The sequence below is a fragment of the Sphaerodactylus townsendi genome, linkage group LG07 (assembly GCF_021028975.2).
Source record: "Sphaerodactylus townsendi isolate TG3544 linkage group LG07, MPM_Stown_v2.3, whole genome shotgun sequence".
In the NCBI taxonomy this organism is placed as follows: domain Eukaryota; kingdom Metazoa; phylum Chordata; class Lepidosauria; order Squamata; family Sphaerodactylidae; genus Sphaerodactylus; species Sphaerodactylus townsendi.
The window spans coordinates 84,216,948-84,277,895 of record NC_059431.1 but is presented as its reverse complement, the minus strand read 5'-3'; the positions used below and the strand labels follow the sequence as shown (position 1 = coordinate 84,277,895).

The 60,948-nt window shown below is 42.2% G+C and overlaps 2 protein-coding genes across 2 annotated transcripts in view; both read right to left on the bottom strand.

Annotated features, from left to right (window-relative positions):
* Positions 1–9,609: 9,609 nt before the first annotated feature.
* Positions 9,610–36,055, bottom strand: LURAP1L (leucine rich adaptor protein 1 like). The gene is made up of 2 exons (XM_048504519.1): positions 35,316–36,055; positions 9,610–10,335 (listed from the first exon to the last, which is right to left on the bottom strand). The coding sequence occupies exons 1-2, from the start codon at positions 35,565–35,567 to the stop codon at positions 9,958–9,960; spliced, it is 630 nt and encodes a 209-aa protein (XP_048360476.1). The 5' UTR covers positions 35,568–36,055; the 3' UTR covers positions 9,610–9,957.
* Positions 36,056–54,085: 18,030 nt separating this feature from the next.
* TYRP1 (tyrosinase related protein 1) overlaps positions 54,086–60,948 on the bottom strand; it is a 17,385-nt gene continuing 10,522 nt past the window's right edge. Inside the window, exons 5-8 of the mRNA XM_048504511.1 lie at positions 60,816–60,948; positions 58,633–58,812; positions 56,801–56,947; positions 54,086–55,911 (exon numbers count right to left, since the gene is read on the bottom strand). The exon at positions 60,816–60,948 is cut by the window's right edge and continues 35 nt beyond it. Of these exons, the coding sequence (XP_048360468.1) occupies positions 55,706–55,911; positions 56,801–56,947; positions 58,633–58,812; positions 60,816–60,948 (666 nt within the window). The 3' untranslated portion in view covers positions 54,086–55,705. The remainder of the gene's footprint in view (positions 55,912–56,800; positions 56,948–58,632; positions 58,813–60,815) is intronic.

The following is a 60,948-nucleotide window of genomic DNA, read 5'->3' as shown; positions in this document are numbered from 1 at the left end:
TGATGCAGAGACACAATTGGCTGTGGGGCCCAGGGGCTTTTGTCTTGCAAAATGCATATGTATTCATTTGCAAACTGCACATGTCTATTGTCACACTGGGTGGAGATGCTAGGGCATGTGGCTGAGAACATAGTACAGGATTAGGTGGAATCAATCAGACTAGGGGCCCCAGGAGCAAGACACACAGCAACCACTCCCAAGTTTGGCATGTTGGCCACATTCCCAGTGGGTGATGGTAGGCAGCAGGTACAAACAGAAGTCTCAACTGCTTTATGCCAGTTTGTTATTAATCAGTGATCCTGCTATGCATGGGATGTTTACTTTCAATAGCCAAACAATCAACCCCCATCATAATCACCCAGGCTATATCAGGTCTAACAGAATCTATAATCAATAACTCTGTGGCCTGATTTCTCCATTCTAAATGTATGAAATAGATTATTTAACAGAATTCTAGAACTCTGCCAAGAATTCTTGTGTTCAACCAAAAATATAACATGCTCATGATTTTCTCACAAGACCATGGAGGGCTGCTACTTCTGTTAAGCGAAGTCAGCTTCATAGTAAATCAAAACAGTTGCACTAGGAGACAATCCCTGTTGAATTTAATTGAGCAGATAACGTCAGTGAAACACTTCTTAAACTGGGGTGCTGTGTGGTTTCCGGGCTGTATGGCCGTGTTCTAGCAGCATTCTCTCCTGACGTTTCGCCTGCATCTGTGGCTGGCATCTTCAGAGGATCACCCCAGTGATTCCGGCCGTGAAAGCCTTCGATAATACTTCTTAAACTGTCATAGTGAAAGATACCCCAAGAGAGATAACACAGGCATTTCTAACTTGGGCTAATATTCATTCCCGTTTTTTAACTGCCACTTCTTGGTCTTTTGACTAAGATCAAGAGTGCTTTGTACTGCCCAGCCAATTACTGGTGTGATGCTTCTTTCTGTGGCTGCAGTAGGCTCTCAGTCTCACTATACACTGTCCAAAGCAGCTCACAAAACAACCAAATAGCATTTCACAATGAGGATCATAGTAATCCTGACAATAAGAAGATATCAACACTGCGATTATTCAAAGAGTGCCCATCATTCCGGTGTGGATGTTTCCTTACATCAACTGACCACCTGCCAAGCAGCTTTATTCTCATCACCAGCCAGTTAAAACTGTTCAAATTATCTGCTTATGTCTAATAATTATGTCAAATAATCTGAATAAATTTTCTATCATATTTTCATCTTGCCTTCCTCAAAAGAGCTTGTAGATTCCCCAGTCTCTGTGTGACTCCCATGAGCTAAAAATACTTATTTAAAATCCAACATTTTAAAGCAGCATTAAAAAAACCATCAAAATAAATTTTAGAATAAATTATTTGAAGGAATTATTTCTGAAGTTTATACTGGTTGTAAGCAAATAATTGTTCTGGTGTCTTTAAATAATTTTGCAGTCAGGTTAGACGTTTGCTATTGGGTTACGAAGTGGTAAAATTGGGAACAAACACCAGCATATAAAACCAAATAGGCTAAAGCTTTATTTTACCTCAAAAGCGATTGTGTGATGATAATCCAATGATTGGGTGACATGGCAAGCATCACTGGGAAACTGGAGGGTGTGTGACTTAATAGCCTTTACGTCTATGCACATCCATAAACACAAGTGATACTTTGGCAAGAAATATCATATCTGATGTTTCCTTGAAGCATATTTTCACAAGCTCACAAAAGGTTGGGATTCCAACTTTATTCCCAGTCCTGCAGGGCAAGTCTATCTGGGTAAATAAATAGGAAAGTAAGAGACAACAGAGTAGACCATGTTCTTCACATTCCTTTGATAGATATCAGAAATCTATGTGAGCTTGTCCCAGTTTGTTTTGGCACTATTATCCAGATATATTTAGGAGTTAAGATTCAAGAACAATATATGATTTGGCTGGTTAGTGTTCAGACATGAACCTTTTTTATCCATAGACAAACAGAAGATTCTCCAAATCTGTGGAGATTCTGTGATCACAGAGAAGGTCTTGCTACATTATCTGTCTGTTGTCTGCCTGTGTTTTCTTTCACCTATATCATCATGGGCTGAGCTGGTCACACAATTGCCAATGTTTTTGATTACATAACTCGAGGTCAGTGAGACTGAATAAATAACCAAAGTAGTCACGGGCTTATTGTGCTAGGAATAAATCCCACATAGGGCTGTTAAGAGCCACCCTGGACCCCTAATCAAAGATTCTAGCTGACCCCATATAACCCTGATACAAGCCAAATATCATAGCAAAGTAAATCATTTTGCTAGCTGTTATCATGTTCTAACTTCCATTCCTTATTTGTTAACACTAAGGTAAAGTTAGTGTGGTGTCGTGGTTAAGAGCATCCGACTCTAATCTGGAGAACCAGGTTTGATTCCTTATTCCTCCATATGAGGCCTCATGGGGGACCTGGGGCTAGTCACAGTTCTCTCAGAATTCTTTTAGCCCACACAGAGGCCATAAAACAGCTGTGACTTGATGGCACACAGAAACACACATACACACAGACAAGGCAGATTAACATTCTGTTATCATGTATGTAAAGTATGGAGGGGAGGATGCATCCTTTCACTATTTTGATAGGTTGTTTGGCAATATTAACTTCCCCATTCTGTTCATCATATTAACAGAGGTTTGTTGTTATATATTTAACATATATTAAAGATGTTCTAAGCTACCAACCAGAAGGGATGAAGAGTTGAGCATTAGAAGTGGGGATAACAAGATCTGGCTGTGGAAGAGCATAGATTTGCTAGGAGACCGCATCCTGGCAATGACCCTAGCTTGTCCCGGCTGGTCTTGCCTTGCACCAATGATGGTATGACTGATAGGTTGAATGAGCTGAAAATATTGTCCCAGAGACTGATGTAGGATCTTTGGCCCCTTTCACACATGCAGAATAATGCATTTTCACAATTGTTTGCAAGTGGATTTTGCTATTCTACACAGTAAAATCCAGCATGTGTGGAAGGGGCCTTGGTGTGCTCTGCTTTCTCTCTGCTGTAGTGGCTGCAGTCAGAACTGCATTGGGAATTTTCCCCCAATGCATTCAGTGAATACAGCTTTCTGCTGGCTTCAGGGACCCTGTGACTGACTTGGCCTTTCTGAATTTTGTCCCCCCAATCCTTCCTCTGGGTGATCCTGGCCCCAAATATCTGCACAGGAAGAGGTGAATTGTGGAGCTTCTCTGCTAGAAACCCATTGACAATTCCACTACTCTTGATCTCTCCTTTCTTGTCTATGACAGATTGATGGTTCAATTCTTTCCTTGGGGTGAGCCTCATTTAACAAATCTGAGTAGGATTTAGAATTGACCTGCTTTGGATTGCTGCCTTCGTGGCCTTGAGGCCATTTATGCTGCAGCTATAAATTGTATAATAAGCTTCTATATCATTTGCAACTGAAAGCTACTTTGAACTAGCATACAACAACAGTTATGTCATTTGTTATCAGTTCCCTAAACTAGCCTTTGTGCTTAGTTTCAGATAGGGCCAAAATTCCCTCTCAAATCCTCACACGTTCACAAAGCTCACTTCTCAGCCTCATCTACCTCACAGGATTTTTGTAGAGTTAAAAAGGAGCCTCCCTGAGTTCCTTGGAAGAAAACTGGGTTTCAAATTGTTAATGGATAGATAGATATTGGTCTTTGTGTACAATCATATCTCTGATAGAAAGATATTTTCTCATACCTAAAGATTTTTGGAGATAGAACAGTTCAGATCTGCCAGTAGATAGCTAAAATTTCTGTTCCATGGCTCTTTGATGATCAATGTGAAGCAAATTCATTATTCAGTTGTACAGTAAACATCTTAAGCTTTAGCTGCATCCTTGAGAAAATAGTCAGTCTTTGCCCTATCAGTAGAGATGCATTGAAAGCGTAATCTAAAAATTTCATTGAATGTCAAGCCCAAGTGGAACATAGAACTACTGTCCACCTCCCTGGAAATGAATTAATTCTCCGTTCGACAATAGATTAATTATCTGTCCAATTGTTTACCAGTAAATATTTACTCAAGGGCTGCAAGATGCTGAAGGCAGTATTGTTTGCTTAGATTACCATTACTTCCTAGTTCAAAAATTTCACACGAAATCATCTAATAAAATCTGTCAGTAAATGAAAATGTAATGTTAAACAAGTTCACCCATTACAATATTATCTCAGATTAACAAAATGGAGCTCTGAGAATTGTTGTTTCACACTGTTCCAGTCTAAGATCCACTTACCAACTAATTCTGAGTATGAATGGGATCAGTATTTGAAAGACTGTCAACCTGGAATCTTATTCAGAAGCTGAAATCATGAGTTTTCTTAATGAGAATTCTCATTAAAAGGGTTGCACCCTCTAAAGCTGCCATTTTGTCCAGGGGAACTTATCTATGTAGTCTAGAGCACAGCTGTAAACCTAAAAGATCTCTAGATCCAACCTGGAAGTTGGCAACCCCAGATCCAAAGAAAAAGATTGTCTAATGTGACCTGAAGGCCTGTAGTTGTCTGTGTCCCTAACCTAGTGCTTTGGTGACTCTCCAGTCAAAGAAAATGTTGTTATTATGAATGTACTGGCATGGAATCAAGGGCATAGTTGGGGACATCATTTTGATATTTTTACTGCTGTCATAATTTTGGAGGGTGGGAAAAATTGCACTGTCAAAGAGTCCAGCACTGGGCTATGGTTACCACTGCTGCTTTAATGGTGTCATCCTATGTCCTCTGACTGAAGAAAGAAATAAGTAGAGTGAGTTCCAGCTGTGAGTTCTTCCAGTGCGTTGGAGAAATACTTTAAACTATAGCTGTTACATCTCACCTGATTGGTAGTACGTTGACAACCCTGAATAAAATGTGCATCCTTTAGGTCACACTGATTTGCCTGTTAATCTGACATAATTTGTTGGGAAAATGGAAATTTTAAAAAGTGATTAATGCAGCTTTTGGAGAATTTGATTTTAATCCATGATTCAGATTTTACAGGATTTATTTGGTTATTCGTGCTATGTTGTGCTGCTGCAGTGACAGAAATTGTTTTTCCTGCTGGATAGATCCCTTTAAAAACAAAACACACTGAAAGGCCAACCCTAAACTGTTGCAAAGACAAATGCAAAGTCTCATTCCAGTTGATTTACATCATTGAAAATTAGAAAAACAGCACCCCCTGCTCTCTCTCACACACAATAGCTGAAATTACTGATATTTCCATCAGGTACTGAAAATCAAGGCTAAGGCAAATATTCAATGTATTGGTGAAAAATAGTGATTTATTTGGGCAGAAGATTCTTGTGTTCCCTGTAGGTACCATAAATGTGGAACTATTAGGCAGGTAACGTATTTACAGTGTTCTTTCACATTCCTTAGCACATTTCATATAAAATGAGTTGAATCTCCAAATGATGTTCAGAAATTTACTGTTCTGCTAACATACTGAGGTTAACATACTTCCTTTATGTTCTGCTGAGAAATCTTAAAAAACATGGCTCAATCTAAAGTCCCACAAAAGTGCTTATGTGCAAACATGCATCCTTTGAGTCATAAGATTTTTTGAACTACTTTGCATTTTGAATATGATGGTTCTGATGGCCATAATAGGCATGCAAAATGTGAAGGAAAGAAGTATGTCCTTTGGAACATGTGGACAAATGCCAGAGAGTCATCACTGATGTGACTGCCTAGCTCATGCTCACAGCATATTTGGTGATGACATTGTCTGAGATGTCACATGACTGTAAAGATGTTCAAAGTTAGGAATGGTTCTGACCACCACACAGATGGTCAGATAAGTGGATGATAACTTTGCTGGATCAAAAAGCAGAAAGTAAATTGGACCTCATCTGAGAAAGGTAAGGACTGATGCAATATGCAACAGCATACTATGTCATTTTTGTATGATTTTTAGTTTGCCTCAGGATAAATATACATGGAAAATGAGAGAACATGCTTATGATTTTTTATTTGTAGATTTTCCAAAGCATGAAGCTCAGTTTTATAAAATGCCAAAAATAACATACTAGATGTTTGAACATTTTGTATTACTAGTACTGTGGTGCCAAATCCCCACCCTTTCAAGGTATTCAAGTCCCAAAGAGACACTCATTTTCAGATCAGATCTTGACTTGCCATCTAGAATTTTAAAAGCATGTCTTTATTGTGTGTTTCCTTTATTTTTATCTATTATTTAAACATTGATCAGTATATTTGAGCTTAGTTTTGTCCATTTTCAATAGTACCTAATTTTAAAGGCAAGTTTAGCAATCAGTGAGTGGATTTGTGCCAGCATAAATTTGTGAAACTGGAGATCTTCCAGAAGCTGGGTGGTTCTCTTAAATAATAAAAATTATGAGGCTTTTCTTTTGCCAGCCAGATGTTGCGAAGGACACAGTGGTCATGTCAATTAGTTATATTTTGGGAAAATTTTATTGTAAGCTACAACTTCAACCTGAGGAAAGGAGTTTGCTGCAGGGAAAGGCAGGAGGCACTTGTAAAAAGGAATGAAAACAGCTTTGCATAACAAAACCATTCTGGAAATTCAGGCTTGTAAGTTATCAGCCCTCCAGGTTTCCTGAAATATAAATTGTGACCCTGCAGCAGTTGGGACACAAGTCCTGAATGCTGAGTTACCTGACATTAGGAGAATCCATGAGAGCTTTGAGGGACAAATAGCATGAAGGGTGAAGAAGCCAATTTAAAAAGGCAGCTCTGAGGTGTTAGGAATTTTTGCCCAATGAAGTTTCTAAGGAGTATGAAAGATTTACAAAACATAGTCTGCAAGAACACACAACATTGGTGAGAACATTTGGAGAATGCTTACTGGATTAATAACTTTTCCTCCACCTCAATGGCTGTTGAAAAGATGAACTAAGATGAACTAAGGCCGTTTCCGCATGGCCGTGGAGGCGCCTCCACGCCGGCAGAATTCTCGCCGGCATGGAGGCGGAGGCCGTTTGCATGGAAGCATGCAGGCGGCCTCCAGACAGGCCGGCAGACGGCAGGCGGCTCCGCACGGAGCCGCCTCTTCCCCCTTCCCCGTCCCACTCACCGTGTCCCCGTCGTCGGCCTGCTGGCCGTCGCAGCCCCGCCCACGCTGCCCTCCGACCTCCAGGGGTCGGAGGACAGCGTGGGCGGGGCTTTGACGGCCAGCAGGCTGATGACGGGGACACGGTGAGTGGGACGGGGAAGGAAAACAGCGTGTTCCCGGCGGTGCTGTTCGCACCGCGCCGCTGGGAACATGCTGTTGAAGGAAAAACAACCCTTTAAAGGGTTGTTTTTCAGGGCGGCTTGACGCCGCCCTGGGGGAGGGGGAGCGGAGTCAGGTCGGCGCTGCTGCGTTGCAGCAGCACTGCCTGTGCGAATGGCTCCCTGGGGACGGCATTTATCCCGTCCCCAGGGCGCCATTAATGGGCCGTGCGGAAACGGCCTAAGACTCCTTGCCTCATACCACTGCCCTGACCTCTGTAGAGGTCATACTGAATGTGTTAAATAAATAAAAAATAAGATTGCAAAGCCATTTCTTTGCTAAACAGGAACCATACATGACTGAGGAAAAGTGCAGGATATAAAGTATCTAACAAATAAACAAACAGAAGCTAGAGTTTGGATTCCTTCTTCATATCTCCAATATCCCATCAGGTGCTATTGTGATCCAACTGTCTCTCTCTCAATAGACAAAGGAATGTGAGGCTTTAAGAAGGATCTTACAGACTGCCCCCCTCCCACTTTATGGGTACCAGGACTTGTTTCTATTCTAACTAGAAAATGGCAAACTTGTGCTACTCCTATACATCATCCCACACCACACTCATTTGGGCAGGGTTTTCAAAAACTCACTGGTCTAAGAACACTGATCTAGATAGACTAATGGTGAAGCCCTGTTCAGAGTTACTCGAATCTAATCCCTTTCATTTCAGTTGAGAAACTCTGCATAGGTTAGCCCTGAATGTCTTATAAGGGAAATATTCAAAAGCAGTATTCAGTTATAGATCAGGCTTACTGTTCAGGCCAGTGGTGGGATTCAAATAATTTAACAACCGGTTTTGGTGATGGGATTCAAATAATTTAACAACTGGTTGTTTACAAGCACCATTTTAACAACCAGTTCTGCCAAAGTGGTGCGAACCTGCTGAATCCCACCACTGGTTCAGGCTATACTTTCTGAAAAGGCGACAGATGTTCTGGTTAATTAGCCATCTTTGAAATATTTTACCAAGCAGAGTCCAAATTTATATTTTTAGGGAATAACTTTCAATATAGGACTTAAAAATAGACCTTAAGTATCCCCCTCTCAAAAGCATGGGCCAGTTAGCAGTTGAAACATAAATGCCCTAACAGTGCAGAAGAAAAGTTCATACCAAGGGCTTAATTAAGTATCCCAACCAACGTAACATATTATCGTTCCTCCATGTGCTCAAGGATGTGGGTCTCACCTCTGTTGTATTCTCACAAACAACTCTGTGAGGTATATTAGTCTGAATGGTTAATGACTGGGCGAAACTCACCCAGTGAATGTCATGACAAAGAAAGAAGCTGACTCTGGGTCAATTCTTAGCTAACATTCTAACCACTAAACCACCAACAACATCTGTCCCAGCAGCTGGAACCACAGTTTAAAAAAACTGTCTTACAAAGCTTCTGAATGGTCAATTATCAATTTGGGCTGAGTGATGTAGGCCACTGTTCAATGCTAACTGATCCCTTGCATTATACCTTACAGCCCTGCTATTTAAGACTTCCCTTTTGTATCAGTATTCCTTCCTGACTATGATGACATACTGGACTGAGCTCAGCAGAGGGATTCAGAGGCTGGATAATCCGTATCTTTTCCTAAGCAGAGATACATGAGGCTCCGTGCTGCAAGACTGAAAACAATCTTAAAAATATGAAAAAAAGAATATTCTCCATATATTTAACTAATGAAGACAAGCAATGTAAGGTTTCCTGTAAATCTGGCTGTATGTGTCTTGTAAATGAGATAAAGATAATTGAAAGCCACTTATGACACCTCAGAACTACAGGCTATGTAGGAAGAGGGCCAAAGAAACAAGAGTGGATAGAGCCCCAGGGCTTTAAATGGCCTGTTAGTGAAGCTGGTAAGAGCAACCAGTTTTCTGCAGCAGGGCAAGACTTTACTTCCTGGGGGGAGGGAAACACCTGACATTAGAGCAATGTATAAATTAAAAACCTGTACAAGTATATTGTACAGCTTTGATTTAGATTTCACATAATACACTGCATTTTCGAATATCCATATTAAAATCCATTCATGTAGAAAGCAAGCACATCAGGGGAAATGTTCAGCCTTTTCCCTGATGAGTTACATTTGTGAGTGCAAATAGTTTTTTCCTTAAGTGGTACAGTTGCAGTATCCTTCCCTCTGCAGTATCCTTCCCTCTCTGAATTATATCATTTTTCTAAATGCATGCAGTGGTTTTATTGAGTTTGGAGGATTCTGTGATTTTTTCCTTTTAACCTGTGAGCATCAAAAATCAACCAATCCGCCACAGTGGAGGAATTTCCTTAATTTCAAGTTAGCTTTCAAAAAGTTTACTTTTCTAATTCCAATGAGATCTTAAATGAACTAGCCAAGAATTATTACCTGCAAATAACAGATAATAGGAAGTGTTTTATTGTAAGTCAGATGCAGAATTTAATAAAATTTCATTCCTGCACTTTGTATTCAAGATCGTTAATTTCCCTCACCTTCATTTTTGTAAAAATTGGTAGAAAGTAATATTATTAAAGAGAAGAAAAATCACAGCAATAAATTAGGAAGGTAAAAAAATCAGGAGGGAAAAGGAATCTAGGAGCAACACAGAAAGAGAATGCTAAAGCAGAATTAAAATTGGTTGTCCTTTCTAAAGGTGCTTTAAAAATGCTTAACACAAATAGCAGCACATGGAATCATAAATACAAGTGCATGTTCGTCCCTCATGAAACTTCTTCTTCTATAATTAACCAAAACAGTAGTATTCATCAGATTCAAGCTTGGGGTATTTATGTAGGGACTGTAAGTCATCTATAAAAGAACAGTCACTGAACTGGTCCATGTCTGAAGGTGTGTGTCGTCCAGGGATATCATCTGCCAAAGTGTCCAGATAACTCCCCACGGAGATGCCATCCAGTCCGTCACTACCGTCCTGCAAACTGTTGTAGCTGCCTCTCAAAGAGGTCTCTTGACTTTCCAGCAGGCTGCAGAGGCTGCCACTCAGGCTGCTGCCTCTGCTGGTGATGGCCCCTTTCTCTTCCATCATCCACTTGATTGATTCAATGCTTTCATTGATGACCAGCAGCTGGCGCATGAGCTTGACATCGGTGGCTCGGAGATCAACCTGCATGTGAAAAAACAACCAGTGTACCGTATTAAAGATACATACACAAACACACATACCCTGAGTTAGAAGAATTCTGAGTTAGTGCACCTTGGCTGGGAATATTCTTCCCAGATAATGACTTGATACCTTTTTTTTTGTCAAGTGCATGGTAAAATTAATCTCATTGGCCTGGCCTTTTAATAACCATTTTGTTTGCTGCCAGTGATATTCCGTTGTAGTTGTTTTAGTTCACAGTTCTATTGCAAAGAGGGAGAAAGCATCTTGAAAGTTTCCTAAAAGGCAGGCTGTAATTACTCAAATAACCAAATAAATGAATAATCCAGTTTTATGAGACCAAAGTCTTTCAAAGGGAACATTAAACTTTTTACCCATGAATTATGTTAATCTGATCCCTAGATATTGCTGTTGATGGGATTCTAAAAATGACTTAGTTAAATGTAGCTGCCAATGAGAGGCTGAACATGACACTTAAAATACTTGTAGCAAGATAAAGACAACAGTGGCTCTGCCCATGCTGTGAGAGTATCATTACTATTTGCAATATGTCAGGAATGAGGCAGAGTAGGCTTTTCAAAGTCCCCGAGGATGTGCCTAATTAACTCTGTTTTCTGTGGATGTTCAATTCTCATTAGCATAAAGAGAGGCAGAATTAGACCAAGGGTGAAATTAATATTATACTAAGTCCACTGGGCCAATAAAGCGTAAGTTTAAACACTCAAGGATAATTACTGGAACAATGTACTCAAAATTTTCAAGATACTAATTGGAAGCTAATAATATATCTGAAACAGGATTTCCAATAGATATCCAGATTACAGGGATCCATTCCCTTGGAGAACATGGCAGCTTCACTGGGCAGACTCTTTTGACATCACATCTCTGCTGAGCTTCATCCACCCTCCACAGGCACTGTTTCGAAATCTTCAGGAATTTCCCAACCCAGGCCAGGGAATGCAGGAGCAGGCCTGCAGCTGCAGAGTCCACCTGACCAACCTCGGGCGCCATTCTCCAGCGGGGGTGGGGGAGGCTTCCCGGCCACGTGGTTCAGCTTGGCCTTGGGTGCCCTGTTACGAGGTGAGCCACTGGGCACCAGCCAGGTTGCTGCGCCGTGGGAGAGGCTGGGTGCAGGGACCTGGCCAGTGCCTAGAACCCTCCCCATGTGACCAAAAGGCAGGCACCCAGGGACATGGGTAACCTCATGTCCCTATGGGTGGTATGCCACTGAACTCAGCTAAGGGTGATGCTTTTCATCTCAGCTTTTGCTGATGGAAGAGTATTTTCCTCTGGATAATGAGACCTGGTGCTGGAGGAAGGCTCTACACTTAGTTGAGTGGAATGATAGGATGCAATCCAATGTGAAGGCTACAGTGCCACCATGTAAAGATAATGGTAGCCCCTGTGCAAGCACCAGGTTATTACTGACCCATGGGATGATGTCACATCACAATATTTACTAGGCAGATTATGTTTACAATAGGGCTTACTGTTGTCTTCCCCAGTTGTCTACACTTCACCCCCAGCAAGCTGGGTGCTCATTCTATTACCTTGGAAGAGTGGAAGACTTAGTTAACCTTGAGTCTGCTACTCAGGACATAAGCAGTGCTTGGACTACAGTGTTGCAACTAAGCACTCTGCACCATTGGGCTTCTATGTTCATTTAATGGTGGGTGAGCCAAACATTTGAGGATATAACCTTTAAATCTGCAGAATTAATTTTATAGCATTATTAAAAAAAACATCTGGGGAGAGTTTTTCAATATTTTTAACATGCATTGTTGACCAAACTAAAATCACTTCCCCCTCCAGCGTATGAGAACTAAGATCCATTAAAAATGAACACTAGCTTACCATCTCCCAAACTGTGAGTTCAAATGCAAAAGTGGATCACAAAGCCTGTGCAAATGGTTCCCAGGCTTTTTGCAGTTTTACTAATTTGTGTATGGGTCTGTTTTTTAAAGTGGGCAACCATACTAAGGAAATTTGGATTTGTGAGTCACCATACCAAAAAGGTTAGGAATCACTGCACTAGCTAATAAATCTATCTATCTATCTATCTATCTATCTATCTATCTATCTATCTATCTATCTATCTATCTATCTATCTATCTATCTATCTATCTATCTATCTATCTATCTATCTATCTATCTATCTATCTATCTATCTATCTATCTATCTATCTATCTATCTCGAGATATAGATATATAGATATAGATACATACATACATATTTATATCTCTATCTCTATATCTCTATCTATTTATCTATTTATCTATCTATATTTATTTATTTTAAATAATGGCAAATATCATAGAATGGTTTTAATGGATTTAGTCTGAACAGAGAACTGTTGGAAACATGCTGATGGTCAAATGTAGTTTTAGTTGAGGAAGAGATTTACAAAAATGAATACAACCTATTGTGTATTATAGCCTTTTATACTTTGCCCTAAGTCCTTGTTTTTCTATATTTGAAAATAACATCTGCATTGTTCACCCACAGTGAACTGAGGAAAAAAATTCCAGACTCTGAGGAAGTGAGCTCTTTATCTTGCTTTGGCAAGCCTCTTTTTTTTCTTTGCATATAATTCTTTCCACAGATTCTTCAAAATCTCAAGTCTATCAAAATAGCCTGAATTACACACTTATTTTTTAAAAAGAATATTGCTCTGGTGGTTTACATGAATGGCTTTTGACAGTGGGCCAAAGAACTGCTGCATTCTTCCTCTTTCTCCACAATTCCCGTATCTGTTCTACTACACCTCTGCTTACATGCTTCTCGCATTCATCATAACTGCTGTTCCCTACAATATCCATGGCCAACCTTTGTCCTCTGTATTATCAGTCCTCCTTCCTCACAACCCTTGCTGCCCTAAATGGTTCCCTGCCCCTTCAACAATCCCTTCCCTTCATTCTATATTGCAACATGCATCACATCAGCCAATACACTAGGAAAGTTTTTAGAGCAGATAGGTACGGGTGAAAGATCATGGCCCCTTTCAGGTCTACATGAATCACCATTACTTGATCAAATCGACAGGTATATCCCAGAGGGCAAATGTTCAGGAACACAGGTTAAGCATCATTAGTCTTATCAGTTTTGTCTTATTAGATTAGGTTGCTGCTATTTTAATTATTTATTATTTATTTATTGTGCACTATTGTTTTAGTTGTTGTTTTGTTGTACACCGCCCAGAGCCCTTCGGGGGTGGGCGGTTTATCAAGTTTAACAAATAATAGTAATAATAATATTGTCACAGTTGCAGAACCACTGACTCTTAAACAGACTCACACCCTTTTAATCCCAATACATTTAGAATGGTAAAACTCTGCTTAGGATTGCCTTGATAAGTCACCCAAAATGTGAACTCTCTGGAATTCAAAATAGTCTATATTGCAGTCACTAACATTAGTTCACATTTTCAAGCTCTCTTGGTCATTTTCATGTAGCTCCTTTTTCTCCGAACATTAATTTTAAATTATCAGCTATATAGCATCACAAGTACTAGGAGCAAGTGGATCCTGAAATGTGCTCAGTAGTAGTGCCAAACATAACACTAATTACATTTCCAACATATCATTATGTTAGAATCGTAATACCTCAGTAATTAAAGATGCACCCTTCTCTACTCATCTATAAATGACCTTCCATGTGCTGAGCAATAATACATAGCAAATGAAATAATAATTAGAAATAGCCACCCAAGCCTCAAGGGCTGTTATTACAACACTATCAAATTTCCTTCCATTTGTAATGACATACTTGGGTAGATTGTTATACGTGACCACAGTTAGTAATTTCCCCAAAAGGCACATCCAACACCTAAACTAAGAATGGGATGATGCATGTTAGAAACTGATGCACCTCATTAGCTTTTGCTTTTAAAAATGAAAATTTTAGACCAAAAAAAAGACTGTATTTATGAAAACTATATAAATTGATCACTGAAACACAAGTTTATTTTTTGCATAATTTATGCTGGGTTTTTAGAAGTTTTGGCAACCACAGTTTTGATTCTACCAGCCATGAGAAGGGAGGAAAAAAAGACACTAAAGTAATCTAGCTTCAGAAATGTTACCATACTAGGCCTACACTTTTAAGATTCCCAAACAAAAAGGGCTAGAAATCATTTCCCCCGTTACAATTAAAGCTGATTCTTGGAAATCTGGATGTTGCTGATACTGCTTTTCCTTTTCTGAGTTTCTGCAGAACCATCACATGCATCACATGCTTGCAGTATGCTTCTAACTAGATGATGGGGAACTTTATGCTCATCATCATGGCCTCTGTACACTTGGGACTGCACTGATGCAGGCCAGTCACAGAGCATATTTAGTTAGCATTTTAAGCTCATAGCTGTTAGGTGAGTGCTCCCCTCCCTCAGTCAAGGCCTGGGCTATTTGCCTTCCCTGCCCATGGCATGTGACTAGGAAAGAGGAGCGCACTCCGTTCCTCCAGAACTCTGTTTGCTGCCATGAGGAATGGTTGTGTTTTTGAGAGTTAGTTGTGCCTAGCTGTCTTTGTTCTATTCTGACTATAATTTCTTTATAGTTAGTGTTCTTTCACTTAGTACACTGCCAGTTAGCGTAGTTCTTGTGTTATTTACATTTTTCTTTTCCTAATGGCATAGCTAGTTCTCCGGAGAACTTGAGGTGCCTTTCTTACAAAAGACAAAAGGGTGCCCATGAAGACTTGCTGCTCTTGTGGCTCCTCCCTTGCTCCGTCGGAAGACAACAAGGAATGTGTAGCCTGTCTTGGAGAAAGTCATTTGTGTGCTTCATGTAAGGCATGTGGCAGATTTTCCAGCAAGGTGTGGAAAAAGAGAGTCACACAAAGGCAGCTGTCCATACCAAGGGGATTCAACCCACTGGAGAAGGTGCATCTGGGCCTTTCATCTCTACTGCCAACGACGCTTCAGGGCTGTCTTCTGTGCCACCAAAAAAGATGCAAATGAAGATCAGGCACCTCACGAGGTCGGAATCTAAGAGCACATCACCCTTGATGGTGGAGTGACCCTCACCCCCCTGAGAGTCCTATAATACCCTGAGAGTCCTATAATACCCTCCCCTGAGCTCCCCTGAGAGTCTTATAATACCCTCAAGCCACCAGGACGAGAAAACCCCACCACATAGATGGGCAACCCCTTTGAAAAAGGAGTCGACCCCTACATCTCATCTTTAATCTCCCTCTCTGGAGTGAAATGCCAGAGCTAGAATGTGCTGAGGGTACTCCCTTGGGCAGCAGACCTGAACCTTCCTGGCTATCATAGAAGGTGATGAAAACCAATGACCTCGTCCCTTTCCTTGGGGGACTTGCAGTATCCCTCCACCTTGGAGGAAACTATGGACTGGGGTGCTCAGGACTACCAGCCAAATTACCCTCAGCAGCCTTTTGGGGTGTAGAGTTACATACCTCCACCCCTGGGGTCAGGTAATACACCCTTCCCTATGCAGGCTTGTGGCAATGGTTGATGCCCCAGGGCCTCGCCCTTTTCCATCAGAGACAGCAACAAGAAGCTGCACTCGATAGGGTCAGTCTACATCTGCATCGTCCAGGTCTGCACCATTGATTTTGCATGAATTGGAGTCTGGGGACGAGTTAGGAGATGGTAAATATGGCTAAGTCCAAAATGCAGGCCTCAGCAGAATAGAGCTTGTAGGGACTACTCTGGACTCAGAAGCAAGAAAGGCAATTCTCCCTGTCACCTTGGCAAGAGCCATTCAGAATCTGATTTGCTCTTTCAGAAAGTGACCATTCCGAAGTTTTTATGCTTAATGGCCCCAGCTATGTCCACAGTGCACTTTGCCAGGCTTCGAATGAGCCCCCTGCAAAATTGGTTTGTCAGGACAGTTTGTATCAGTGTAGGCCCCCAGTGGTATAGGTTATCTATACCCCCTATGTCTTATGTTTACTGAAATGGTGGCAAGAGAACAGTTACTTGCTGGTATGGGTGCCCCTAGGGACCCCAGCTCCTTTGGTTCTGGTTACCATGGATGTCTCACTAATGGGGTGTGGGACACACTGCCAAGGTTTTGAAGTTCAGGGGCTTTGGTCCCAACATGAAACCACGTTGCACGTTAATTTGTTGGAACTGAGAGTGATCAGATATGCACTGATCTCTTTTGCAGGTCTGCTTCAAAGCAGGGAAGTGCTCATTGCCACAGACAACATGGTGGCCAAGTTCTACATCAAGATGCAGGATACCACAGGCTTTTTGGTGTTGTGCAAGGAGGCATGCAAGATCTGGAAGTGGGCCATCGTGCATGACTCTCACACTTAGCCAACACGTTCAACGTCTGGGTGGATGAGCTGAACAGGACCTGCAAGTCCCAACACGAGTGGGAAATAGCAGGGAAGTATCTTCTACCTGTGTTTCAAACGGGGGGGGGGGGGGGGGGGGGCCAGAGATAGATTTGCTTGCTTCAGAGATGAACATCAAGTGTCCCTAGTATTGTACCATGGGGGGTGGGGGGTGGGGCAACGCTCCCTAAGGGATGCCTTTCAGATATGCTGGTCAGGAATTTTGCTTTCCCCCTCTTACCTCTGATGGTCAGATATAAAGAATTGCTATCAACAATCCTTTGTGGTTGCAGGAATCTTAGGAATCTCAATATGCACATAGATGGCCAAACTGCCCTGATAAATGATCAATTGGGGGATGGTCATGCAAGTCATCCCCCAACCCCCAGCTTGGGAGACAATTGGATCAGGTCTCTAGTATTGAAGCAGTAGGGAGGAGAAACCTGCCTAAACACAGGAAGCTGCCTTCTGTTGTGTCATGCCGTACCACCGGCTACTGTATCATCTTTCACTGAGGCCCCTTCCGCACAGGCGGAATATGGTGGCCTGGGGACGGCAAAAACGCTGTCCCCAGGGAGCCATTCGCACAGGGGGCGCAGCTGCTTTGCAGCTGCGCCGCCCTTGCGCCACCCGACCGGCGCAAAGCCGGCATTTCCCAACCTTGCTCGGGGAGCGAGGTTGTTGGGAAATGCCGGCTTGGAGCCGCTGTTGTGCAAACGGCAGTGGCTCCAAGGCGCCCTCCCCCCCACTCCCACCCGTCACTTACCTGGTCCCTGGCCCTCCGGCGCGTCCCTGGCCCTCCGGCACGCTCAAACAGATGCACAGGGCCGGGAGGGGCGTGTCTCCAGGCCTCGGTGATGTGCCGGAGGGCCAGGGACAAGCTGGGTCGGCCGGGTGATGGCGCTCCGTGGCGCCATTGTCCCAGCCGGTTCCCAGCGTCGTCGGGTCGGCGTGGATTACGCCGACCCAACCCCTTCCGCCTCCGTGCGGAAGGGGCCTGACAGTGACTCTTCAGGATCTCAGAAAAAAGTCTTTTCCATCATCAGATACTTTTCAGTGGAGATGCTAGGGACTGACACTGCGGTGTTCCATATGCAAACCAGATGCTTTACTATTCAGCCACAGTCCTATCCAGTGGTGGAATTCAAATAATTTAACAACTGATTGTTTACAAGCGCCATTTTAACAACCGGTTCTGCCAAAGTGGTGCGAACCTGCTGAATCCCACCACTGGTCCTATCCCCCACCCCCACCTCCATTTCACTGACAGAAATGGGCCTCAGACAAATTGCTATTAGCCCTGAAAGGAAAGGTGGGGAAAAAAGGGAAAGAAATGCTGCCTTATCTCCCCCATCTGCAAGCATCAGAAAATAGCATCAGAAAGCCTCTCTGATTTCTTTCAGGGTCTCGTGGAGGAAAGATGTGCCCCTCACTCCACAGCCAGAGTCCTGATCCAAAGTCCCCCTCCCTTCTCTAGAACCTAATGGAGATGTTGGCAGATCTGACCATTGATCTCCAGCGTCACATGTTGTCTGGTTCTTAGTTCTATTGCCTTTTTTTAGCAAATCATAGTCTGGGCTTCACTTTCAAAAAACCATAGCAGCTATATCAGAGCAAGAGGGCAACCTAAAAGCCCTTCTTAGAGTATGATGGTGACATAGGTGCTGCTTCTCATGCTGTTAATGTAACTTGAGAAATACCAGCTACCAAAGATGCACCAACACGCAGCCTGTCTCCACCCTAGCAATGGCCCAGTTTCTAGCAGCTGCGATACCATTGTGGGAGGAACTGTATTGTGACCTGGAGTTTCTCATATTGCTTAGGGATTCATTAAAGAGCTGAACAGCCTGATCCTAAATCATCACCAGCATAAGTGAAGGAGAAGGCTAAAGTACACTTAATTCCTTTTGAAATCAAGGAGACCTAAATGTCCTGTCACATTCTCAACATGCATCTCTTTCATCAGGACTTAGCATGTCTAACATATTGCCAATTGTGCACTCTGCAGAAAAGCTAATCCAGCAAAAACCCCCCCCCCCCCCCGTTCTCCCCTCCTACATGCTGCCTGACACTCACTCCCTTGTAAAACAAAAGTTACTTCTTTCAGACAGGATCAATGTCCCTGTGGGTGATTTATGATACAAAAGAAAAGTTATAAAATGGTCATTCTAAAGGTGGTTGTATGGACCCGGTGGCTGAATTATTGCCATTGTAACCGCAGGAGTAAACAGTTATGCCCAAATAAATTAAGTTAATATGAATTAACAAAAGAACCCCATTCTGCTTAACAACCATATAAATTACAGCTCAGCAGATGTGTTTTTATAGAAGAAAACTGACTAGACTCAATTTGTATACAATGAATACATAATGTCTACAGTGTCCTTATTTATGAATCAGAGGCATGAGCAGCAATCTCTTTTTATCCCATGTGAATGCTCAAGTGGTCACAGTTTTACATGATGATAAACTATGGACATAGTGCATAATTAGGCCCAGTATTGTCCACACACCCTAGCTCTCCAGGATGTCAGGCAGAGAAAGGGTGTTTTTTTACATCTTCAACTGGACATCCCATGGATTGGACTTCAGCATACAAACCACATGCCCCAATTACCAAGTCATGGAATAAGACCACCTTTGCAAAATCATGGTAGATATAAGATTCAAACTGAGAACCTCCCTGGTGCATAACCCAGTCTTTACGTAAATATACTACATTGGCATAACCAAAATAATGGAGTTTGAGATAACTGCTGATAGGTGCTTTTGTGAGAATGGAAGGATATAGAAAGTTATGCTGGGGTTTTACCATCCATCAGAACAAAGCAAGATGAGACAACTTCAGGCTAACAGAAATGTTACTTCAAGACTTTGCCTGTAAGGACCAAGACAGTCAAGGCTGATTTCATGATGTTTGGATGTTCAAGACAACTCATAGAGCAATGTTGGAAAGCTAACAAACAAATGCAAACTTGGTCCCCAGCTATTTGTTTTGGAATGCTGATTTGTGGTTACTCTGTCCTACAATCCCTACTTCTTTTCCTCATGTCCTTATGACAGAACCTTGCAAATCAGAAAGAATATTAGTTTCAATCACTTTTATGCATTAAAATGAACTGTGAGTGCAAAGTATTAAATACTAGAGTCCCCTTGTTTTCAATGGGAGTGATCTAAAATTCATTCAAATCAATGGGATTCATAAATTGGCTAGATCACACCCCATATTATTGCCTCTCACATGCACAGGATGTCAAAAAGATAACATTTTATTTTTCTGTCCTATTGTTTTCATTATTTCTGTTATATACATGGAAAAATGTTTCTTACCTCACATATCACATAATTTTATTTTTATGGATGAGTTAGGTTTGTTTTATGTGGAATATAGTCTACTGTTTCCAAACCTTACAAAGAAGAATCCTTGAAACACAGAATGTGAACAGTAACCATAAATTACATTATTTGTAACATTTTTCCCATTACTGACTTGGATTTTCTGCAGTGAGGATCAACACTTACCTTGGTTGCCTTATGAGATATTGCAGAAATAGACTGTAAGATTGTAATGCACCAGCAACCAGGAGAAATCTGAACTAATTATTAAGCACATTTAGATTATGCATATCCATTTTTTGCAAGCAGCAATATCTGATCTGCAGTTTCTGGTGTGAAGCATCTGTGGTTGGAGGTGTATTGCTGCTTTTCACAGGGAAAGTTACAAGGAATCCAAATGAATGAATGGTTCAAGATGTGCTTACCCTGTTACATGGAAGGCAAATCCAGAACACTGGATTCCATGGAGGTAACTGCAAACTTACAACTACCATTGCTGGTGTGTATCCAACCAGCCAAGAACAGAAGCCAAACTCGAGTTCTCTCATGTTAATTCCTGTAGCCCTTTCAGTCCTCTCAAAGATTATTTCTAGGGTACAAAATCCTTGCTGAAGAACAACCATGCAGGTCAGTGGACTGGGGTGGAAGGACAAAGGGATGAAATAGATTCCTTTCCTCAACAGAACTGTGGTTGCAGAAGAAGAATCAGGAGCAGGGATATGATTCAGAACATCCAAACCAAAAATAGCACCTTTTAACTGTAGAGAAAAATCCCAATCCTAAAAAGGGGCCCCCCGCCCCCCGGTTGGCTTTTTCAAGGATTATTCCAATATCCCCAGCTTTTTCAAGAATCATTCCAATATCCCCAATATTCCAATATCCCCAGCACAGGAAGAAATGCCCTATTAAAAGAACAAAAAACCCCACACTTCAGTCCATCCCAGGTATCATGGGGATTTAAACTTTAACTCCACCCCCACCCTGCTACTTTGTCACTATTAAAGGCTCTGGAGAACCTTTTTGGGACTCTGGAGGGCTATTTTTTAGGGCAGAAGCACCAAATTTGCAACATAGCTACTGGTGACTTGAAAGTGATGCTGTTTAGGGGTGGATTTCAGCATCACAGCAGCCGCCCATGGGGGGGGGGGGTGCAAACCTCAGGTTTTGCACCGGGCTCCATTTTCCCTAGCTACCCATCTTCCTGGAGGGGAGGGAGAAGAGACTTTCGGCTACCAGCTGGGAGCCCAGCTGGTGGGGGGCGGGGAGGGATGGTGCAGGGCAGGCAGGGCAGGGGAGTCTGCTATCTCTGGCCTTGGAGAGCTGCTTTTATAAGCACTGAGGCCAGGGTCATGGCTTAGGAAAATGTGGCCACGCCCTCAGGGCTGGGTGGGGGCATGGCTTTGCCCCGAACACCCCCTATAAAAAATCTATATCTATGTCACTGTTTTCTGATGACACAGAGACATACACAAACATTACTATTTGTATTAATAAAATACACAAGCAGAAAGAAAAAAATGCTTATTTGACTTCACTGATCTATATTAATATTATCCAACTTGTATTCAGATCATAAATGCATGTGCAGTACAAATATAACATATTTATAAGTTCAATTACATTCAATGGGACTTTCTCCTTACTAAGCATGTTAAGGATTATAGCCTTACTTAGCAGTAATTCTGATTGTACAACACAGAATTTATTCCTGAGTATACCTAGAATAAGATTAAATAAGTCAGGGAGTCCAGTGGCACCATAAAGACTAACATACTTTATTGCATCATCAAATTTCCCTAGTCAGATCTCACTTCATTAAACAGAATACGGCTGTGATAATCTCAAACTCGCTTGTCTATTCTAAATTAATATTTATTCAGAAACATTGCATCATGTTTAGCTCTTCTGTTCTGCTAAATACTTAGTGATGTTTGTGCCAGGCACATAAAATTCAATGCAAACCCTCCCCATGTTTGTACCATACCCTGTGACAGTTCCACCAAACTATCCTACAGTTTCAACCATAACGGCAGAAACATTTGGGCAAAAAATTAACACACTGGTATTCCAGTCTGGATGTCAGTAAAATAATTTAATAAAGGTGGGCTCTCTGTGTTTCTCTGGTTTGCCTTATTCACTAGACTAGTCTGTCGGATATATGAAAGGCATTATCCATGATAATATGTTCATTGAGATCCTGTCATGTTAGTCAATGGACATTTAAGATGTTCACATAGTTCCTGAAGAAACTGGCACCATGCCTTAACTGTCTAATACAATCCTTTCCAGCTTATTGGCAACTATACTTTGCAGCTTTAACAGTAAATATATTGCAGGAGGTCAATATCTCCTAGCCAGATGCCCCTTTTTCTCTCTCTTTCCTTTGTTATCACAGATGCAAGAGAAGGTTAGGAAAACTGGTGCTCTAAGCAATAGGCCTGGGGACATAACTGCAGTAAATGACATTGCTACCCTGGCATTGTTAAATGTAAAAGCAAGGTTTCTGGATCTGGCCCAGCAATCCTGTTTTTCATAAAGAAGCAGACTAGGATTAAAAGAAAATCTTAACATTGCCAACTTTAAAGGCGTGTGTGTGTGTGTGTGTGTGTGTGTGTGTATGCACACACACATAGCTTGGCGAGGTCCTAAACCAGGAGCCCTTGGGATTATGGGGCCCACTGTCACCTTTTCTGGCACCTGTGAAGTGTTTTTAGGAAGTGGGCAGGGATTTAGGCTAGCAGGGCTTGGGGATCTGATTGGCTGTACAGATTTTTAAAAACACTGTTTTGGCAGCAGCTGCTACTAAAACACAAGGATCTTCACTGCTTGATGGAAGGTGAGTTGTGAGTGCATAAGAAGATATTTTAAAACAGTATATTCATTTTAAAAGCATCCTGTTAAAAAGAACTTGTGCCTGAAATGTTGAAGAGTTACTATTAGTGTTAATTATAACCTCACTCCCTGACATTGATGGTTGGCTCCACCTCCTATGGAAGCCATTTTTTTAGCTGCACCCATCAATCTATGTCAGAATTCCAAAGGAGCTCACAGGCTCAAAAAGCAGGGGGTGGGGGGGAGCCCTGTCCTAAAAACTGTCATGATATAAATCTGAAGTGCACAATTTGAATCATTCTGAGGACCATTATTGTATTTTTCCTAACTCATGGAGGGTGCTTTTGTTCCCATTTTAATATCATATTTTCTTGCTTCCACATTCTCAGAGAATGCCATTTCTCTGCACCCTTTGGCACAGAAATCTCTGCACTACTTTGGGTCTCCCTTAACCTACTGCATCAACCCCTCCATACTTTCTATCTTATAACAAGCTTTCTCATCTGAATTGTAATTGGCCTGCACCTGTACTGCTCAATGGCCCCCTTTTGCTTTCCCAGCCAGGAAGCCAAATTTCTCAGCTGTTCCCTCTTCTACCTCCCTTCAGAATTCTTTGGACCTCACTCATTTTATCTCCCATGCTGTTCTTTTCTTGGCACTATCATTCTATCTCCACCCACCTCTGTTACCTCTTTTTCTCTGTCCTAACTTCACAGGCCTTCTGTATCTCCCAGTTCTCCAGTTTATTCTTTTTCAGGCTTTCATTTTTAAAAATCTGTTTTTATCCCCACCTCATATAGTTCTATGTCTCCTCACTGAAGCTACTACAGGCCTACTAATTCGCACTATGCTGCAGGCAGGCTATGGAGCACAGTTAGCAGTAACAAGCCAGAGAAATTGGTGTGAACTTCACCCATGTGTCTGAATCCACGGAGAGAGAAACAACATGGATGTAGGAATACAGATAAAGAGTTCTCTCATCCTCACCTGCCCTTTCAATGGGCTTAGATGTACCTTAGTTGTTATTTCAACAGAGTGTCTGGAATTTAGTGTGGCAAAAAGATAAGGAAGGTCTGCACCCAACGTTGTGTGGGCCGGTTGTAAGCACTATTGGACATCACTTATCTTCTGGTGGCAGTTTTTTTTTCATTCCTGCAAGTATCAAACTACAAACTGCAATGCTTAACCAGCCACTTCATATGCAGGAGCAGAGTGACCCATCCTGAAAACACTTAAAGAAGTTCCACACTTTACGCATCAACTGCCACTGATGCATGTGTAGCAGTGTGAGATTTTCAGATAAAGTGATACACGCTCCCCTTGGCTGGAAAAGGAGACGCAATCTTAACAAATTCCTAATATAAACTTATTGATTTAGCCAGACCTGATAGTACAAGTGTAAACATTTAGGTCAGGGTCTGGTGGCTGCTGGTGTCAGAAAATTTGACAGTGGAGGGTATATGATAGATTCATGAGGATGCATTCTGGTCATCTGTCCTGAGCAGGATTACCCCAAGTGAACTTGGTTAACATTAACTTTCAGAGGATGCCCTTGAGACCTCCACATCATCCACACTTGTCCTGATATAAACAGTTTCTTCTACTGGTTCCTCGGTGTCATGGTGGAGGTGATGCAATACAACATGTGCAGCATGAATAAGCCAACTCTGGCTCATGCCTGAATTTGGGTAGGTAAGCAAGGATCCTGAGCTGCTGATCCCTCTTAATCTAATTGGTTTACAGCCTTGCACTGTAGTCTTATGATCAAAAGAGCATTCAGTTGGGTCATGAGAAACAGTTGAATTAAGGTTTAAAAATAGATTTGGATGCATATATACTTAACTTAATTGGAGAGTTTAAAAAAAAAGTGTTGTTCCCTGTACATGAGAATTACATAGCCTAGGACAGCCCAAAGCTGACAAAACAGTTTATGACTGTGGGTGGGCAGCACTGATTGGGAGGCAGCCTGACAATCCAGTAGTTCAGCAGCTGCTGAACAATAACCTGACAATCATAGTTCAGCTGCTGCTGTGCAAGCAGAGGCCTGCATTGGCCAAGCATTTTGCCCCTGGAAAGTGAGAACTACAGAAACCGGCAAATCTTCATCCCACAGAGCCAGCGAGAAATAAAATGCACCTCTGGCCCTCCACTGGTTCAAATACCTTATTTTTTATTGCATTTTTATCCCATTTCATGATTGATGCACCGTTTGCTTTCATGATTCAACCGTGTCGCAGAAGTCAACAAAACAACACCCTAGCATCTGCCAATCTACTTTTGTTCATGCTGTGTATAAGCAGATAAAAGCAAATTTATTTCCTCTTAAGCTGTTATAATTTTAAGAATAAATGAAACATGTTACACACAAGAAATTGTGCATCACCAGTAGAAGTATTAATGTTACCTCTTACAAAGGTATGTAAGCATCAGGTCATTACTGACTCATGGGGTGATGTCATATCATAATGTTTACTAGGCAACCTATGTTTACATGGTGGTTTCCCTACCCTTTGCCTCCAGCAAGATGGATATTCAACTTTGAGCTGTCTACCTGAAACTGACTTCCACCAGGATCAAACTCAGTTCATGAGCAGAGCTTTGACTGCAGTACTGCAGCTTACCACTCTGTGCCACAGGGCTCTCACAGAAGGTAAAAGAATGCTAGCCAAAGTCTTTGGTTTGTACCATTTGTTACTGCAATCAAAGCAATAGCTGAGTGTACAGGCAGCCCCCAAGCTCTGCACTTCATGCTGTCACCTGGATCACCTGTCTCCAAAACCACTGTACTGGCACTGTATGTTTGTGTGAGAAATAAATGAAGTAGAAAAACAAAAGATGATTGATGCATCAGTCTGCTCTGGATCCTCCTCTGTGGCCACTGATCCAAAAGCATCAAGCAGGGCACAACATTACCATTCGGGATGCTCCATGGTATACTGTTCCGTACAGCTATTTCTCTTCTGCTAAGCAACACACAGAAAGTTCTGACCATAAACTCCAGAGGATTCTGTGATGTTCAGAAGTTTATGTTATGTTTAGTTATGGTTTCAGAGAGCCAAGACACACAGAGTTCCAAGACACACTTTACTGACCTCTTCCTCTCTCTTTACAGGCCTGGTAAGTTGCTTTTGAATGACTGGCGGATCTTGTTATGTTTCCTTTGCTCATATTAATTCATTTTGAATAAAATCATACGCTGGTTACCAGAAACGATTCCCAGTATATTCCAAACTGAATCTAACAGTGTCTTACAATTCTGGTTCTCACAGTGTCAGATCAGGAATATCTGTACATGTAATGGGGTGGTAAGTCTGGATGTACCTGCCAGACCATGTATACAATTAACATGTTTTGCCAACAGTACAGACAATACTTTGAGCTTCCACAGCCTTTCCCCTTCTTTTTTTTGGATTGGCGGAATTGGCTTTATGAGGAGGTGACATCATATGTGCTGCTCAGAATGTGAGCTTACATAGACAGCATATGTAAAACTGGGACTGTGAACAAGTCTACATTCCTTAGGAGCTTGTGGCACACATCCGATCCCAGTATTTATTCATATCCTGTTGGTGTTTTTTTAGTGTTCATTCTAGGGACTGTTTCCCATAATGATTAAGATATCAGAATCAACAAAATAGTAACTATTACTCAAAATCCACAACAGACTAAGAGCCTACAAGGAAACTATATTAAAACCCAGCAAAAAATCCAAGTTGGGGAGGGGGTTGACAAAGACCCTTCCTTTCCACCATCTTCAAAAGGACAGAATTGTCTAAAGTCCTCCATCCTAGCATCCACATCAAAGTCAGCAGCTATGCCTTATTGGTTTCACATGTATCTGTTTAGATCCTTCTTTCATGGATAAATTGAGAACTGTTTAGCTAGGCAGACAACTTTATGAGAGGTTTCCCAGGCACTTAGCCCATTATCAGCAATCTGATTAATAATAATCAATAATAATCAGCTTATAAACTTCCACTACGAAACTAATCTAAATGTTTTGCTTAACATTAATGAACAGACAACTGGAATGCCAACTTATTGATAGCATAGTGTTGAACTTGCATGAATATAAAATCAATCCTTTTTCTTTTTCTCTATTAAACAGCAATTAAATGCATTCACAAGGATTTTTAATCTGTTAAACAAATGAGTGATTATGTGCTATTATTCATATATCGTTCTTTTCCAAAGTGGTTTTTCCATTGTCAGTAGAAGGTAATGGATTTTAAAAATGGGTTAAATAAAAAAACAAACCTTTGGCAGTAATATTAATAGAACTGTTTTTCTGTTAAGGATCACTCTGATGTAGGCGTATGCTATGGCTTTACATCATTGGAACAAATGACTATATGCATAACTTAGAGCAGGGTTGGCCTAACTGCGCCAGATTTACCTATAGGCTTTGCAGGCTAAAACCTGAGGCCTCAAAAGCTAGGAGGGCTCCAGCCAAGGCGTATAATATTTTTGACACTATCATCACCTTTCTTACACATGCTGTCATAATGCACTGCAGTCTCTAACCAATTAATTTTCCTTTCATTCCATTTCAGAATAATACTATCCTATGCCAATAACACTAGCATTGATTTCTGATCTGATTTTGTCCTTCCAGGACTTCGCTGAAGTGGACCCCATTTTGTGGACCCCATCTTCCTCTAGTCGTGAGGATGCGGGATTGGGAAGGACATCACGAGTGAAATAGCCTAGGGGCCCTCTTAAAGTCCAGCACTGACAGGTCCCTTAAAGCAGGAGTCCACAACATGGTGTCTGTGGGTGCCATGGTAACTATTGGTGAAACATTTCCTGGTTCTACCAAGTGTTTGTAGGAAGTGAGTGGGATCAGATAGGGCTGTGCCGATTTCTTTGAATATTGCTTTGGCAGCAGCTGTCACCACAGCACAAAGATCTGTACCAGGTTACTGAAGTTAAGCTGTGGCAATGATTTTGTGGCTGGCTCAGCCTCCTGTAGCAGTGATTTTGTTCCTGTGCCCACTGTGCTGCATCAAGAATTCCAAATCTGTCCACAGGCTCAAAAAAGGGTGGGGACTCCTATATTAGAGAATCAGGGAAGACTCTCATTTGACATGCATAATGAGTAAACGTAATAGAATATATTTCTTTCTCTTCATTACTAGGTTGAAAGGTTGAGAAGGGGCAGGTTCTTAAAATAGAGGATGGGCAGCCAGGGTGCATGATCTGGGCATCACTTGATGGAGGCACTACTGACCAACTGTTTCCCTTTGCACCAAGAATTCCACTCTGCCCTGGACAGGTTCAGCTTTATACTTCAGACTCTGTTTTCAACATCAACATGGATGTTGGAGATGGAGTCCATAGTTTAAAGCCTGGCTAGGTTCAGCTTTATATTGCTGGTTCTACCTCCAAAGCTTTGCTTCTGAAGTCACATGGACTTTAGAAGTGGAGCCAGCAGAATAAAGCTGGACCTGACCAGGCCAAGCCCACTGTTCTATACTAGGCTTGGCCTGGCTGGGCTGAGCTATAAACTGTGGGCTCTGCCTGGTGGGTTCAGTGCTGAACTGCCCACACCACCTCTGAAGTCCACTTCAAAGGTGGTATATGCAGTTGAATGCTGGACCCAGCTAGGCTGCAGGTGAGGGAGTGGGAGCGAGGGGTTTCCAGTGCTTGGTCTAGGCACTGTTTTCTATTGATATGCCCCTGCCTTTTAAAGAGTTCAGGAAGCAGATAGAAGAAATTTATCCCAGTTTGTTTCAGGAAATTGCCAATCCATCTCTCCGTTCCCCACCATTATGGTTTTGCTTTATTTCACAGTTGAATATTCTTCACTTTCTTCACTATGCAGTTAAAAAAATGTGGGTTTCCCCTTCACGTGTGGGAACGCTCAGGGTGCTGAGTCTATAACTTCTTTTGTGGGAATACTTAATTATGCAATTAAGGAATCTGGTTGACTAGAGCAGTTCAAGCAGGCTGCTGGAACAATAATTTGTATAAGCATCAAGTTCTGGAGAAACATAATGAGGCCATCTTCAATGATCAACATATCTCTGTACACGAAACACAATTATGTATATGTGGTTTGGCCTGACAGCATCCAAATTATGACATCTTAAGAAAGGGCCAATGCAAAATAAACGTAATTAAAGCATGCTAAATATCTAAAAGCACAGTGTTGGATACCAAGGCTCCTTTGCATGAGCAGAATGCAATTCTCACTTGAAATACAGCCTCTGTACTTTTTTCTGTTCTATCCCCAAGAGTCCCCTGCTTTGGAACAGCTTATCAAGAGGCGGACGGGCTGTAGAAGATGAGAGGTGTGGAAACTGTTTTGGGAACTCAGCTGCTCTTGTGGTATCACATATATAAGATACCAAAATTTTTTCTTCAAAAGTGAAAAGACCTGCTAAACCAAAGTTCCTATTGTTAGATTTTTATTTTTTAGTATCAAAGTAAATGTTCTTTGGTCAAAAACTTCCTCGTTCAAGTCTTGTTTTTGCCACATTCTTTCTCAGGTTCTCCTTATCTGAAATATGGACATAATTATACTGTACAAAGCTGATGTAATAAATAGATGCATATGGAAACTATATAAACAATATATGCTATATAAATGTTACTATTATAATGGACATTTTTTCCTTCCAAACACTGAGGATATTAGACTGACCAATTTATAATTCTACATTAATTTACTAATTAAAATGTTTATATCTTGCCTTTCATCACAGTTTAAACCAACAAAATGAGATGTCAAATGACCCTAATCCTAGCTCTTTGCTATACAACAAATATTGTTAAAAATAACTCCCTTCTCCACAAGAGATCCCTGAAGTTTATACTGCCATAAAAACCGTGGCCAATAGAATAGCCTTGAGGTGCCTCCTGAAGATTTCCAAAGAGCCCCCACATCTCTTCAAGGTAGGGTTGCCAGCTTCAGGTTGGAAAATGTGTGGACATTTAAGGGGTGAAACCTGAGGAGGGTGGGATGGGGGAAGGGAGGAACTGGCCATTTTCTTTAGCTAAAATGATTGCTGTCTCTGATGATAGTGAAGAAGAATTTGGATTTATGCCCCACCATTCTCTCCTATAAGGAGTCTGAAAGTGTCTTACAAACTCCTTTCCCTTCCTCTCCCCACAACAGAGACATTGTGAGGTAGGTGGGGCTGAGAGAGTTCTGAGAGAACTGTGACTAGTTCAATGTCACCCAGCATGCTTCATGTGTAAGAGAGGGAAAACAAATCCAGTTCGCCAGATAAGAGTCTGCCGCTCATGTAGGGGACTGGGGAATCAAACCCCATTCTCCAGATTAGAGTCCCCCACTCTTAACCATACCATGCCACCACCTATAGGTTGGCAACCCTACCTTCAGGAAAATCATTCCACAGACTGTGAGAAGGGTCAGACTGCAGCTGATTCTGGGCAGACTATCTTACGTGGGGAACCAGCCAATAGATGGCAAGTTGAGGATTGTAGCTGACACATGGGGACCTACAGGAGGCAGACTTTCAGGCATTTGGATCCCAGGTTGTGAAGGGATTTAAAGGTCAAAACCGCATTTTGAATTGAACTCAGAAACTAACTGGCAGCTAATATGGCTGTTTTAAGAAAGGCATGATCTATGCCTGCCAATTAGGACAACAACTGTTGAGCTCCCACATTCTGAATTAGCTGAAGCTTTGTCTTCAAAGGAAGCTCGATGTAGGTCACATTACAGTTTTCCAACCGCTGCTTAGGCAGATCCACTGAAGGGTGAGAGTAAATGAACCAGATGCAGATGACAGAAGGACTCTTGGCCACTGCACCAACCAGTTTCTCTTCCAACAACAAAGCTGGTCCATGAGTGCAAATTCCAACACCTTTCCACCAATTCCAAGTGAATCAAGCACCAATCTTTTCTGGATTAATTCAGGGCACAGTAGAGAACAGGTCAGGGAACATGGTACAAATGAACATAAATTCACACATTGGGCACAATTTCAAAATGCAAACACCATGTTATTGATAAAAGAATTGAACTAGTCTACATATTCCAAAACAACCAAATGTTTACATTCTGATCTAATGCACTTCTTTGTCCAAGGGAGAACCAAAATTGCTTTGGGCAAAGTTTAGACTCACGGTTCTGTTATTCATTGGTTTTTAGTTTCTACAAGGAAACATTGGCTCTAATAATCATGCCTCATTATTACAAAGGAGAAATTATGAAGGACTTTCAAAATATGAACCATTTTGCAATTGCTCATTTTGTATTTCCTCCCGTTTAGGTATTGAGATGGAATATCTTTCCCCCATAACAGTTCCTATTAAGACTTCACAAGGAAGAAACAATAGTTGAGTAATACATGGATTATTTGCTTAATGAACAACTAATTCATCACTTTGGCCTCTGATTTCTTAAGTTCTAGAAGTTTAGAATGCTGAACTGAAAGTTCTTAACTAATTTCTTAATGAAGTTCTTAACTCCTTCCATCTCAGGGCAAGAGAAGTTATGTCAACAAGAGCAGGAGTGTATACCCTGATGGAGTTGCCACAGAGCATATAATGACATCTTGGTATATTGCAAATAACAGAATATATAGTAAGTGTGTATGACTGTACCTGGACAATGATACCATGGAGCAGGTCAAGTTTTATAAATATCTGGGTATTAATTTTCACCATGAAGCTAGCTGGATCAAGCATAGGGAGACGGCTGCAAAACTATTCTTGCCACTGTTGCAAAATTCTTTTTCTCTAAGGGGGGCAGATTTATACCAGCAGCCCTTAGGGTGTTCAACGCTAAGGTGTCTCAACAACTACTTTATGGGATTCCCCTATGGATCGACACCTGGCATATTTCTTTGGAGCGAATCCAATCCCAATTTATCTATAAGCTATTTGGGGTCCCCCACTGTGTACCATATGCAGCTCTGTCTAGAGGCAGAACAACATCTAGAGGCAGGAAACAAGGGCCTGATGGAGCACTCTCAAATTTTGGGTCCGGCTTTGTTTTTTCCATGACTCTAATAGTCTTATCTACCGTGCCCTTTCCAAATTCTAGCTATTTTTCTTAGCGTTGAAGATATGTGGCAAGTTACAGTGCATAATGGTTAAAGCAGGAGTTGTCGTTATGGACATTTTAACCCATGTCCCCGGGCACACACCTTTCAGTCATGCTGAGTGCCCCCCCATAATGAAATGGCGTGTGCCCCAGCAGCATACCTGCAGGGAGGCAAGTGGGCGGGGCTCTGCGGTAGGTGGCCACAGCACCCCCCTGGGCCACCCACTGCCAAGCCCTGTCCCCCAGCCTCCATGCAGGCTGGCTTTTGCCCCCAGGCCCTGGGGACAACAGGAGTCGGCTTGCAAAGAGGCAGGGAGGCAGGGCTCAGTTTGAGGCCCCCCGCCCCCAAGCCCTGCCCCTATGCAGGCTGGCTTTTGCCCCCAGATCCTAGGGATGACAGGAGTCGGCCTACAAAGAGGTGGGGGCGGGCACAATCCAAGCCCTCCAATCCCAAGCCCCACCCCCACCGGCCTCCATGCTGGCCGACCTTGCCCTACCCAGGCCCTGGGGACGACAGGAGCCAACCTGCAGAGAGGCAGGTGGGCAGGGCTCCAACCAAGGCCTGCATCCACCCCTAAGCCCCACCCCCTTATGCAGGGGGGTGAAGGGGTGCCTGGAGGAGGTGTTGCCCCAGGCATTATTTCTCCTCGATAGGCTTCTGCAGGTATCTCCAAGCAGAGGAAACCTCTGTGGGAAACCTTCAGCAACTGGCTGGCTGCACGTAGGATCTCTGCAGCAGCACAAAATGGAGGGCGCAACAAAATTGACCAGCTCCATCAGGGGGCAGGCGGGAAAAAAGAACTGTTTTGGCCCAAAACACTTTATTTTCCTGTGCTGTACAGGAGGGAAAGAAAGACGAAACTGTTATTTTTTAAAATGTCTGTTAGATGTTTTAAACAATCTGTTCAGAATGGGTGACTGCCCAAAGTCACCCAAATTGCTTCATTAGGGATTTTGCCTGGCTGTCCCTTGACAACACTGCAACACCATGATCTCAAGTATGGGTATGTGTACCATGATATTTGATTATCTGTTTCCTGGTACCCACGTCCTTCTATCTCAAAGCAAACAGCCAATCCCTCCTCTCTACCATCTTAATTAGCAGCAGAAGGTGCTTGAGAAAAGCCCAAGAAGCATCACTTTTGTATCAACCTGATGTAGACATTTGCAGATACATGTGACCATTACAGGGAAGCTCCTGGCCTGAGACCTCAAACTATCTTCTAACTGGCCCTTTACCTCATGGCTATCATTTTATGGATTGCTGTCTTTCCACAATAGCTATTTTGTGGTGGTTCCAGCTAGATGTTTTCATAATTCTGAAAATGTCCATAGAGATGACTCCTGCTTTAACCGTTATGAACTGTAACTTGCTACATATCTCCAATAGTAACAATAAATACATATGTCAGTAATTAAATCCATGAGCTAGTTACAGTTTCTGCTTACTTTCCTGTGCTAAGTCACTGAACTGGAGACAAGAATACAGTGTATACACTGAATTCATAGACTGAACAGGGTAAAAGGGAAGGAGACGGAATCTGTATAAGGCCAGAGGTTTCTGCTGCAACTCATGAACACCAGATTGGGCTCAGGATTGCAGGATCATGACACAGACACTGAAGTTTCAGGACATGTCAGATTTCCACTTCAGAACTGCTTCAAAATTATTTTTGTGTGCAGATTGCTGGAATGGGGTGAATACCTTTCTTTATATCAATTAAAGCAGTAACCTATAGTTTAACCCCCACAAACTCATTTTCAAGCAGTTCTGGTACTGTTACTTGTGAGTTTCAATGTAACTGGCCTGGTGCGCCAAATATTCAGGGTCTTGTTAAGTAAGTTCTATATATTGTTGAAGGCTTTCACGGCCGGAATCCCTAGGGTGTTGTGGGTTTTCCGGGTTGTATGGCGGTGCTCCAGTAGTATTTTCTCCTAACGTAAGTAAGTTCTGTTTAGAAGAAACTGCCTCATCACCACTAATAACATATTTTTATTACCTCACTCCTTATGACACGACATGTGTCCCTGAATTCACACAGGTAAAAACTGCCTGGACCGGCTGAGCACTACAGAAGAGCAATTTTCCATCTGATGCCTGAGGAGGACAAGTTGGGTAAAATACCCTTCAAAGCATCCATTTTCTTGAGGGAAATTGATCTCTATAGACTGGAGATGAGCTGTCATTCCAGGGGTCCTCCAGGTCCCACCAGGAGGCTGGTATCCCTAGGTTTAACTGTAAGGCAAAGGTACTCTTCATGTGCTCAGTGGCACTTTATTATTTCAAAACATTCCAGGATTCAGCCTTGGTACTACAAATGTATACAGAATTAGATCAAGATACAAATTGAAACCTTAATTTTTTTTAAGCCTTAATTAATTAAAAAAAAAGTTGGGTTGGCTCTCTTTTCAGGTTCAATGACACATGAATTCCAAACTATGTCAAAACATTCTGTTGGCCGCTCCCTTCATTGTAAAGTATTTCACTTATGGAAACAATCTCCCTCTGTCAATATTTTATTTTTCCATTTTGGAATGCCCTGGGAAGGGCATTCCAAAATGGAAAAATGGGAAGAAGTCTGATCAGAGTATGATAAAACGTGTGTCAAGCCTGTATAGTGAAGGCATAGCTCCTATTTCAAAACACATGTTTGAAAAAGGGAAGAATTTCACAGCATTCAAGGCTCTGGATAGAATCTCATTTCTAAGACAACGCTGAAATATCTACGAATTGACAGACAACCTTTAGAAAGGTATGCAGCATCCGGGACAAATTAGCATCTAGGGCTTTGAAAGGGCGTGGCGGTAAAAAGAACTTCCTGTAGCACTCCCAGGTCCCGAAAATCGGAAACGGTGCAGTTTTAGCAAAAAGATGCCTGTAGTTTTTCTTCTGCCCTATCAATTCTGGACTGAACTACTAACCTGCCAACAAATGGTCTGAAATCAGGCAGTTGCTATGCCTGATAGGGGCACAAACTAAGTATAACAACATACCGATAGATCATTCCACCTCTATCCCCAACTCAATAAAGTAATTCATAATTCGGGGCGAGGGGGAGAATAATCTAAGATCAGTGTTGAAAGCCTCAAGGTTGTCTGGCAGCCACTACTATGACCTGGAAGTCTTGCCGGCGCCGAATGCCAGGCGTAGAAGAAGCCGACAGGCGTTTCAAAGAGGGGTGCATTTTGCATGTGCTCAGAGGCACGTTTCTTTTTATTTCACGGAAAGAGATTACGGGCCTGGCGTTGCTTCTGTGTCTCTAGTTGGAATTGAAACCTATCTAACGTAAACGAGGCAGTTGGAAAGTCTGTTCCGGTCTCTGAAAAAATGAAGCTCGTCGAGTGACGGAGAAAGGGAGGCTGCAAGAGAATTGCACGGGCGAGCATTCCCCGACAGGAGCGAGGCAACAAGGGCTTCATGCAGACCGTCTGTGCAAACACAGAGTGAGACCTAGTGGTCAGATCTCATGGGTTTTTCAGAGCAGCACTCACCATTTCTTGCCGGAGGAGGTGGAGTTTGGTCTCCAGCCTTTCCAGGGCGCTGGAGCTGTTGCCACGGAGCACGGCGGGGGAGAAGCCGGCGGCGGGAGCGGGCCCAGGTTTTCCGCCGGGCGGCTCGCGGTCCTTTTCGCTCTTGCCGGCCACCGGCTCCTCCCCTCGCAAGGAGCGCACGAGGCTCTCGGGGACTTTGCGCCCCAGCTTGAGCTCGATGTCGCGCAGGTCTGGCAGGCAGCAATCTTCCATGGCTTTTGGATCACGAAGGCTTTTCGGATTAAGAGCCGCGAGCGGCGGCGGCGGAGGACAAGGCGCTCCCAGCCCTTTCAGCCGCACTGCCCGGCGCTCGCCAGCCTCTCCATGTTAGTCCAGTTTAGGTAATCCGCCCGAGCAGCGCCAGTCAGAGGTGGGGGTGGAAGGGAGGGGAAAGGCTGCAAGCCGGCCAGGTGACCCGCCGCAAGAGGCAACCAGAGAGTCGCTGCCTCTTTCTGGCAGCAGCATTATTTGGATTGCAAACTCCGGCCCCTGGGGTGGCGGCGAGGGCGGAGGTGTTATTGCAGGAAATAGGCGAACGAGCAAACCAAGTTGCGAGTCGGACTACTGCCGGGGGCTTTGGCAAGCAACCGTCCGCAAAGCTCAGACAGGAAAAAAGGGTTGACCGCACCCCCCTCCCCGTATGACACTCCCATATGAGTGTCCTGTATGAACGGGAGCACCGAATGATGACCATGTGGATAGAGCTCCCTCTACATTGCCCTGAAATTATGCAGCGATTTCTCAACCAGCCCGTTTGTCAGTCAATTCAGCCCAAATCACTGAAGTTTTCCCACAAAACCTTTACGCACAAAAACTTTACGCCGTAGTGGCAGGTAGAGACCCGACGAACGCCAGCCCTCTTACCGTAATGCCTATACAAGAAACGCCTTTGCTTACCAGTCAAACCTGCAGAAGCGCCCCCAGCCCCCGTGTATCACTGGACCTTCCCTGTCCTGATCATCTAGCAGCGCTTGTGAATTACCCTTCCTTTACACAGCACGGGCGAGGCGCAGCCCAGGTGGGATTGTTTTTGCAATTTTGTTCAGTTTCACTAAAAATTAGATGCAATCCTTAAGAATGTAGTCAGGTAAATTTGCCAGCGTAGGGATATTCACAGGGCCAAATGGAGACGTTAAAATGGCCCAGGAGCAGGTCTGAGCAGCAACGCTTGACAATGGCATCAGCTTACCATTTGTGGAAGAGTGAGCAGGTGTGAGCTGACATGGGTCATTGTTGCCATAAGTCCAATTACCTTAGTGGTACTGTCAGAGCTTGGCACTGCATGTTTCTGAAGCAGCCCAGGAGGACCATTCCCAATAGACTACATGGCTGAACATTTATGAATAAACAGGAAGATCAATTTTGCTGCAACAGACATTTGCCCCTATTGTGCAGCAAGCACATTATGCATAATTGGCCAATATGTGTCAAGGAATTCCATTGTCAGGTGTGTCTGTATCTATTTATGTGTGTGTAAAGTGGCATTAAGTCACAGCCAACTTATGGCAATCTAGCAGGGCTTTCAGGACAAGAAAATAAATGAGGTAATTTGCCAGTGTTTTCTTCTGTATGGTTACCCTGATATGTGTTGGTCTCCTATCCAAGTTCTGCTTTTGAGATCTGATGAGATCAGTCTGGCCTGGGCCATCCAGGTCAGGGCACCCATATATCTATAACTTTATATCTGTAGTCTCTTGCCTTGAAAATCCTACAGGGCTTCCATAAATTGGTTTCAGCTTGATGGCAAATGTGTGCACATGTGCTTGTGCATGGGTGGAATAAAAAAATTCCTCTGTTATACAGGTATTTCAAGAAGGAACACTTTCCTATTGAAATGCAATTTGGGAATTACTGCAGTAGGGAAATCAAATTTGAATGACTTTTTGTTTCCCACACAAACTTTCTGCTGGGAGAATTCATGCATTATTGAAGCAGTGAGGGAGCAGACCACTGGGAAGTCATTTTCATGCTTCTGCTGTAATGAATTGGACCTGAATCGCAGAGAATTCTCCTGAGCAGAGATATATCACACAATGCTATTACTTTTGCAGCCACAGAATGCAGGCCCAAAGGAATCATGACAGAGCTCCTCTGTGACTGAAATCAATAAAAACGTAGCCATTATCTCAAAATGACTGCAGGATTATAGGACTAATAAGGCGAACAATTTTGCTTACTGTTTTTGCTTACCTAGTAAGACTGAAGTATGAGGGATTCCTTGAATTCACTGCAATACTGGTAGACTCTAGGGAACAGGCTAAACAACTTTAACTGGTTTTTGTTTGTTTTGTTTTTCTCTCACATATGTTCTGTTCCACTGCCTTTTAAAAGGATAGTATCCGATCTGCTCAGTTTTCCCCCCCTTCAGGCCTTAGTAACATGGACAAATGGAACATGATACTGCTTGCCATGGTAGATAAAACCTTGTTATCTAACTATCCAGAGAAAGCCAATATCGTTACATAATCAAGAAAAGTTCTTCTTATTGAAAGTGTTCTACAATATTACATCCATATAATTGATTCCAATAGTGTGGAAACTATTGGAATCAAGAGGCTGTCCGCTTTACAGCTAATATCCAGCTAACATCACAAAGTGGTTAGATTAAAAGAACAGCAGTTATTGACCTTGGATTAAAAGAAAGATAACCAAGCACGTGACATACAACCTTTTCACAAAAAGAATTCAGAAATTACCTGCCGTCAATGGAAATGTCATTGGTGTAGTGTGTAAGCTACAATTTAGATCCTCAAATGATAAAGACCTCTAAATAACATTTTAAAAACCAAATTGCCATTTCTTAAATTTGATATCACTCAGGGCCTTAGAATGTCTTAATTCAACCCTGATTTTGCATTTCAGTTTGGTTTGAAATGCTACCCAAAATACAAACTGTTTTGTGCAGAAGGTTATACAAAGTGATGTAGTGGTCATTGCTTCAACATTTCTGGGGAACAAAACATAGTCTGCACATAACTGTTTTAGCACTTACTGTGATGGTGACAGACCATTGGGTTAAACCCATGTTTGCCCCAATAATATGTAAAGTGGAGTAGTCGTGACCCAGTTTTAATAGCAAAGGAAAAGTTTTAAGAGCAAAGGAGCAAAGGTTTTAAACCTTTTTGTGTATTTAATATATTTATTCATTGCTTGTCTCTCTGGATCCAGAGCAGTTTAGAACATTGTTCTCTGCTCTGTGGCTGATCTCTGAGTTGCCACTTTCCTTGTATGCTTTCCCTAACCCCTCACTGAATTCTAATATGAGAAATTAGTTTAACTGAGGTGATGTGAGAGGTTATAGGAAGGTAAGTTTGGTGCAGGAATGGTTGATCTTTCTTATTTGCATACTTCAAGAGTGGTGTAGTGGTTAAGAGTGGTAGATTCTAACCAGAAGAACCATATTTGATTCCCCACTCCTCCACATGAGTGGCAAACTCTAATCTGGTGAACCAAGTTTGTTTCCCCTCTCCTACACATGAAGCCTGCTGGGTGACCTTGGGCTAGTCACAGTTCTCTTCAAACTCTCTCAGCCCCACCTACTTCACAAGGTGTCTGTTGTGAAGAGGGAAAGGAAAGGTGATAGTAAGCCACTTTGAAACTCCTTAAAAGTAGACAAAAGCAAGGTTTAGAACCAGCTCTTGTTCTTTTTGTTTTAATGATGGGACTGCTACTTTTAATTTTACATATCCCTAGGAAAGACATAAGTTTAAACAAATAGGTCCACCTCAGCTGCATATAGTTTGAACTTTTGTCTAATCTTAACCAATGAGGATAATTCAAGTGATAGGAGCAGGTCCACACTATCTCCTTATCTGAGGCCCTTTCCGCACGGGCCAAAAATGACGGCCTGGGGGCGGTAAAAACACCGCCCCCAGGCTGCCGTTCGCACAGGCGGCGCTGCTGCAATGCAGCAGCGCCGACCTGACTGCGCTCCCCCTCCCCCAGGGCGGCGTCAGGCCGCCCTAAACAACAACCCTTTAAAGGGTTGTTGTTGAGGGGAAAGCATCTTCCCGGCGGCGCGGTGCGAACCGCACCGCCGGGAACATGCTGTTTCCCCTTCCCTTTCCCATTTACCTCTCGTGTCGCCGTCCTGCTGGCCTCCTAAGTCCCTCCCTCGCTGTCCTCCGACCCCTGGATGTCGGAGGGCAGCGTGGGCGGGGCTGAGGAGGCCTGCAGGCGGCGACACGAGCGGTAAATGGGAAAGGGAAGGGGGGAAGAGGCGGCTCCATGCGGAGCCGCCTGCCGCCTGCCAGCCTCTCCAGAGGCCGTCCGCATGCCTGCATGCGAACGGCCTCCGCCTCCACGCCGGCAGAATTCTTGCCGGCGTGGAGGCGCCTCGATGGCCGTGCGGAAACTGCCTAAGCTTGTTTCTATATTCTTGCTTCTGTTGACCTTTTTGCTTCAGTTGTCCATTTTGACTTGACATAAGTCCATTTTGACTTGACATCATGACTTCACATAGGTACACAACTGGGTAAAAAAATTTTCTACCTATAGTCTGGTTTCAGATAAATTCCTATTACTTTTAGACCAGAGGTTTCCTCAGAGAATGGTTGAGTTGATATTTAGCTTGGTGTTACATCATGTTGAAACAGATCTGGGGTGCGGGGAGGGGAAACTGTTCATTTTCTGGAGTTGGCCTCTGTTATTCAACTCTTCTTTTCTGATGTAACTAAATAGCCTTGCTTTGTGCTTTTCTTTGTACAGTCTGCAGTTATGTAAGTTTACACTATAAAAATGGCAGGCTGACATCCTACCATACTTAAAGAAAAATGTAAGCTAAGGGTTGAGCTGAGCAAGTCTCCAACTGCTGCATGGGAAAGTGATCCATAAAAGGAAGCCAACAACTGTTTTAGCTAAGATAGCTTTCAAAGATTCCTGTTTGTGGAATCTGACAGGCAAGTAACTTGAAATACAAGATCTTTTAACAATGGAAATGCCAATGCCAGTTTTCATATAAGATCAAACAATTGTCTTTTAGTACCTTTAGTAAACTGTGATAAGAACTTCTCTCACAGATTCTCTAGCTTAGTGTCTATTTATATCTCACACTCCCCAGAATCTACCCTAGGTAAATATAAAATAGAGCAATAAAACACAATGTAATTAAAAATATAACAAAACAATTCTTTAATGAAAGTTGAAACAGGAGCAGTAAAACCAGTCATCAGTAATAACAGGAAGTAGTATAAAATTCGACATTAGCAAGCAACATAAAAGCAAGGATAGAATATGGCAAAGAGATTAAATTCAATTAAAAACCTGGTTGGCAGGATGTCTAAATGGCTTTAAGGTGGGATGATATCCTTTGACAACCACCACAGAAAAGACCCCATCTCTAATCACCATCCACCTCACATCTGTGGATGGGGCACCTGGAGTATTGATTAGGACTAAAGTGGTGAACATAGTGAAGCAGGAGATAATTCTTCAGGTGCTTGCAGAACAACAATCCACATTTCAGATGAAGCTTAGAAGAATAATTTTTATTGGTACTGAGCAAATAATATGTGTGGAATATAAATCTGGTAAATGCAGAGAAATAACTCCCCCATATTCTGCAAAATGTGCATATTCCATCTAATACTATCACTATTACCTAAATTATGTACAGCACTGCATCTACTACTTGTGGGTCAACATTGTCCAGGGATTCCAGCCTCTGGAATTAAAGCTCATCTCCAGACTACAAAAATCAGTTTCCCTGGAGAAAATGGATGCTTTGGAGGATGGACTGTATGTCATTGTACTGTATTGGTATTCCTGTCCTCCTTGGGTTCCATCCGCAAATCTTAAGGAGTTTCTCAGCCTGGATCTGGCAACCCTCTTACTGATACCTCTTATTTTTATTATCTGTATATCTATGTTACTTGATTTCTTGTGACTTGATTATTCAGAAGCCCCAAGTGAGAACTGACTATAGTGCAGTGTTGGAGAACCTTTTCGAGACCGAGTGCCCAAGCTGCAACCCAAACCCCACTTATTTATCACAAAGTGCCAACACAGCAATTTAACCTGAATACTGAGGTTTTCATTTAGAAAAAAACGGTTGGCTCCAAGGCGTGCGTTACTCAGGAGTAAGCTTGGTGGTAGTCAGTGGCTTTGCTTTGAAGCACCCATGCAACTCTTACAATGGGTGAATCATGACCCTAGGAGGGTTTACTCAGAAGCAAGCCCCATTGCCAGCAGCCGAGCTTACTCCCAGGTAAAGGATCATGCTTTTGTTCTTCGCATGAAAATCAGTGAGGTTTACCAGAGCTTAATAGGGTTACCTACACTGCTTCCCCAAAACTAGATCTTAAGTTTAATGCTAATAATCAAGCCCAGTGGCCCAAGCCAGCCTAGATGTGTGGGGGGGGGGGCACTCTGCGTGTGCCCACAGAGAGGGCTCTGAGTGCCACCTCTGGCAACTGTGCCATAGGTTCGCCACCACTGCTATAGTGGAAAGCACTGTGATACAAAATAGTATGAAATTCCTCCTCTGAAGTTTAATTATTCACACATGCACATCCTGCACGAATATGAATGTGAAACAACTCTTCGATGAAACAACTGGGGGAAGTACTGTATGTGGCTAACAGACACCCCACACCCCCAAATTGAAATTAATTATGTATTGCTGAGAAGTGAGAGCACAAGTGTAATCTATACAGCCCCCCCCCCCACACTTCTCTAAGGCCTCAGTAATGTGAGTGTGTATGATGGTGGTGGGGAGATAAAGAAGCCAGAGAAACCAATGAGTATACCAATTTAGTATACTATATAGTTGGGATAGGGAAGTTTCATTGGTGCCCAACAAACCATAAGTCCAAGCATGTTGAGTAAGACAATGCATTGGGCTAATGTACGGGAGGATTAGAGAATATGTGTCTGGAAAAGACCTTAGTCTGAAAAGACCTTATTCACAGTCATGTTGATCCCTTTATGACCTACATGCTGAGACATCAAGCGGTTTAATAACTGTTATGTAGCCCACTAAAAGCATATGGACAAAATGCCCTTAAAAAGACTTTGAAGTCTTCAGGTAGGGCTATTTCACAGAACATGGGCTTGTGTGCCTACTAAAGAGAATGAACGAATGACCCATAACTCAGGGAAATCTCTGCACACAAAAATATGTTTTTTTAAATAAGGCACTGAAATAATTTTTATGTTCCAGAGTTCTGTAAAAGGAGCTCTACCAGACAATAGATTTGTAATGTACTGAAACTGGCTAACACACTCAACCTGAAGAGAAGGAAGTTTAATTAAGGAATGGCATTTGCTTGGTCAGATGAATTTATTAGGCAGCGCAGTGTCATCCTTAGTCATATAAAATAGTGATTATATCTGTGAGTCATCTTACCAAAATTAACAAAAGCATTGCTCAGTCTAAAGAAGAACTGAACTTGGGTGTGTTTGTGTCTTTTTGATAGATAGGATCTAGTTCCTAAGAATTAAGGTAATCAAATCCAGTATATTATTTTTGTTTCTGAGAAAAACATTTACAGGCTTTCGTTGCTTAGGAATTTTATTTTCTAATTTAGCACATGAATCAAACTCTCTTGAAAAGGATTGTCCTCTGGATATCGTGAGGGAAGGGTTGTGGCTTAGTGATAGAGTATCTACGTGGCATACAGAAGATCCAGGTTCAATCCACGCCATATCCACTTAAAAGGTTCAGGTAGTAGGTGATGTGAAAGTCCTCTGCTTAAGACTTTCTGGAATAAAGACTTCTAATATCTTTTTATACTGAATATTCTTGTACCGCTTTATGCCATTTGTAGAGATACAGAACTGTCTAAGCATTACTTCCAAATGGACACCCAGTTATCTATGGTTTAGTAAGACTAGGCTGCTGTAATACAGTATATGTTGGGCTGCTTTTGAAAAGTGTTTAGAAATGGCAAATAGTCCACAATAATGTCGCCATCTTTTAAATAGGAACTTGCCATAGTGATCACATTTCTTTGGCACTTGGAGACCTTCACTGGCTTCCAGTTTATGGGCACAATTCGAGTTGCGGATGCTGATTTGGGACCAGGAAAATAAAATAAAGACTGTCATTGTCCATATGCATTAGCCCATGAGCTGAAATTACCTTTGGGGGTCTTCTCCAGGTATCAACAGTGTTAGAAGTTAGGCAGGTATCCAGTGGAGTACAAGTCCTTTATATGTGGTATTGTCTAAACTATATTTTCAGGTATGTAGCTGTGTTGGTCTGCAGTAGAAGGGGTAGATTAGGGTCCAGTAGCACCTTAAAGGCAAACAAGATTTTCAGAGTATAATCTCCCTTTGGCCGTTTCTGCATGGGCCCCGGGAGCACCAGAGCGCCGGTGTACATGACACTGGTGCCTGCCTGGGGCCATTTGCAAGTTGCACACTTGCAGCCCCAGTGCTCCTGTGCCCCGGTGCTCCTGTGTCACCTCTGTACACGTTGTGCCACTTTTGTTTTTAAAACTAACCCCGTCTTCCTGCGTCACTCCATCAGGATGAGGGGACTCACCCCCATGGCCCTGGCAATGCCCCGGGGGCCAGAGGACAGGTGGCATGTCCCCTTGTCCCTCAGGAAGAGGGGGGTAAGTTTTAATAACAAAGGTGGAGGGCCGAAAAATGGTGCCTTCCACCTGGTGCCATTCACTCTCCACTGGATAGAAGCCGCTGCTTTCTAAAAGCCTTGCTCGTTGAGTGAGGCAGCAAAACACCACTTTTTTTTGGGGGGGGGGAGCAGCCCTGCCTCGATTTGGAGGCAGCAGCCATGCACAGTTCCTCCCCCCCTGGTGTTTTTTACCGGGCCAACTCTGGTGCTTTTGGCCCATGCAGAAATGGCCTTTGTCAGATATATCAGGCATGTAATTGGCTTGACACAATGAGGCAAGCTCAGCCTCCATGGTGTGGTGCCTCAGGGGCTTGATTTTGTCCCTTTGGTGGAGGACCAGCTCTATGTGCCTTGGAAAATTGAAGTGATGAGCCCCTGTTTGAGGATTGCCTGCTCTTCTTTTAGACTGGTATTTGGTTTTTATATACTGTAAGTGATCCTGGATGCCCCTATGGTGGTAGAAAGACAGTGCATACATTTTTTAAATGAATGAATTACTAATACATATGATATGCCAGCTGGTGTCATTTTTGTTAACAAGTCCCAATTTGTTGCTTGAAATGATGATCTGTTCTGTTGAAGGGCAGTGTCTGTTTCTCAAGTCCAGAACCACTCTACCTTGAGATGGCAGACTTGGATTACTTACTCATGAGTTATTCAGCCCGAAGACTTTCACAGTCTGTGATTAGGCTGCACCCTCCAATCAAGTCAAGATCCACTGGCTGGGAACAGGCTGCATTAGGCTGTTTCAGGACTGGATACTGCTTCCCAGTTTGACTTTTTTCCAGGCAGCGTTCATAGGGAAGTGATAATGACTTTATTGAGAGACTGCTTATTAACAGGCCCAAAAATGAAGCACTAAACAGCAAATAGAGCAAAAAGGACCTAAAACAATAATTAGACCATAAATGGTCTGTGTTCCAAATCTAGACCAATCAAAATAAAGCAATATGAATAGATTTTTATGTTTGTACTTGTCTCAGTAAGCTCCTTGCGGGCCCTAAATGTTTTGACCAACTGATGTGTTGAGTGGCTGGATTGTCATAATTTGCCAGGTGTTTAAGTGGTGGCAGCTGATTATTTTCCCTAATCCCCTATCTCCTAATCTCCGACTAACCATCTGTGGTAAAGAAAAGCTTTTGTTTATTTGTCAAAATACTTATGCTCCATCTTTCCAATCATCTAATGGTGGCTGAAGGTGGTCACCATTGAGTCACCACAAAGCTATACTGCGCAAACATATTAAAACATTTTTAAATACAAAAATGACCCAAGATATAATATACAGAACCACATAGAATCAGACCACTGGTCTATCAAGGTCACTACTGTCTACTCAGACACACAGTGGATCTTCAGGGGCTCAGGTAGAGTCTTTCACATCCCTTACCATTTGGTCTTTTTATCTGGAGTCGTTGGGTATTTGACCTGGGACATACTGCATACCAAATGGGTGCTCCATTACTGAGCCTCAGCCTCTTCCTCCTCCTCCTTTTGCACAGCAGGTAGTCAACTGCACAAATCTTGTGGCATTTCTATTAAATTGTCTTCAGAGCCCTCTTTAAACATGAAAGCTTTACAAAGTCTACAAAATAATATTAATGTGGGAACTGCCCTGTGGAAGGCTGTATCCTGGCCTGGAGCGAACATGCTTGAGCTATGGCAGATGTAATGGACTTTTAAGGATGTTTTCTGCAGGCAATTATGTTATCGTTGTGAGAATCACTTGAAACACAATCCATTCTAAGATATAGAGAACATAAAAACATACAGGGGCTCCTAGGTCTAACCATGTTTTATGTTAGGCGGACTGAAGGTCCTGCCAGCTGCAGAACCAGGAAGTGCTTCATCAAAACATATTCTGATCATCGCTGCTGCCGTGCATCTGGAGAAACAGAGACAACCTTGACTTATTCTGTGATCAATGGATGGACTACACTGTCTGGAGTAATTATCACCTGCCTGTCAAGGCCAGTATGATCTCTTTTTTGCTGACCATCGTCAATCTGGAAATAATATGTGCTCCTGCCAAATTTCTACCACTTGTGGTTTCTCTATGCCATTATACAGAAAGGTTTTCATTCACCATGTTGTATTTTAATGTTTACTGTTTTGTATTTCATCTTGTATTTGTTTGGTCTTTGCTCAAGACCTGGGCAGCCCTATGCAAGAGAACAGATGGCTGGCTGCGGCTTTGCAGCTGAGCTGTCCTGTCGTTCCCACAGGGGCTTCCTGGTTGCATGGGGAGGCTTGCAAAGCAAAAAAAAGCCTCCCCCCCTCCAAGAAGCCACCATTGGGCATAATAGATCTGTGACAACTTTTTAAAGTGTCGTATGTCTAAACTCCCAGCTATCAGCATAAAGCAGTGAATGGCTGGGAGGAAGCTGACTACTTTCGGCTCCTCTCCCAGCCTGCCCTCACAGTGCCAGCAGTGGCAGGGGTGCTGGGATGCTGGTGCCAACTCTGGCACCATGTCGGGCCACAGCAGCTGCACACCAGTGGAATTGCCTGTCTCCCAGGGCACGTGCCACTGCCATGGATGAATTCACACCCTCTTTGTATGGGGCCATTAGTCAGAGGAGTATAATAATGCAAGGAAAGAATGTACAGGAATGTCATTCCTAATTCTTACCCTGAATCCATGTTCCAATTATGTCTCTTCTTTTCATACTGAATTTTTTTATATTATGTATATCCCTATGAATTTAAATTTGAAGGAAATGGGGGTCTAAGTACTGTATATGGTGTGGAATATGTGTGGCTGTTTTCCCATACAGGTATTCCATGGTGACTTGAAGTGTAAGAAACAAGTATCACATAATCGTGCTCAAGTTTTCATGACTGCTTTCCAAGAATGTTTGGAGGGAGTGGGAGACAGGAGGTGAGCTATATAGGTTCATCCATCAACTTTGCACAGACATGGACCCCAAGTTCTCACACAGTAACACCTGTGGATGCATGGATCAGGCGTAAGCCATAACACAGACCACAAGGATGCAAGAATATAAGGATCCTTAGAGATGCAGAGCACAATTAGCAGTCCTTTTATACAAGCATCAAATTTATCATGCAATGGCATCAATTATGCCCATTTTTTAAACCATCAGTTTTAATGGACTTTGTAAGGGTGGTCGCTTAAAAGAACTCTAACAAACAAACCAGGGTGATCTTGAAATCTGGTGCCATCTACCCCAAAGGAAAGGCATGGGGATATACTTGTTCAGCCCTGGGTCTTCTGTTTGTGACTAATTAGAAATATATTGCAAATGCTTTTGAGCATAGCTGATGAATCAAAGGTGCACAAGTGACTAGTGCACAACAGCTGCCTTTGCTATAATTGAATTACTGTCCCTCTGCATTGCTCCAGGCCCACGGCTCTGGGCAGCATTACAGACCATGAGTGAGTATTGTATTTCTGTCACTTGTGACATATTACATGGATATGCTTTCTCTGACTTACTGTTCACATCCGTTTCCTGCCCCAGTGGCAAAGGCTTCAGAACGAGAGAACAAAAGAGAATTGTGTTCAGAGACAATGAGAGTTTTATTCTCAGTCACATGAATTTATTTGAAATAGAGCCACCTTAGGAAAGAGTGGTGGCAGAGTTCTTGGAAGAATTGTCCCATGGACAATGAGGGGGGCTTCAAATTGAAATGTCAGAAAGAGAGTCATGCTGTAATCTGAATAGGGGTTTGAGGATTATTAATTTTCACACCTGTTGAACCGATTAAGAGCAAGGAGGGAGAAGTCTGAGCTTTTAGGTTTCATGGGCAATTTGATTATATATATGATATCTGGATTACACAGACATTATAGCAAGTTTGTGTGTGAATGGGCTTGAGCACTACTCAAGCCTCTTCAAGGGCATGGAGGGTGGGGAAGCATTTAAATGTCTTAATTTTAAAATATTTCCAAGTTCATCTTTCTCATAGCATAGCATTTCATTTATCTCACAAGCCTTGCCTGTTTTTTGTACTTCAGTGAAATAGATGGTTATCAACAAGTTCCACTTCTCAGAAATGAAGTTAAAGTGGAATTTAGCTTACATAGTTCTGCATGATATTTTTTGTCTTAACTGGAGGATGAGCCACAGTGTTCTGGGACCAAAGTCCTTACAAAAATTTGGCTGTATTTCATCCACTACTATAAACCATAAGCTCTTGTAAATAGAATGAATGTAATTGGAAAAGAAGTGACTTCCATGTTCACTGACTGTATATTTCTTCTGGGGGCAACAACAGGGAGGCAAGGAGAGACTTTGGCCTTGATCGTCCTATCAAAATCCTTAAATCGATTCCCTTAATTGTAGCCCCCTGAAACCTGGAGGGGGGATTTTTTTAATGAGTCTTTGCCATGTTTCTTTCTAAAGTGAGCTTTTGGCTGGTTCCAAACCAACCCCTTAGTATGGTGGCAGAGATCCTGTTGGCACATATGGTATATTTGTTCCTTGCCCTTTTGGACTTGTTTTCTGTCCAAACACTTGGACCTCCTAATTGGGGCTGGTCCTAGTTCAACCTAGAGCAGGGGTAGGGAACCTGCGGCTCGAGAGCCGCATGCGGCTCTTCTACCCTGGCACTGCGGCTCCACGAGCCGAGCCACCAGCCCCATCCTTGCCCACCCTGCAGGCAGCAGGGCGAGCGCACCAATTGCCCACAGTCGGCTGGGCCGCGCCGTGGGCTTCCCCTCTCGCCTGCCCCGTTCGAGTGGGGCGGGTGCTTTCCTGGTGGCCGGCAAGGCCGAGTCGCCAACTTCATCCTTGCCTGCCCTGCAGGCAGCAGGGTGGGCGCACCAATTGCCCAGCTTCCCCTCTCGCCCGCCCCGTTGGAGCGGCGAGGCTGAGCCGCTGGCCCCATCCTTGCCTGCCCTGCAGGTAGCATGGCGGACGCATCCATGCGCTTCTCAGAATGAGCGGGTTAAAAAACCCAATATATACAGTGTTATCTTTATTTTAAATGTCAAAAATTATTTGCGGCTCCTAGTGTTTTCTTTTCCCATGGAAAACGGGTCCAAATGGCTCTTTGAGTTTTAAAGGTTCCCTATCCCTGACCTAGAGGATCACTACTTATAAATCTTTCTTGTTTTTCCTTTCTGTCTGTATTCTTCCCTCCCAGCCTGAATGAGAAATTAGAATGCTTAGAATTTGGGCACTGAAGAAACTTGCTGTTCGGTGGGTACTTGATAATGAGTTCTGAATCTTAACTAATTGAAATTATTTGATAAACAAATTTTTGCTCATATACTTGTATTATCCCCCTCAATAACTTTTCATTCTATCCAGGGCTGATGTTTCTTTACGACTTGAAGAGGACCTTTCCCTAGTCATAGCTCCCTGATTACTGGTGTGAGGGTTGTCTTGGTATAACTGAAATGTATTAGATTCAGCTGAGAATAAAGCTGAAACTAGCATTTTCTAGTCAAGGAATGAGAGGTAGCAAAATGAAGGTTGCTTTCTTACATCATGCTATTTGTTGCATTGGAGAGTGGGTCATAGTTACGTGGAGAAGAGTCTTGGTACAGGTGAATTCTGACCAAATAGGGGAATATTGTCAAATTGTCAAATGGAACAAAAGCAATAAATATTGAGATGCTATGGGCAGAGGACATTGCAGTCTCTCAGACTGATGAAAAACAGACCGTGTTATTAGGAAAACTCCCTTTAAGTTGTTGCCAATTAAACATTGCTCAGAACTTTTGAGGCATTCAAGTTCTGAAGTCAAAATCCTAAATTGAAATTGACAGATTTTAAAATTTTACCAAACATTTCTTTCTGCTGTGCATGATAGTTGCTTCCTGTGAATGAAATGACATGAAATTATCTCCCAATTTCCTCACCTTATACCTTTCATTCTTTTAATCTGTATAAAATGTCAGTAAGTATACAGTATACAGTAAGTACAGTATTTCCCTGTAAGATGGTAACTTTCTTCTCCATCACCTGACCAGCTAACAATACAAAGATGGTCCAGCATTATCAGTTTCATAAATTGCTCTGCCGTTTGCTCAGTGGCTTTCAATGTGCCCCCCCAGTTGCAACAGCTGAGATATCCTTTTGAAAAACATTAGTTAAATAACATATACAGCACTATGTGCCACACAAGCATTCAAGATAGTACTGAAGCTTGGAGATATCTTCCTAAAATGGATCATGGAAAAGGTCATCCAATTAGAGTCTTATAGATAGTGAGTTGCCATGCTCAGAACACAAAAAGAACTCATAAAATATAGAACTGGAATTTTTCTGCATATGTCTGTCTTCCCCAGTCATCCCTGAAGTCACTGTTGACAATTTCCAGAAAAATCACATATCAAAACACCCAAAGTTGAAAAGACATTGAGTGCTAACACCAAATGGACGCACATGTAACCAGTGCCTACTATACACTGCCTCTAAAGATTTGCCATTGACCTGAGGTTGAGGAAGAAGTCAGCAGGCACAGATTCCCCTTTTCTGTGACCTCTACCTACTCCAGTTATAAAAAGTAATCCTTTTGAAATAAGAGATGAAAGAGAGAGAGAGCCTTTAAATTGTCAGCAAAAACAATTCCTTTGCAAAAATTTATTGAGTTGATCACAGTTGTTTTTGGAGGTCTCAAACAAAACTGAGGCCAATAATACAGTGACTCAGTCCAGATGTCTAGCTCATGGCTAGGCAACAGCAGGTGATAAGAGAGTCAACTGACTGAATTTAAGCTGGAGGTCAAATGGGCCAATTTGTTACCACAGAAGGGAGCAGGCAAGGTTATCCAACTCCCAACGGGAGGGACAGGGGATATCGAGAGGCTTGAGAATAGTTCAAGAAATGTTATTGAATCTGACAGCACCTCCGGTAGCAACGATAGCGGATCGATGAACCGGCGAAAAGCAGGGGTTTTTATAGGAACAAGCATGGGTAGGAGTGTCTCCAATTCAAAACATTCAAACATTAATGCATCAATTTACAGAGGATTGGTATCTTGATGGCAACATTTAGGATTTCAACATCTGTTTTCTCAGACAGCACCTAGACATCCTGGTTCTTAACAATCAAGCGAATACAACAAAAGGAATCCTTTTACAAAATTCTATGGTGCTTTTAGAAATGTGGTCATACTTGAAGGCTAAATGGGCTTGATTGTGGAAGACAGGGAGTGTCTTAAGGTGACATTGGGTGAAGGAGGAGACCGGACATCTTATCAGTATTCAGAGAGACAGAAACTCTACTTCAGTTTAACAAACATTCTACAAAACTATCTTCATAAAGGCTAACAGGCAACTAACATCACAAACTTCATAGTATAATTTTCCTACAAAAAACATACAAAAACATATTGGGCTCTTTAGGGCTGAAAGCATGGATCTTTGAATAAAAGTAATCATTCTCCTTAAGGCACACACCCGGTATTCTCACGGACCCTGGCAGACTACATGGTTCCTGCTATATTCCTTCAGGGAAGGACTATCCTTTCTGCAAGTCAAAAGGGCCTTTTTGGTTTTTCATGGGTTTTTGTTACCACATCCTGTGTATGTGACAGCTTGTATGCCAGTGCTTTGGTGAGGTAAGGGCTTGGGCTGAATATGGCTCTGAGTGGGATTCTGGGATATAATATTGGCCAACTTGATTGAAATCAGATTATGCTGTTACAAATTGACTATAGATTACAAAGTCTAAGGCCTGCACCACAATGAAGGAAGAATTTAAAGCTATAGCCATGAGATAGAGATTTGGAGTGTCTTAAAATAAAGTCTTGTCCCCTGCTGTGAGGCTAGTTGCTGTTTTCACAATCTAGTTAAGCTTCAGTGCTTGTTTATCATCTGATGCAAGTTTGCAATTTGATGATACCTTCTGGGGATGCCTCATTTTGTGTATGACTAGGCCATTACAAACAAAACCACACAAATATTTCTTCATAAAACCTCACTGAGTCAGTTTGAACAGTTAGCAGTTTGAACAGTAGTATTAAGAAGCACTGGTTGCACAGCAACCTGTAAAAGAATTAAAATAAAATAAAAACAGTAATGATAGGCAACCTTAAGATGTCATTACTCTAATGGTAGACTTTTCTTCTAGGACATGGAGTCTTCCTTGGGTGTAAAGAGCTGTCTACTGGTAGAACATACATTTTCCATCAAAGGAAAGCACCTTACATCATAGGAAGGCTCCTCACATTGAAGGAAGAATTCACTATTAGTTGAATAGAAATTTTGGATCTAACCTACAGTAACTGTAGTAATTGAGCATAAGTTCCATGTATGCTTATATGTACCATACCCTAGATTCAAACCAATATCCTCATCAATGGGGCCAAATAAGCCCAACTGACTTGTAAAATGACCCATACTCTCTTATGACATCTTTATTCAGTGCTGTGCAAATACATATTAAACTATGTTACTCCCTCTGAAATCCAAAATGCAATGTCTTATTGAAGGGAACAGAAGAAACCTGGATTTGTTTTGAAAATATCCACACAGAAAAGCAGAAGACACGAGGATGAGTATTTGTCCTTTTTTCCTTTCCTTTTTTTTTGCCACAGCAGTCTAATTCAGTGGTTCTCAACCTTCCTAATGCCGTGACCCTTTAATACAGTTCCTCATGTTGTGGTGACCCCAACCATAAAATTGGTATATATAAAATACAAAAAGACCGTTTTCTGATGGTCTTAGGCAACCCCTGTGAAAGGATCGTTCGATCCCCAAAGGGGTTGTGACCCACAGGTTGAGAACCACTGTAATAGGAGATGGGACTACACATTTGAGGGTCCATAACTTTGGACCCCCTGAACCAAACTTCACCAAACTTGGGTGGTATCATCAGGAGAATCTCCTAAAGATATCATGAAATGTTGGTGCTGCTAGCTTAACAATTGCACCCCTGAAAGCAGACACTCCCCAAATTTCCCCAGATCCACCTTTTAAATCCACCCCCTTCGACATGGATTAAAGGGAGAATCTGAGGTCCCCAGTTTAAACATTGAAAGTGATGCTGGGGGAGAATCCACCCCAAAACGTTTCATGGTGGGGGAGAATCCACCCCAAAACAGCATCACTTTCAATGTTGTTTAAACTGGGACCCCAGATTCTCCCTTTAAGGTGAATTTAAAAGGAGAATCTAGGCTCCCTAGTTTAAACATTATTGAAAGTGATCCTGTTTGGGGGTGGGTTCTAGCATCACTTTCAGTGTCGCTTAAATTAGGGACCCCAGATTCTCCTTTTAAATCCACCTTAAAGGGAGAATCTGGGGTCCCTAATTTAAACGACATTGAAAGTGATGCTAGAATCCACCCCCTAACAGCATCACTTTCAATGTTATTTAAACTAGGGACCCCAGATTCTCCCATTAAGCGGGCGCCACAGGTCGAGGGAGGGTGAGCCCGTGTCAGCCTACTGACTCAACACGTTCTGGCCTGCCCAGCAGTAGACCTGGACCCCTTCCAGCCTTTCAAGCAGTAGACTTGGGCCCCTTGCTGCTTGTCCAAGTGGTAGATCTGGGCTCTCCTCTGTGAGATTGGCAGATGGCTTGATTTATCTCCCACCTCCGCTGTATCTAGGGAAAATGGAGTGGGGTGTGGGGGTGGAAAACTTAGATTATGCCTTGGGCTCCGTTTTTCCTAGATATGCCTTTGCTCTACCCTCCTGGGATTTATGCAGGCAGGCTTCTGCCCTACCCAGGCTCTGGGGAGAGCAGGAACCGGCAGCAGGAATGCTCAGGGGGCAGGATTATGCAATGTTTGGGGGTGGGGCTATGTGACCCACGGGGGAGTATCCGAAGGACGTTTTGTCCCTGGGCGCCATTTCCCCCCATATACGCCTCTGCCAAGCAAGCTTCAGTTGCAGAGTGGTGATTTGACCTGGGTCTTCTAATTGGACAATTTAACCACTATACCACACTGATTCATGAGTGGCCCAGTAGTAGGGCATTTCCCTTGCATGCAGAAGGCAATCCCAGATTCAGTCCCCGGCATCTTCAGTTAGAAGGGTCCAGCAAGGGGTGGCATAGAAAAACCTGGAGAGCAGCTGCCTGTCAGAGCAGACAATAGGATCTTGATCTATCAACAGTAGGGCAGTTTCATCTTCATTCAGTATACAAGTGCCATTAGTTCCAAATATAAAGTGCAACAGGAGGGCATCACATCCAGAATCCAGAACAAGAAATGCTGATCATGGAGCAGTGAGTAATTTTTTTAAAAAATCTTTATTGTGTTAGACCAAGATTCTGCTTTTAAAAACTGAGATTAGAAAATAAAAAGGAATAGAGGACAGAGCTCAAAAATGACAGTGGCATGATATTTGCTAGATTTTTAAGTACAACCTACTTCCCACTGGACTACATTGACTTTACATACAATGGAGACTGCAGTCATGACTCCTGCATGGCTATCCTTGTTCTTTAAACCTATTGAATCATTCTCTAAGAATTACCAATTTATAGTTTTGACACCATATTACAGTTCTTTCTTTGCTACAATAGGAAGTTGTATTTCTTTTGAAAACAGATGCAAATATTTAGTAGGATCTTCCACAATCTTCTGCCCTCTACTGAATCCTTCTACCCAACAGAGTTTCAAAGAATGGCTTGTTTCTAGAAATGAATTCAACTGCTCACTGTACTGCCATCTTGTGGCACTTTTATAGAACTCTTATTGCATTTTCAAAATAAGTATAGGAACCAGGCAAAGCGATGGGGTTATACATATTTTGGTTTTGTGTATATGAACCAATGAATGTAACAGCTAAATTGTTTTTAAGAATACTTTTTTGCTGCACATGTTGTTCATGCATGGTGATACATGGATAATATAAATTTCATGAGGATATAACAAACGCTAGAAAATAACACCCACTCAAACAAATCACTGAATCAATGACAACCTGCTCATTTGGGAAGAATGAGATCTTTACTGTGGTAGCATTGGATAGCCACCCATTTTGATTTTCAAATTGAAAACTACTTTGGGGGAAGGCAGAAATATTTCAACCCCTTTAAATATTCAAACGTTCACCTTTTTATTGGTTTTTATTGGAATCAGCAAAAAATATCACAAACCAATGAATTTTCAATTACTCCAGCTTCCAAATACTCAAGCACTCTTCTTGGGTTGTGTGTTTGATACAAAAAACAACAACCCCAACAACATGAAATATCAGGAACCAGTGGCCCTATTTTCTGGACAGCTTGTTGTGTCTATTCTGCTTTTTGTAATGGTTATTGCTATTCTTTCTTTTGTCTGCTGCTTTGGTTCTGCTTTTTCAGGTTAGGGTTTCTTTTTTGTTCTTAGAGCCACCCTACCATGATTTCAGTATAGTGCTACATAGCTAACTGAATCTGGCTAGGTACTGATTTCACTGAAGGCAAAGTCAATGTGGAATTAAAGCAGTATTTGCTGGACTTTAGGAAATGAAGCATTACTAAGATTACTGTGAGTCAGGGCACTAACTCCTGCATCCAATCATCTTAATTTCCCCCCAAAAAAGTCACTACTTTGGATTAAGCCCTAATCTTTCCATAAACCTACATAAAAACTGGAAAAGTAAACTGAACAGGAAGTGCTGCACTTAATAATTAACCTTATCAAAATGTCCTTTACCTCTCTACACTCTGTTACATTCGGGACATTTTTTCATACTATGGTTAAATAGCTAAACAATGAAAATGATGAAAGCAGATCATGAACACAAATGGAGATTTTCCTGGTCATGCGAGAAGGAATTTTACCCAGGCAGTCTTCACTGTAAAGCAGAAGAGTTTCTGCAAAAAGAACAGTGCCACAGGATGCAGGTCAGTCAACTGACCTTTCATACCACGGATTGGCTGGGGGTTGGTATGCTGTCATAATCATCTGAATAAGTCTGATACTGGTCGGTGAGAAGAGGCTGATGGAGTTCGTCCTTGTTTCGCCGAGCATGAACGATACATGTGGCACCAGCAAAAATAATTGCAACCACAATCAGTGCTGTGACAATGGCAATAGTGATGACTTCAGTGACTTGGAGAGCCCGAGCTAGGATGAAGCAGGAGGAAAAGGGCAGAGGTGGTTACAGGATTAGAAATGATTCCAAGTTCCAATCACTTCAGTTGCCCATCAGTTGGAGTCATTAAGATACCCAAGTTCCACAATCAAAGATATTGCTGGTCTTAGAATTGTGTTCTGAGGTAGTTTTGAGGGGTGGCATTTGCCTAATCATCCTGAACTATTTTCTCTGTATGCTGGAGTAAGGAAACATCCTGTTTGTCTCAGTTGTTCTCAGAAGACTCAGATGACATATTCCCTACTGACTCTCTTTAGAAAGGCCTACAGGCAGTGGTGGGATTCAAATAATTTAACAACTGGTTCCAGTGATGGGACTCAAATCATCTAACAACTGGTTCCGGTGATGGGATTCAAATCATTTAACAACTGGTTGTTTACAAGTTCCATTTTAACAACCGGTTCTTCCAAAGTGGTACGAACCTGCTGAATCCCACCACTGATATAGGACCACAACCCAGACAACAAAGAGGGAAGGAAATACTATTGCAATGATAGCATATCATCATGGACTATTCTTCTGTCCCAACTGAAAGGACTGCTTTTTGGGGGGTTTTGCCTGTGTGTCCATGTATTTTTCATCACTGAATCTTAAGATTTGCCTTTTATCATATTTTGATGTTGAAAACTGGCATTTTCCCTTCTGTTTTCAGTACATGGTTAACAAAAGAAGGTCAGGGGGGGAAAGCCAGCATTTTGAAGGGTTCCATTTAAAAACATATTTTTATATACACCACCCAATCTCAGCCTTGTGCAGTTGTTTCTTACATAGTAAATCACCCTCTGACTCATTTAAAGAAAAAGTCAAAAGTTCAACTTACTGTCTAGTATATAATAACAAGAATATAGCTGAATAACTTACTTGGCCACTGTACTTCATAACTGTAGCCCAAATTTTCTGGTGCTGTAAGAAACATCTCATTGTTGGTGACAGGGGGCCAGAATGGGACCATGTTGTATCTTCTATTGTGACCAATGGGGGCATTCTCTAGTGGGAATATAGAGTTATCTAAATTGAAAAGAAAAAAAGAATTAGTTCCATTTTCCAAAATGTATCCTAGTCCTCAGACTTTGAGACTTCAGCTATAAGCAGTGAGAAATTTCTACAAAGAATAATTTTCCTTCTGTGTATGTGTATTTTGTTGTTGCAGATGTTAAGGACAAGGGGAGGCCCAAGATCAAAATCTGCAACTGTTTTTTATGGTGAGCAGAGATGGGCTTAGGAGCAAGAACTGCAACTAGAATATGTACAGTTAAAATGGCAATAGTTATGATTTCTCTGACTGGGAGATCCTGAGGTAGAAGAAACAGGAAAAATGAGCAGTTGCAATCTTGAAAGATACAGTTAAAAGGCTCCATCCATTTGCGTATGCAATTTCCCAACCTCAATATGAGTAATATGGATGCTTGGATTACAGTGCAAATAACATGAGGATCAGTGAAGCAACTGATTTCTACTTGCATGGCTATCTAATGTTTTCATATCACCAAAAGCAGTGACAAATGTCCTACGCATCAGGTAGCCTTTGATTCCCTCTGCTTATCTTCTACAGGAGGAGCATCGAGGGGTTTTTTCCAGTGTGTTCTCAAATCATGAGGATGGAGGTGAGGTCCCCTGGGCCTCAGAGTTGCCCCATGAAAAATAAATGCATACCCATGCTGATTGCTTCCCTGCTGCTTTTCATTGCAGGAAAAGACCACCACATGTAGGCTTATTGTTACTTGTACCATTATTTTCTTATTGAGAAACACCAGATCAGTTTCTTAAGATCTTCAGATTCCCCAGAATACAGTTTGTTTGTTTGTTTGTTTGTTTATAATTTGGATTTGCTAAACCGCCCACCCCCGGAGGGCTCTGGGCGGTGTACAATGTAACATACAGGTTAAAAACATCATAAAACATTATAAAGCATTAAAACCAACCCATCACATAATCTAATATAGCCATCAAATGGCGAATCGCTCTGTGTCCTGAAGCAGTAAAACATACAGATCATACAAGTTCTTCAAGTGCGTTCTGAGGCTTATATGTCTTTCATCTTTTTTTTTTATATTTGCATTAACCCTGACCCTCAAAGAGACTGGTGGCTGTCTCCTGCCACACCATCTGCTTCTGTTTTGGGTTTGTGAGGGGAACATGACATGAACTTATGGGATTTTACTGCAGTAACAAACAACTCTCTAGGACCTGTCAAAATTGTCACTCGTATGGCTCTGAAAATCCATGGATGTATCCCTTTTTCAGGACTGACTTCAAAGGTGCAGTCATTCAGTACTATTTTGCATTTTTGAAAGATAAAGAAAAACAGAGCCTTGTCTACATTTCTGAAATTATGAAAAGGAAACAGAGATTGCATCTGCTTCTCTTGCTGTGATCAGATGACAAAACCCGTCCTTCTTGTGATCCCTTTTGGCAACTTATTTGGCATCAGCAACAAATACAGTAACTCCTTATTTAGATACATTCTATTCTTGTCTCCAAAAAAAAAAAAAAGAATTCAAATGTGCCAGTCAGTACTAACTGAAGGGGCTTACTATTTCAACAGGATCATAATATATGCTCAGGTGCAGACAGAGATGTATCCGTAGCCAATTTCTTTCAAGCAAGGTTGGAGGAGAATAGGGCACACTTCTCACAATAGATAATTGCTCTTGCTGTGACATGGTGAAACAATACAAGCAACAACAGCTCACCAGGGTTGTGTCTCCTCAGCCATTCATCGAAAAGAGCATCAGTGAAGGTGTGTAGGAGGACAAAAATGGGATCGTTTGGGGACAAATGGGTTTGCCCCCCAGTGCCATTCAGAAAGAGATGGGCCAGATTGTGAAGACTCCGGACTGCTGGATCATACTTTCCCGAAGGATCGCTGTAGCCTGGGCATCAGAGACAAGAGGCACCATTTGCAAATAACAGTGAGAAACTTGTACAAAAGTATCAGATCTACAGTGAATACAGGGTTGGATCCCACCTGCTATTTCTGGGCATATGTGTGCACTTGGGGTGTGGGGACCCTCCACCCCCAGAAGCAGCTTTTAAAGGACTGTTTGAGTCACAAAATTCCCTTCCATCCTTATGGGCAACGTATATCTTCAGGACTCCAGAAATCTTTTTTTTTCTGAATGGCTGCTAGTAGGTTGGTTTTAGAAACGTGCATTAAGCTTCTGAGAGGCCCATTTCTTAGTGCTGATTCTCCAGACCCATTACATGTATTCTGAACATTAAATCACCACTAGTTGTATGTTTCACTGTGCCATACAATATTATTTTCCTTAAGGGACTTTGGTGATGGGTGGGAAATAAGTACAGAGATCAATAAAAATAAATAGAAATATGTCCCTACCCATGACTGCTGAACCCGAACAATGACCTCTTCATCTTCCACCTATGTCTAGCTATGCAGGCATGTAAAAATGAACCTGAATAATTGAAAAAGTACACCGCGCTTAGCAAGCCTCAATATCCCAAAGTGCTAGCATTTAATGATGTGAAAATATGGAAAATATTACATCAAAGTATTGAAATATGAAAATATCATACATTCACACACCACAGTCGAATCCATACAATTCATACAATTAATACCTCTCTTACAGCAATAAATATAACATATAGATAACATGAGATGCTTTGTCCAGTTCTCCTGGAATTTCCAGGAGTCTCCAGGAAACCCCTGGAGATCTTTCCAAAGTTGCCAGAAATCTCCAATTATTGTCCCCGTATTCTCAATTAAGAGTTTGGTTGTATTATAGATCGAAAACAGTGATCAAAAGTCGCCGGTCAGTAATAATGTTCTCAAGTGGGTAGGCAATAACTGGAATTTCCAGTTATTAAAACTAGTTTACCTCGTGGGTATGACTGTGGTGTGTGAATGCACAATATTTTCATATTTCCATATTTTGATGTAATATTTTTCACATTTTCACATCATTAAATGCTAGCACTTCGGTATATAGAGGCTTGCTAAGCAGGGTGTATTTTTTCAGTTATTCAAATTTTTCACTGCCGCTAGCACTTTTGTTTATTGGAATGTACAAATGAACCCCCACAGCCATGCTGATATCTCACGATATGACCATCTGCCCCTGCATAGCTATGCAGATCTAATCTGTGCAATAAAAAAGGGAAATGGAAGCGAATAATGCGCCTCCTGCCCAGCTTTTAGCTTGCGAGTGGCTGCAACCTGGGATTTTTGAAAAGACGAGCCCATGACACAATTCTCAAAAAACCTGGCTTGGGTGAAATAAAATGGGGCAGACTCGTTTTAGGGATGGGATCTGTGTGAAGTTTCCCCCCTCCCCAATGGGTTTTTTACCATCCTAAAAACATGTTTATTGGTCCATGTGGAAAGAGCCTGAGCAACTGCCCTCCAAATTTTTCAATGTAGAACTTTTCTGAGGGGGATAGTATTTAAAGTCGAACCCTGAAATGTTGATCATGATGCAATCTTCTGTTTTTATTTTTGTAGTGGATCTCTAATTCAAAATGAAAAGTTTGAGATGACATAAAGAAACATTTCCCAGTGGAAATTAGTATTTTGAAATATTGACAAGAAGACAGTTCCTTTGCCTTGATTTTGCTGCTTGGGAATAATTGATATGATTTGTGATATAAACTAGTTTACCTTTTTTCATGAACATGTTACTCACTTTTTTAAATGAACAAATGATGCTTTATTTCCAATTGAGAAATCCTTATGAAGACGCATGCAAATTAACCACATATTGAAGAGTTTGCGAGAAAATTTGAAAGAAAAAAATTCATTTTGATTCCCCCCTCAAAAAAGTTTTTCCCTTTTTCATTCAGTGTGTGATAACACTGGCAGATTTCAGTCCCTCACCCAGTCTACTTCCAGACTGATTGCTTGAGAATTACTTGCCTTCCAGTGTATTACGAAAACTGTCTGTTGAGTTTGAATAGAATGGAGGTGTGTCAAATAATCCAACTTCTAAGCAAAGAGCTACATCCTGTGGCTCAGGAAGGCGCTGCACCATTGGGCGGGCAACATTTCC

Excerpts from the sequence above, each read along its gene's own strand:
- LURAP1L (XM_048504519.1), bottom strand. The coding sequence starts at position 35,567 with ATGGAAGATTGCTGCCTGCCAGACCTGCGCGACATCGAGCTCAAGCTG. Across the intron at positions 10,336-35,315 it reads ACCTCCTCCGGCAAGAAATG|GTTGATCTCCGAGCCACCGA; the intron begins GTGAGTGCTGCT and ends TTTCACATGCAG.